Raw genomic sequence first — 72089 nt, 5'->3', positions numbered from 1 at the left:
TATCTGTTGACTGGCTCTGGGTCATGGCATTCCAGTGTTTCCCCCACAGACTGTCTTTTTTTATTATGCAGCCCTATAACCATTTTCCTGGATCCAATCTTTGAAAATATTCAGACAGTAAACACAGCATGATACTTTGCTAGTGTCTTAATTTCTTGGAATTCCTTTTAGTTATTCTTCAATGAAAAGTGTTGCATACTCTAACCAAATTGAGTGTGCCCATTTGTCTACATAAAGTATAGACACATTTTCATTCTGAATTTCTCTCTTTTTAAAATAAATTTTTGACTATATATATTTTTCTAAATGAGATTCATGTTTTTCAAGCTCTGTGACTCAAACAAGTCCAAGTGTGTTTTATTTCTACACAAAGTGACAGATTTGAAAATCTCTTAACACATCAATTTTAACACTAAAAAATTGCCCTTTATTGTTTTAAATATTGAACCTGTATAATATCAAGTCCATTTCTCAAGAGAGTTTTAAATAAATTTTCTGTTGTGTTTATAGTGTTGCTGAGTATGTTTGCTAGTTAAGCACTGATTTAAATTGTTTTAGATATATGCATATCAGTGTTTGTTATCAGGGAACACAGTCTCTCTTAATTCTTCCTGGTTTTACCCCAGCAGAAGCCAGATGAAGAAAGCATCTCAGCTTCATCTGGAATGCATAAGATAGTGTCTCATTTGGAAAGTACTGTTGCACAAAATGTAATGGTCTTATCTCCAATTGCAATAACTTCATATCTATGAACATGGTGGTGTCTAAAGAGTGATGATGAAATCTATATGTAACTCATTATTGCCATTATTTTTAACAGAGTGATTCTGAGCAAGATAATGAGTGTACTTCTTGTCTATTTGGTGCATTCCATTTAACCAGAAAAAAAAGAATAAAAGGATATGTAAAAGGTAAGATACACATAGGATACAAAATATAATAGAGAGACTATTGCCAAAAAAATGAGCACTAGCATAGAATAATTGTTCAAAGAATATGTCTATTAAATAGCTAGCAAGGAAAAAGGAAGATAAGAAGTGGCATCTTATTAGGTTTCATTCACAGGTTAAATTGGGAGTATTGCTAAATGAATACAATTGTGAGTTGCATTTAAGACATGCTTCTATCACAGGTAAATCTAAAATAAGGGGAAAAAATAAGAAGATGTAATGAAGACTGAGAAAGACAGTGAGTACATGGAGTCAAAAAGAAAAAGAGGAATAAGTTTTACCAAGGAGAGGGTGGGAAATTCAAGCCACATAAGAGAAGGGTAAAGAGCAGGGTCTTCAAAATGTGGGAAGAATTTGTGAGTTTCAAACTACAAAGATGAATGAAGGGGAGAGCACATCTTTCTGAACCTTCATTACTTATTCACACTTGGAAATGAATTGAGGAATAAACACTTGATGCCACAAAGCTAAGTTTATTTACCATAAATGATTAGGCATGTACAAAATTTAGTGACAACATTTTGTTACACCCTAGGACAAAAACATGATGAAGAAACAGCAAATGGAAAAGGCGAAAGAAGTACAAATAGTTGTGGAGCATTCCCGAAACCCACAGGTATCTAAAATTAATGTTGGAAAAAGATTACAGATTCTTCTAAACTTGACTTTGAAGGGACATCCTAAGGTAAAATTCAGAGCTATATTGAAATTAACTTAGAGGAATTGGAAGCTGACAAATTTCACCCTGGAACTCTGAAAACGTAAGGAATCATCTCTTGGGGATCATGTCCAAAATCTCTTTCTGACTGAGCAAGTGTTTCCTTCTCCATGTCCATTACATTTTATAGTGATTCCAAAGATCCTGGTCCTCAGGCAACATGTTTTTCAGCCAGGGAATGCATGTCCTTTTGAGAAATATGCAAAAACAGCTATGGGTTCCTGTAGTTTAGGACACAAGCAGATCAATTGCAAGGACAAATATTGAGTTCATTCTAAACATGTCTCTTGAGAATTGAGAGGGACTCAAAAGACTAAGATGAAGAAATTATATTTCCATGATAAATTTGTTACATTGCCAGGAAAGAAAGTGGCAAAACTCCATTCAAAGAATGTAAAATGGAAAGAAACAAGCCTCCACTCTAGGGTTCTTTTTGAAAAGCTAAAGGGAAGGGAAAATGAAGGAGGAATCATGAAATTTAGCTAGGAAATATGAGTAAATGGAGAGAATACTCTTCAGGTCTTTACAGTTTGTCTCATTTCATATCAATATGTGATGGAGAGATGATTAGAACTAGTGGGGCCTGGAAGAATAAGGGCAACCTAAAGCTGCCAATTTCTCTCCTCCATATGTAGCAGGCCCCAGAACGTGTGAGGCATCCATATATGTCATTCAGAAGAGCAACATTGCATTTTTGAAGAATTAATTGTTTTAAAGAAAGCTAATATTTTCATTCATACTATTCTTATCATTAATATCATTAATTTTGTTTAAGCCATTATTTTTTGGTGCTTCATTGAGAAACTATGTTGCTTACATGCCAAGAATCCACAGCACTGCTGAGATACCTTCTGAACTCTAGAGGACAAATGTTGTTCTGAACTGGGACTTTTTTGAAAATACTTTAAAAGCATTGTAAATATGCCACATCAGACTCAAACTGGAACCAGAAATCTTTATGCAGTTTACTTCTCAAAAACCAACACCACTACTCTTATTTACCAATTTCTTCAAAACATAATAGTTTATTGATATCTGCAATTTCTGCAAGATTTCAGAACAATTTTTGATGGACTAGTCTGAATCCTTTGTGCTTTATCATATTATTTTTTCATAGATGTTGGATCACTTTCTTCACACAACAGAGGAAAAATAAAATTGGTATTGGTTGAGCCACCTGATACAGGAAAGGAAGCTATATCAGTTTCCCACATGGGTATGGATAAAAACACCCAGATGGTGTGAGCTGACTTTCTGTAAACACATCAGAAAACTCTCCATGATGAGCAAACAATTATATCTTCCCCTGGACTTACATCACTACTTTAGACTTCTTAATTATAAGGCAAATAAGGGATTGGAAAAGTACTTATAATAAAATAGATGAATAGATTCTGAGAAGATTCACTAAAGATGTGTACTGCCACATTTTAAAAGCTTTGACATTGAATTTCTCAGGGGTCTTCTTTCCTCCTTTAAATACAGTTCATTCTGCATCTTGACATAACTGTATAATTGATCATTTCAAAAATGATCTTTCCTTTGGAAACTTAACTGCAAATAATACTGAACCCACATTCCTGGTTTTGTTTTAGTACTTTGAATCTTGTGACTTTACTCAACACACATGTAATTCATTTTACTGCTTTTATATAAAATGGATGTGTTATTTATTGGCAAACAGTTTTCCAGAAATTTTGACTGAGTTGTAAATCAAGAATATGCTTGCACATACCAATGAAGTGTTTGCTAATCATTCTATGACATATTTTATTTCTTTATTTTACTAAAAAAGGTCTTTTTGCATGCTAAGCAGTTGCTGTCTCACTGAACCTCTCCCACAGACCTCTCTAATTCTCAAGTGGGTTTTCTAAGTCCAGGTTTCAGAAAATTGTGCACCAAGCACCTAAATGAGTTCCTTCAACACAGAAAGATATATTTACAGAAGAAACTACATGGTACATGAAAACAACATTCACAGTTCCTACATTTGATTACACATCTCATTTGAAACCTTGTTTTACAGTCAGGATCTCAAAGCACACTGAGCCACTTTCTTTCTTGTTCATTTAATTAAAATGGGTTCCATAAATCTCACTGAAAATTTTATACCCTCTGTATTTTTGGAAAAATTCCATCCAATCAGGCCTGCATCAATTTTCTAGTGCACTGCTGCCTTCTTATTTTTCATCTCCATTCATGCACATGCCACTCATGGTCACATGCTTATCACATTGAGGTTGGTTTTACTATTTATGCATATAGTGCATATATGACCATAACACCTCTCTAAAACATGGATTTCCAAGCATCTTAAATTTACTAAGAATCTTTCTTAATACAAATGTTTCCTCACTGTGTATTTTGATCCCTCTCTCTGCCTGTGATGTCCTCTGGCAGTTCTCCTTGCCAATCCCTATAGTCAGTCAGGCATGTTCCATTTAAGCCCTGTGTGTATGTACAGTCTCACATACCCTCAGCATTTCCTCCCTCTGGCAGATAACCTCACTTTTTAAGTCTCCATTAATCTCTATCTCTAGAAAAGACATCATCCCTGACCCCTATTTTCTCCTCTAGTTCTTGCCACAAATTCAATTACAGGTGGAAATAAATAAAGCTTTTGACACTAAATGATATAAAAGCAGTCCTCTCAAGTCCAGTAACTGATGAACTGGGTAGGAAAATGAATACTTTACAGCTCACATGTTTATTACTCAGTACAACAGTTGTAATCTGTCTGAGGTACTCCCAAGGAAAGAAAACCAGTTTATGTCAGGAATAACAGGAATAATCATGAATGTTTTGCAAGACAGAGGCAATTTTGATTGAAAAAAATATATGAGAAGAAATGGAAGCTAAAAAGAAAAATAATATGGAATTCATTCTATTAAGGTGTAAATGCAATCATTTATTTGGAACACAATGAAGTACAATGGATTTTTAAAAGTTAATAATTGAGGTCAACCTGCAAGCCACGGGCGGGCAGGTCAGGCGCAGCAACCAGCCAAGTGACTGCAGCTACACGCGCCGGCGGGGAACTCGGACAGGACCCACTAGGACAGGTCCGGCGGACGGCTGAGGGCTAGGCCCGTCCCCTCCCCCAGTGTCTGCAGGTAGGCGGGACTGTGAACACCAGCAGAGTGGGCCCAAAGCCTGCTGAGGGGCGGAACCGGCCCCTCCCCCAGTGCCTGCAAGCTAGGCCAACCTGCAAGCCACGGGCGGGCAGGTCAGGCCCAGCAACCAGCCAAGTGACTGCAGCTACACGCGCCGGCGGGGAACTCGGACCGGACCCACTAGGACAGGTCCGGCGGACGGCTGAGGGCTAGGCCCGTCCCCTCCCCCAGTGTCTGCAGGTAGGCGGGACTGTGAACACCAGCAGAGCGGGCCCAAAGCCTGCTGAGGGGCGGAACCGGCCCCTCCCCCAGTGCCTGCAAGCTAGGCGAACCTGCAACCCATCGGGAGGTTAGGCCCAGCAATCTATGGAGTGACACAGGTGCCCCTGGCGCCTGCTGGGTAGGTGGACCTTTGACCGACCAGCAAAGCAGACCTAGGGCCTGCCAGCATGGAAGACAGATCACACTAATTGGAGGAGGATCACAGCCACTACCTGCCCTGCAAGGGTGATTTTTCAACTATACAAGAGCAATATAAATAAATAGAGGGGGAAAATATCAAAGACACAACAATTTCACCAAGCAGAAAGAAACGCCAGCAGTATGAAACGACAAGGAAAGAAAGGACCTCAGGCAATGCAGGTCAACTCATCTTTAGAAGAGGTAATAGCTGCAACAGATGGAATGTCAGATAGAGAGCTCAGGACATACATGCTTCAGATGATCTGGAGTCTCAAGGAAGACATGAGACAGCAAAATCAGACAATGAAAGATCACATTGACAAACAAATCCAGGAAGTAAAAGATCAATTTCACAGGGAGATAGAGGTAATAAAAAACAAACAAATAGAAATACTAGAAATGCAGGAAACAATAAACCAACTTAAAAACTCAATTGAGAATACTACCAGCAGAGTGGATCACTTAGAAGATAGAACATCAGACAATGAAGACAGAGTATTTCAACTTGAAAAGAACATAGATAGCTCAGCAAGTCTACTAAGAAACCATGAGCAGAACATTCAAGAGCTATGGGATAATATCAAAAGACCAAACTTAAGAGTCATTGGGATACAGGAAGGCACAGAGCTCCAAACCAAAGGATTAAGCAATCTATTCAGTGAAATAATAAAAGAAAACTTCCCAGACTTGAAGAATGAGACAGAATCCCAAATCCTAGAAGCCTACAGGACGCCGAATGTGCAAAATCATAAGAGATCCACACCTAGACACATTATAATGAAGATGTCCAACATACAGAATAAGGAGAGAATTTTAAAAGCTACAAGGGAAAGGAAGCAGATTACATTTAGGGGTAAACCAATCAGAATAACAGCTGATCTCTCAACACAGACTCTAAAAGCTAGAAGATCCTGGAATAACATATTTCAAACGCTTAAAGAAAATGGATTCCAACCAAGAATCTTGTATCCGGCGAAATTAAGCTTCAGGTTAGAAGATGAAATTAAAACCTTCCACGATAAACAAAAGTTAAAAGAATTTGCAGCTAGAAAACCATCTCTTCAAAAAATCCTTGGCAAAACATTACAGGAAGAGGAAATGGAAAATAACATTGATAACCAACAATGGGAGGTAGGACAGTAAAGGGGGGAAAGTAGTCAAAGAGGATAACAAATCAGGTTTAGTAACATCAATAAACAAATATGGATAGAAGAACAAACCATATCTCAATAATAACCCTAAATGTTAATGGCTTAAAATCACCAATTAAGAGACACAGGCTAGTAGAATGGATCACAAAACAAGACCCAACAATATGCTGTCTACAGGAGATGCATTTGATAGGAAAAGATGTACATAGACTGAAGGTGAAAGGTTGGGAAAAATCATATCACTCATATGGACCACGGAAACAAGCAGGAGTGTCCATACTCATATCTAATAAAATAGATTTCAAGCCAAAGCTAATCAAAAGGGATAAAGAATGACACTTCATACTGCTCAAGGGAACCATACACCAACAAGTCATAACAATCATAAATATATATGCCCCAAATAATGGTGCAGCTTTGTTCATCAAGCAAACTCTTCTCAAGTTCAAGAGTCTAATAGACCACCATACAGTAATCATGGGAGACTTCAACACACCTCTCTCACCACTGGACAGATCTTCCAAACAAAAGTTAAATAAGGAAACTATAGAACTCAATAACACAATTAACCACCTAGACTTAATTGACATATATAGACTATACCACCCAACATCAAGTAGCTACACTTTTTTCTCAGCAGCACATGGAACCTTCTCAAAAATAGACCATATACTATGTCACAGGGCAACTCTTAGACAATACAAAGAGGTAGAGATAATACCATGCATCTTGTCTGATCATAATGGAATGAAACTGAAAATCAATGATAAAAGAAGAAAGGAAAAATCAAACATCACCTGGAGAATGAACAATAGGTTGCTGAGTGATCAATGGGTTTTAGAAGACATCAAGGAGGAAATTAAAAACTTCCTAGAGTTAAATGAAAACACAGACACAACATATCGGAATCTATGGGACACATTGAAAGCAGTTCTAAGAGGAAAATTCATTGCTTGGAGTTCATTCCTCAAAAAAAGAAAAAACCAACAAATAAATGATCTCATACTTCATCTCAAAATCCTAGAAAAAGAAGAGCAAAACAACAGCAAAAGAAGTAGAAGGCAAGAAATAATTAAAATTAGAGCTGAAATTAATGAAATTGAAACAAAAGAAACAATTGAAAAAATTGACAAAACTAAAAGCTGGTTCTTTGAAAAAATAAATAAAATTGACAGACCCTTAGCCATGCTAACAAAGAGAAGAAGAGAGAGAACCCAAATTACTAGCATACGGGATGAAAAAGGCAATATCACAACAGACACTTCAGAAATACAGAAGATAATCAGAAATTACTTTGAATCCTTATATTCCAATAAAATAGAAGATAGTGAAGGCATAGATAAATTCCTTGAGTCTTATGATCTGCCCAGATTGAGCCAGGAGGATATAGACAACCTAAACAGACCAATAACAATAGAGGAAATAGAAGAAACCATCAAAAGACTACCAACTAAGAAAAGCCCAGGACCGGATGGGTATACAGCAGAGTTTTACAAAACCTTTAAAGAGGAACTAACACCAATACTTTTCAAGCTATTTCAGGAAATAGAAAAAGAGGGAGAACTTCCAAATTCGTTCTACGAGGCCAACATCACCCTGATTCCGAAACCAGACAAAGACACTTCAAAGAAAGAAAACTACAGACCAATATCTCTAATGAACCTTGATGCAAAAATCCTCAATAAAATTCTGGCGAATCGGATTCAAATACATATCAAAAAAATTATACACCATGATCAAGTAGGATTCATCCCTGGTATGCAAGGTTGGTTCAATATACGGAAATCAATAAATGTTATCCACAACATCAATAGACTTAAAAATAAGAACCATATGATCATCTCGATAGATGCAGAAAAAGCTTTCGACAAAGTACAGCATCCCTTTATGTTCAAAACTCTAGAAAAATTAGGGATAACTGGATCATACCTCAACATTGTAAAAGCAATCTATGATAAGCCACAGGCCAGCATCATTCTGAATGGAGAAAAATTGAAGGCATTCCCTCTAAGATCTGGTACAAGACAGGGATGCCCTCTCTCACCACTTCTGTTCAACATAGTCCTCGAAACACTGGCCAGAGCAATTAGGCAGACGAAAGAAATTAAAGGCATAAATATAGGAAAAGAAGAACTTAAATTATCACTATTTGCAGATGATATGATTCTATACCTAGCAGACCCAAAAGGGTCTACAAAGAAGCTATTAGAGCTAATAAATGAATTCAGCAAAGTGGCAGGATATAAGATCAACACGCATAAATCAAAGGCATTCCTGTATATCAGCGACAAATCCTCTGAAACGGAAATGAGGACAACTACTCCATTCACAATATCCCCCCAAAAAATAAAATACTTGGGAATCAACCTAACAAAAGAGGTGAAAGATTTATACAATGAAAATTACAGAACCCTAAAGAAAGACATAGAAGAAGACCTTAGAAGATGGAAAAATATACCCTGCTCATGGATAGGCAGAACTAACATCATCAAAATGGCGATATTACCAAAAGTCCTATATAAGTTCAATGAAATGCCAATCAAAATCCCAACAGCATATCTTGTAGAAATTGATAAAAGAATCATGAAATTCATATGGAATAATAAAAGACCCAGAATAGAAAAAACAATACTAAGCAGGAAGTGTGAATCAGGCGGTATAGCGATACCAGACTTCAAACTATACTACAGAGCAATAGTAACAAAAACAGCATGGTACTGGTACCAAAACAGGCGGGTGGACCAATGGTACAGAATAGAGGACACAGTAACCAATCCACAAAACTACAACTATCTTATTTTTAATAAAGGGGCTAAAAGCATGCAATGGAGGAAGGATAGCATCTTCAACAAATGGTGCTGGGAAAACTGGAAATCCATTTGCACCAAAATGAATCTGAATCCCTATCTCTCGCCGTGCACAAAAGTTAACTCAAAATGGATCAAGGAGCTTGATATTAAATCAGAGACATGGCATCTGATAGAAGAAAAAGTTGGTTATGATCTACACGCTGTGGGATCGGGCTCCAAATTCCTCAATAGGACACCCATAGCGCTAGAGTTAACAAATAGAATCAACAAATGGGACTTACTCAAACTAAAAAGTTTTTTCTCAGCAAAAGAAACAATAAGAGAGATAAACAGGGAGCCTACATCCTGGGAACAAATCTTTACTCCACACACTTCAGATAGAGCCCTAATAACCAGAATATACAAAGAAGTCAAAAAATTAGACAATAAGATAACAAATAACCCAATCAATAAATGGGCCAAGGACCTGAACAGACACTTCTGAGAGGAGGACATACAATCAATCAACAAGTACATAAAAAAATGCTCACCATCGCTAGCAGTCAGGGAAATGCAAATCAAAACTACCCTAAGATACCATCTCACTCCAGTAAGACTGGCAGCCATTAGGAAGTCAAACAACAATAAGTGCTGGAGAGGATGCGGGGAAAAGGGCACTCTTGTTCATTGCTGGTGGGACTGCAAATTGGTGCAGCCAATTTGGAAAGCAGTATGGAGATTTCTTGGAAAGCTGGGAATGGAACCACCATTTGACCCAGCTATTCCCCTTCTCGGTCTATTCCCTAAAGCCCTAACAAGAGCATGCTACAGGGACACTGCTACATCGATGTTCATAGCAGCTCAATTCACGATAGCAAGACTGTGGAACCAGCCTAGATGCCCTTCAATAGATGAATGGATAAAAAAAATGTGGCATTTATATACTATGGAGTATTACTCTGCATTAAAAAATGACAAAATCATAGAATTTGGAGGGAAATGGATGGCATTAGAGCAGATTATGCTAAGTGAAGCTAGTCAATCTTTAAAAAACAAATACCAAATGACTCCTTTGATATAAGGGGAGTAAACAAGGACAGGGTAGGGACGAAGAGCTTGAGAAGAAGATTTACATTAAACAGGGATGAGAGGTGGGAGGGAAAGGGAGTGAGAAGGGAAATTGCATGGAAATGGAAGGCGATCCTCAGGGTTATACAAAATGTCATATAAGAGGAAAGGAGGGGCAAGACAAGATAATACAAATGGAAGAAATGATTTCCAGTAGAAGGGGTAGAGAGAGAAAAGGGGAGGGGAGGGGAGGGGAGGGGAGGGGGGATAGTAGAGAATAGGACAGACAGCAGAATACATCAGACACTAGAAATGCAATATGTCAATCAATGGAAGGGAAACTGATGTGATACAGCAATTTGTATACGGGGTAAAAGCGGGAGTTCATAATCCACGTGAATCAACCGTGCAATATGATGTATTAAGAACTATGTAATGTTATGAACGACCAATAAAAAAAAAATAAAAATAAATAAAAGTTAATAATTGAGGAAGAGAGAGAGTAAACAGTGTGATGATTATAGTGTACATAGAAATTTAATTTTTTTACTGTGAAATTTTCATTCAACTTGAATGGAACAAGTTGTGAGTTATTATAGGCATCATACATGGTGAATACCTAGTGTCTCCCCACGTGGTTTTCTGAGGTATTGGAGCAGTAAAATTACTTTTCAATGATGTCAGTATGCATGGGGTTCAGAGACACACATCCATAATTGCAGGTACTTCAGAGGCTGAAGCAGCCTCTCAGGTTTCCAGCAAACCCAGGAATTGAAAAACACCCTGTCTCCCAGTATAAAGACTTGGGATTTGAAGTTTGCATTATAGTATTTTCCAAGAATACACATGTTTTGGGGTAAAATACATAGGCCCACACACATACAGCAATAAAAATTTCAAACATGATGTATATTCTTCTAAAGTAAAACTTCAATAAAAATATAACTGGACAAATAAAATTATATGATTATTAGTACTCTTCCTTTTTATAATTAGGATAATTTGTCTTTTGCAAAAAATTTTTTAAGTATTTTAAGTTTATCTGTGCATTTGTCAGCAGAGTCAAATTTGGATAGATCATCTGAAGCAGAACAGAAGAGGCTTCATGATATGGATAATTCTGCACATCACCAGCAAAAGGTAGGCATATGTGTCAATTTAAAGTCCTGGTCATTTCTTTTTCCTGCTTCCAGATGCCAATTGAAATGACCAACTACAATACTCTTTGAAAATCCAAACATAGTAATTAAATATTTAAGTACAGAGAAGTTAACTGGTCATCAATATCAAAATACCTTTAGCAATCAAGGTGGATGCCAGATAAACTTTATGCAAGCAATTGCACTAATATTTTCCAATAATATTTGCATTTTCATGTATGTGACAGCCTTAAATGGTGAATGATAAATTGGAGAATATCATATAAGTTGAAACTAGGATCATGCATACATACAATGACTGCTGAACATATTCATGTAAAAATAGCTTCATTCCCAAAGGCTCAGTGTTTAATTTCACATTAGCTGTCACCCATGACAAGGTTAAAGATTTTATTCTCCATGGATTCCTGTGTCTTTACAGAGGAAGATACCAGACTCAAATGAGACACAGAACTGCCTGTTAATGGAAAATGATTCAGGATGGGTACTTTTCTGTTAATATACATGCAATTTCTATTGATTTTATGTCATTTCCCTTCAAGAAATCAATTCACTTATTTAACATATTTTCTCTTAGTATCTAGTTGTTGTTAGACCTAAGTCATTGGATGCAATTATTGAGAAATCATGAAATTTGAGAGGTGTATTTTTCCTCTGTTCTCATGTTGTCTGTGTTAGTAGATGGTAGATTTCCGTGCATTTGAATGGATTTCTGTTCCATAGTGTCTCCTGGGTACTTGTAGTGTGCAAGTTTCTCTTTGGGATGTTTCCAGGACAGGGTTTATAGATGAGGATCACATCTGAAAAATGAGCATGTTTAACATGTTACTTTCACTCACAAGTATCTCTGTAAGGGGAGAGTATCACAGAGCCACCATCACCTTGCCAGGGTAGTTTCCTGCTCAGAAGGTGTAAGCCACCTGGGAAAAAAGAAAGTCTCAAATAATTAGTAAAGAAATAAGAGACAGAGCCAGAAATTAAGTTTGAAAAGGAAAGCAGAGCTCCTGAAAGGTTCCCCAATCCCAGTAGAAGCTGGAACTGAACAACTAGAAAAAGGATCAAGTTGTTTATTTAAGGGAGAGTAGATCAAAGGCAGAGATAAGTTTTTAGCAGGAGGAATATTGCTTTTTGGTGTGTTAGGGTTCTTGCAGCAATGAAGTTGATTGGCATCTTGACAGGCCACACCCAACTCTGAAAGGCTGTGTAGCTGTGTGGCTCCAGCTGGTCCACCCATCTCCAGTGCAGTGCTGAACCTGACACAGCTTTGTAAGAAGCCAGTGGCTTCTAAGTCAATTTGATTCACACCAAGTTCACATTGGCTCCTGTCAGGAGAGAATAAACTCCAATAATGATCACAGCATAAACCAAAATATGTATCCACTGTACATAAAATATATGTTTTAAATGATCTCCAGAACAGCACAAAATGATGAGATGGAGTAGGAAATAACAAGGTTAACCTGCAAAAAAATTATGTCCTGGTTATAATATAATTATTGGAACATATTTCAAAAAAGTAAGTAGAGTGAAAGTGGTGAGAGTAAGCAGATTTAGAATAGGAGAAGAGGAAAAATGCAATAAAAATGAGAAATGAAAAGATTTAAAATGAGAATAAAAATTCTCTCTGGCTAACAAAAAATGAATGAATGGAATAAATCTCTCAAATAAATAGAAAGAGAAAAATAAATAACATGGAAAACTCATAGAAATTATCAAACAAAATATCAAAAACAATAATAGCAAAATCTTTGAGATTCCCTAATAATAACACAGTAGAAAAGAAGATATTTCTTTCTGTCCAGGATTTCTAATTTTACTCACACATAACTTTGGGGGTTTCTTGGAAACAAATATTATTCAACACTTTATTTGTTCTAACTCCAAATGTCCTAACCTGTTATTTGCATGAATAAGCTGAGCTTCTCTGCTCCTTTGTCTCCTACCACATACAGAAAATGCTGAGGGAACTTAGCAATTTCAAGGAGAATCTCACCATCATTACTTGTTAATCTACTCAGAAATTTGGGGCTATCTAATGTGGAAACTTCCTGACACACACTCTGGTTCATGGAGCCTAGGAACCAGTATGTAATGCAGACCACCTGATGGATTCCTGTAGTCAATGGTCTAAAGGTGGGCAAGATTCCATGTCTCTGAGGGGTTTCCTGGCAACTTATTGGAACATGGCAGTCATAGCCTTCTTGCAGAATCTTTTGGGAACTGAAGGAACATACCATTGCACCTGACAATTCCCCAGCACTGCTGGATTCTTGTGTCACTTGAATTCTCAAAAAGCAGTCTCCTTCACTATCATTATTCTAAACCACCTATTTAAAGAGGCAGTGCTCTATGAAACACTATGCAGCTAACTGCCCCACAGACACAACACATGTATTCCTGATGAGAATTTTCAGCTCATTCCTATCACTATCCTGAGAACATATAAGAAGGTGAACCTCCACCATTCTGTGTGGAGAGTTGGCTATGCATCTGGGAAGTTCAAACATGCAATGGTTTCAGATCTTGCCCACAGAGTTACTACAATGGAACACTTCTCAAAGATGTCTTCCCTCAGGATTTTATTGTAATTCCCTGGATGGTGTCTACAATATCAGTATGGTGATCATATGGACAAAAACTTGAAGTGCCTCTCAACTGAGTGGCTTGATTATACATGGTGTGTATGCACATGTATGTAGTTTTACAGGAGAGCAATTTTTACCAGGCATAACCTTCGCACTTGCTGTCACAGAAAATCAAACAATATGTTTCAGTGAAAGTTTCAGAAACTTTTAATCTTCAGGCGGACCACAGAACTAAAATGTAGCCACCCAGAGCTATCAACAGATCTATGTCTCAGTTTCAGTTTATACCACTCTAATACTTGTTGTGAGTACCTCCATTAACTACTGTTTCAGAGGACCATCTTATTAAAAAATAGTGATGAAATGTTTTTCTGAAATCTGGGAAAAAAGTATGGATAATGTGCATTAGGTGATGAGGCTCTTAAATATTGCCTAGAATATTTAGCAGTATTTTGAATACTGGTTGATTCACCTTAAAAAATTCAATTCCCTCCTTTGCTGAGAATGTTGTATTTGAACTGAGAGGAATCTACATTAGTTTCCTATTTGTACTAAACTATTTTTTCTTTATATAATTAAGGAGATTTTGCTGTTGTGCCTTTTGTATATTAGAATATTTTAGGGCGCTGAATTCATATAAAGGATTGGGATTCATTTTGACATAGTGGGGTACCATGAATAAGTATATTGCTACTTATTCATTGCTACTTATTCAGTGCTAAGTGTCTTTTTGGTTTTTTTAAAATACATTTTACTGTTGGGGGGGGTATCAGAGTTAGTTCCAGAACTTTACAATCTTGACTTGCAGTGCTAAAACAGCAACATTCATAAATCACATGTGCATACTGGTTTTGGTACACTGGGGTTCTGATCGAGGAGTAGAAAAGTTGGGTCAAATGGCAGTCATATTCTTAGAATCCTGAGGAATCTCCAAAATGCTTTCTAGTGTAGAAGTCTTAATTTTCAGTCTGGCAGTGTAGGATTGGACTTTCCTGCTATATCCTGCACTGCATTATTTTTTGACTACTTGATGAATATCATTTTTACTGGGGACATCTGAAATATCAATTCAGATTTAAATGATATTTCTTTTTTATTTATTAAAATATAAATTACAGTGGGATGCATTACAACTGTTAATACACATGTACAGCACAATTTTTCATATTTCTGGTTGTATATAAAATATGTTGTCACCAATTCATACATGTCTTCATACATGTACTTTGGATAATGATGTCTATCGCTTTCTGCCATCCTTACTTACCCCCTGCACCCTTCTTTTCCCTCCCATCCCTCTGCCTTATCTAGAGTCCATCTATTCCTGCCTTGCTCCCCCTCCTATAGCAGCACAATTCATAATAGCTAAACTGTGGAGCTAACCTAGATGACCTTAATAGATGAATGGAAAAAAATGTGGCATATGTACACAATGGAATTTTACTCAGCAATAAAAGAGAATAAAGTCATGGCATGATATTGACCAAATGTGATATATCTGTGAACAATTTGTAATTCCTGATTTGAGAACTTCCTATTTTTTGCTTTTTGCCATTGCCTAATTGGGTTTGTGAGACTCTCCTCAATCCTCTAGAAGGGGAATTCATTGCTTGCACATCACTAGTTTTCCCTGGCACTGTTGCCGTCTATTTCTTCTATGAATGCATGTCTTGTTTTAAAAGCCATGATTACTGCGTTGCCCACAGAGGTACTACAATGGAACACTTCTCAAAGGTGTTTGCCCTCAGGATTTTATTGTAATTTCCAGGATGGTGTCTACAATATCAGTGTGGTGATAATATGGACAAGAACTTGAAATGCCTGTCAGCTGAGTGGCTTGACCCTACATGGTGTGTAGGCACATGTATGTTCATCTGGTCACTGATTCCTGTTGAGGGTCCCTAGTATTTCCACACAGGCTGTCCTATTCATTATGCAAATTCATCAGTTTTTCTGATTCCAAACTTTGAAAGTAGTCAGTTAAGAAACTCAGTGTGATGCTGTGCTACTGCCTTACTATTTTGAAATTCCTATTAGTTCCTTTTTTGATGAAAAGTATTGCATACTCTAACCAAATTGAGTGTGCTTCTTTGTTCACATAAAATATGCACTATACTTTATACACAACCAGAGATATGAAAAATTGTGTTCTTTATGTGTAATATGAATTGTAATCATTCTGTGATATGTAACAAATTAGAATACAAAATAGACACATTCTCTTATTGACACTCTCTTCTTTTAAAATGAAATTTTGACTATCTAAATATTTTGCTTAATGAGGCAAATATTTGGAAGTCTCTGGAGACTCAACTGAAACAAGTCCAAGAGTATTTTCTTCCTACTGGAGGTGACCCATTGGAAGGGTCTTATCATAACAAATATCATATAAATCAATAAAACAATTGGCCCTTCATTGTTACAAATAGTGAATCTGTTAAACATGAAATCTAATTCACAAAAGCATTTTAAATAAATTTTCTACTCTGTTTTTAGATTTGAGTAAGAATGCAGAGCTTACTAATTAAGCACTGATGTTAGTTGTTTGGGATATATGCATATCAGTGAGTTTGGTGTAAGAGAACACATTTCCTCTTTCATTCTTCCTGATGTTCCCCATCAGTAGCCAGATGAAGAGAGGAGCTCAGCTTCATCAGGACAGCATGTGAAAATGTGTCTCATGTCTCATGGAAATATTGTTGCAGAAAATGTAATGGTGTAATCTGCAATTACAATGTCTTCCTACTATAAATATAATGATGGTCATAGAGGGATGCAGAAAGCTATATGAAACTTATTATTGTCATTATTTTAACCAGAGTGATTCTGAGAAACATCGAGAGGTGTGTGCTACTTTTGTGTCCAGTAAATTTGAACCAAGCACAAAGACAATAAATGGACATGAACAAGGTAAGAACCATATAGAATACAAAATACATTGGAAAGGGCATGGCCAAAAAATATAAGCACTGGTATACAGTACTTATTCAAGGAATATGTCTATTAAAATAAATAGTAGGGTTAAATAAACATAAGAAATGGTGTATTTCATTGATTTTCAGCCACAGGTTGAATTGAATGTATTGCTAAAGAATTGCATTGTGAGTTGCATTTGATACATGCTTCACTCACAGGTAAATCTGAAATAAGGAAAACCACAGAAGAAGGGGGAGTGAAGACTGAGAAAGGCAGTAAGCACACATAGTAAAAACAATAGAAAGAATAAATGGTAGTCAGGAGAGGGTAGGAAATTTCAACAACACTTGAAAAGGGAAAAGAACAGGGTTTTAAAAATGTGGGAAGAATTTGTATGTTGCCATTCTCAAAGTTGAGTGAAGGGGAAAGTAAAACTTTCCCACCCTTTTTGATTTATTCACAGTTGGGAATAAATTGAGGAGTGAAGACCTGTTGCCACAGAGCTAAGTTCAGTTACCCCAAATGATTTAATGACATACAATATGTTAATACAGCCTAGGGCAAAATGATAGTGCAGAAACACCAAATGTAAAAGTAGAAAGAAGTATGAATGGTAAGTAAGCATGTCCAAAATCCACAGATATCTAAAGTTAATCTAAAATTAGTAATGAAAAATTATCAATGAAGGTATTATACATCCTTATGAATTTTAATTTGTGGGGACATTTTAGGGAGGAATCCACAGATACATTGAAATTAACTTAGACAAATTTGAAGATGACAAATTTCACACTGGAACTCTGCAACTATAAGGAATCATCCTTTGGGCACCATCTTCAAACTCTTGCCTCTACTTGTCCGTTAGAATCCAAGGTGATTCCAATGATTCTAGTGTATAGACAACATGATTTGCATCTGTGCATTGTGTCTCCTTTAGGGAAATATGCAAGAACTGCTATTGATTCCTACGGTTTGAGGACACAACCAGATCAAGTGCAATCATAAATCTTGCTTTCATTCTGAGCATGTCTCTTGAGATGTGCAAAGGACATAGGACTAAGATGAAGAAATGATATTTCTAAGATAAATCTGTTACTTTGGCAGGCAACAAATAGTGGCAAAGATCCATATAAAGGGTGTAAAATGGAAAAAGAGAAGCTCCCACTTTATGGATACTTTTGGAAAAACTACAGGGAAGGGAAAGTGAGGGAGGAAATAGCATTTAGGTAGAAAATGCAAGTAAATGGAGACAATTGTAGTCAGATCTCTTCAGTTTGTCTGTTTTCAAGTCAGAATCTGGTTCTAAGATGATAAGAACCAGTAGCAGCTGGAAGAATCAGGGTAACCTACAGCTACTAATTTCTCCCCTTCTTATTTAGTAGGCACCACATTGTGTGAGGTATTCGTATGTGCCATTCAGATTAGCAACATTGCATTTTTGAAGGATTCGTTACTTTAAAGAAGTCTAATATTTTCATCTATACATTTCTTATTAACAGCCTTAATATTTTGCTTTCATCATTCTTTTACTGATTTTTTGAGAAACCATGTCCCTGGACATGCCAGGAATTCACCATATTACTGAGATAAATTCTGAGCTCTAGAAAGCAGATAGATGTTGGGATGATCTGAGACTTGTGTGCAATTCCTTAAAAAGCTGTCTATATATGCCACACCAGACTCAAATTTTAACCAGAAACTTTTATTCAGTTTACTCCTCAAACACTAACACTATTACTCTTAGTGTATTTACCAATTTCTTTAAAACACAATGGTTCATTGGTATCTGATAACTCTTCAAGTTTTCAGAAAAATTTTTCTTTGGGATGGCCTTGTCTGAAACCTTTGTGCCTTATCATACATCTTTTTTTTCCATAGATGTTATAACACTTTCTTCATACAAGAGAGAAAATATAAAACTGATGGTGGTTAAACGAGTGGATAAAGGAAAAGATGACACCCCAGTTTTCCACATGGGTATGAACAAACATTGAGATGGTGTTAGCTGATGCTCTCAGCACATATATCTGAGCTAATTAGCTCAGAAAACTCTCCATGATGAGCAAACAATTATATTTTCCCTGGGAATTTCATAACAATTTTGGAATTATTAATTATAAGGCAAATAAGGATTAGGAAACATAATAAAATGTATTAAATGATTCTGATAAGATTCACTAAAGATTTGTACTGCCACATTTTGACATTGAATTTCTCAGGCTTCTTCTTTCCTCCTCTGACTACAGATCATTCTGCATCTTGACACTGGTATATATACCTATGTCTTTCTATAATTGGTCATTCCAAAAATGATTTTTCCTTTAGAAACTCAACAATGTAAATATTACTGAACCCATATTCCTGATTTTGTTCTAGTACTTTGAGTTTTGTGGCTTTACTCAACACACATATTTAATTCATTTTGCTGCTTTTATTGGCCCTTCTTTGCACATAGATGTCCATTTGTTGGAGTAGTTTTCCAGAAATTTTGACTGAGTTGTAAATCAAATATATACTTGCATATACCAAAGAAACATTTGCTCATATTGCTTTGACATGGTTTATTTGTTCCTATTCTTCTCAATGCTGGGCACTGAACAGGATCCTTTTACATGCTAAGTGGTGATCTCCCACTGAACCTCTCTCACAGACCTCTCATTTTCTGGTGTGTTTCATATATCCAAGATTCAGAAAATTGCCCACCTTCTTCCTAAAGGAGTTTCCTGAACATAGGATGATATTACCATAAGAAAAACTACTTGGTAAAGAAAAGCAACATTCACATTAGCTGTAGTTTACTGCACTTCTTATTTCTTTACTGCAAGTCTCTATCTTGTTCCCTCTATCTGCCTGTACTGTCCTCTTGCTCTTCTCTCACCAATCCCTAAATCATCAAAAAATATGTTCCTATTTAAACCCTGTCTCTATGTACAGCCTTTCAGCTCTGAGTATTTCTAGCCTCTGGTGGGTAATCTCACTTCTGAAGTCTCCACTATCTCCATCTCTAAAATATAAATCATCACTAGCACCTGTTTTCTAAGGCTCTTATCACAAACTCAACTGTGGTGGAAATTAATACAAATGTTGACTGCAACATAATATAAAAGTAGTCCACTCAAGTCCAGGAATTGAGGAAGTAGACAGGAAAGTGAATATTTTACACATCACATGTTTATTACCCAGTTTGGAAGCTATAAAATGTCTGTTGTAGCCCCAGCAAAAGAAAAAAGACTTTACATCAGGAATAACATAGATGCTTCACAAGACAGACTGATTCCTAATAGTAAAAAAGAAAAGAAACAAAACAAATTTTTAAAAACTATGAAGTTTGTTGATAAAGATGTAAGTGTGATCACTTTTGGAAGACATCACAAATGATGTACAATGGACATTTTTAAGTATAATATGTAAAATAAGAGATAGTAAAAATTCTGATGCCTCCTATTTCCATAGAAATATAAATTTTTCTCTGTGAAATTCACTTTCATCTAAAGTATATCAAGCTGTGAGTTATGTTAGCATTGTACATAGTGACACAGGGTATCCCCCCTAATTGATGTCAATATGTACTGGCTTCAGAGGGACACATCCATAATTGCAGGTACTTAAAAGGCTGAGGACAGATCCCTGTCAGGTTTCAAGCCAACTTTGGTATTTACAGATGCCCTGTCTCCAAATATTAATCAGGGAATTTGGTATAAACACAATAGTTCTTGCCAAGGACACACATGTCCCTGGATAAAATACCTAGGCCTACATGCAAACAAAATAAAAATTTCAAACATGAGATATACTCACCTAAAATTAAGCTTGATTGAAATTGTACTTGAGGAAAGTAAAATGATAGGATCATTACTACTGTTCCTTTTTACTTGGATTAATTGCCATTCACATTATTTTTTAAGTAGTTTAATAAATTTGTGCATTTTTCAGCAGAGTCCCATTTGGGAAAGTCATCACACAAAGAGCAAAGGGGACTTAAATGTGCTGGGCACAGCAAAAAACAGGTATGTACATGTGTCAAATTCCAAATTACTTCTGTTTTTCTCATTCTCAGTAGATCAATTAGGCCAAATGAATTGAACTCATAGAACACTCTTTGGGGATCCAAACATCACAATTTAATATTTAAGTGTAAAGATGTTAACAGATCATTAATATAAAAATAGCTTTAGAAATCAAGGTGATTACAGGTAAGCTTTATGTTAGCATTGTTCCTATATTTTTGAAGAATGTTGGTGTTTGCATCTGGGTGCCATCCATAAGTGGAGAGTGATAACTTGGAGACTTAGAAATAACCAGTTGAAACTAGGAACACGCTAAAGGCAATGACTCACTGAATCCATTCATGGAAAAAACAGCTTCATTCCCAAAGGCTTAACATTTAATTTCACATTCCCTGTCATCTGGGCCAAGGTTTGCAAGTGTCTCCATTGAGGAAGGGAACAGGCTCCAATAAGAAACAAAACTCTCTCCTTATGGAATGAGAACACCTCAGGTTTGGTATTTTTCTGCTAATGTACAAACAATACCTGTTTCCTATCCATTGTCTGCAAGAAATCAATAAAATTATGAAAATGTTTACTTTACCTCTTTATGTGAGGTTAGACCAAAGATTTTGGATGCTATTTTTGGGAAATTCTGAAATTCTGAAGGGTTGTTTGCCTCCTGTTCTCATATGATCTGTGTTACTATGTAAAGGACTTACATGCATTTGCATGGGTTCTCATCCACTATTACACGTGGGTCCTTGTAGTGTTCAAGATTCTCTTTGGGATGTGTCCTGAGCAGGGCTTATATCTGAGTATCAGTTTCTAAAACCAGCATTTTCCACATGCCAGTTTCACTCACAGGTATTTCTGTGAGAGTAGACAATAAACTCCCAACAATGATCACAGTTTATTGAAAAACACTTACACCTGTAAATAAAATGTATTTTTAAAATCATCTCTAGAACACCACAAAAAGAAGAGATGAAGTAGGGAATAACAATATTTACCTGGCAAATCAAAAGAGGCCTTGGTTATAATTTTTAGGTCTTCTGTTAAAAATGAAGAAAAGTTAAAGAAGTGAGTATAACAGAGACCAAAGTCCTGGAGATGAGGGGGAAATGAACTAAAGTTGAAAAGAAAATTTTTAAATGAGAACTAAATTGGCCACTTCATAGTGAATGCACAGCCCCCCCAAACACACACACACACACACACACACACACACACACACACACACACAGTAATGGAATGAAATTTTAAGAAAAAAAATAAGATTGAAGGTGAAAAACAAAATAATGCAAAAACTCTATACCAATAGCAGACAAAAACATATCAAGAACAACAACAGCAAAAGCTTCAGATTTCCCTTATACTAACATTATAGAAGATAGTTTGTCCAGGATTTCTAATTTTAGAAACCTATTTTGGGAGGTTTCTGGGAAACAAAAATAATCCAGCTCTTTATTTGCTCTAGCCCTAAAAGACCTAACCTGCTATTGGCATGAATAAGCTGAGCTCATAGGCTCGTTGGTTCCCCCACCCCACCCAGAGAAATGAGGGAACTCTACAATTTGAAGAAAATCCTCACCCTTAGTACTTGTTCATATGCACAGGACTGTGGGCCCATCTAACATGAAAACTGACAAACACTCTGGCCTGAATCCTGGGAACTACTGAGTAATGCAGACTCCAAGGATGGGCTCCTATAGTCAGTGATGTAGAGGTGGGCAAGAGTCCCTATCTCTAAGGGGTTTTCTTACAACCTATTGGAGCAGAGCAGGCATGATCTGCTTGCAGAATCTGTAATTTCTTGTGGGAACTGAAGGCAAACACCATTATACCTTATAATTCCCCAGCACTGCTCGATTCTTCTGTCACTTGAATTTTCAAAAAGCACTTCTCCTTCACTGTCATTATTCTAAACAACCATTTCAAGAGATAGTGTTCTGTGGACCTCTACTCAAAATAACTATCCAACAGGCACAACACATGTATTCCTGATGAGAGTTTCCATCCCATTCTAATTATCACTATCCTGACACCATTTGATCAGGGTAAACTTCCACCATTTTGTAAGGAGAGTTGATTCTGTGTTTTGAAGTTGCAAGACCTGCAGTGGTTTCTGATCCAGCACACAGAGTTACTACAATGGGACTCTTCTCCAAGGTGTGTGCCCTGAGGATTTTATTGTAATCCCCAGGAGACTTTCTATAAGCACCAGTGTGTTGGAAATATGAACAAATCTCCAAATGCCTCTCAGCTGAGATTGTTTACCATCCCTGGTATGGCTGCTGATTTGTGCTTTTAGAATGCAGCCTGCTTAGAGCTTCAAACAACACATTTCAATGAAAGTACCATGACTTTTTAATCTTTGTCAGACCACAGGTCCAAGCTGCAGCTACCCAGAGCACTCAGCAGATCTGGTCTCAGATTATTTTTAAAACCCATATTAATTCTTCTTTTGGGTGCCTCCTAACTATTGTTTTGTGCCATGGTTTCATCTGATAGAAGTTGAAATAGGAACATATGTTTTTTCAGTTATCCCAGGAAAAAAGCCTCTGTGAGGTAACCAGAGTGAAAAAGATCCTGCACTCACAGTCTAATTCTGCCTAGGATTTTGGGCAGTATTTTTAACTTTGTTTGAAAACCATGCAAAAATCCAAGTCTCTCCTTTGCTGAAAATGTTGTATTTGAGTTGAAAGGAATCTATATTAGCTTCCTATTATCTCTCTAAAATAATTTTTATACAATTAAGAAGATCTTGCTGCTATAACTTTTATATGTTTGAGATTTAAGGCAGTATTTTATTTTATTTTTTTAAGGCAGTATTTTAATACACTATATGAGGAATCACTTTGCCATATGATTTATCAAGAATAACCAAATTGCTAAAAATCAGTGCTGAAGAGGCTGGGCTTATGGCTCAGCGGTAGAGAACTCACCACGCATGTGCAAGGCCCTGGGTTCAATCCTCAGCACCACATAAAAATAAATAAAAGTTATTGTGTATAACTACAAAAATAAATATTAAAAAATCATTGCTGAATATTCCATGTGTTTTCTTTAATTCATTCTTTGTTGGTGGTTATCAATTAGTTCTATAACTCTATAAATGTGACTTGCAGTGCTAAAATTCAAGTTCATATATCATGTGTGCATTCTGATTCATCCACTGGGATTAATTGGAAGGAGTTGGAAAGCTGGATCATATTCCTAGAATCTAAACAAATCTTCATAATGCTTTCCAGTGTAAAGGTCTTAATTTTCAGTCTGGCAGTCTAGGATTGGACTTTCCTGCCACATCCCGAATTGCACTTATTATTTGAATACTTGAAAAATGTCATTCTGACTGTGGGCATCTGAAATGCCAATGCAGTTTTGAATGGTATTTCCTTGAATTCTAGTGGGCATTTTGTAATTCCTGATTTAAGAACTGTGTATCTCTTGCTTTTTTCCATTTTTTAATTGGGATAGTGACATACTCCTCAGCCTTCGAGAGGAGAGATTCACTACTTGTGCTCTGCTACTTTTTCCTGGCAATGCTGCAGTGTATTTCTTCAATGAATGCATTTCTTTTTTTAAAAGCAATGGATTCTGTATTTCATCTCATCACTGGTTCTCTGTCGTGGCTTTCCAGCATTTCCACAGAGCCTGACTTATTCATGATGCAGCCATGCACCAGTTTTTCTGGCTCCATCCACCAGTTCTTCTGGCTCAAATCTCTGAAAATACTCAGTCATTAAATAGTGCCTTCCTTCTATGGAATTCCAAGACTTTCTTCAATGAAGATGTTTGCATACTCTACCCAAATGCAGTGTTTTCCTTTGTCCACATTAATTGTAGACACATTTTTTTCCAAATTTCTCTTCCTTGAAAATGAAATTTTCATGAAGTAAATACTTTACTGACACATATTAATTTTTGGAAGATTCTATGACTCAAATTAAACAATTCCAAGCATATTTTCTTTCTACTTGACGTGACACATTTGTAAGTCTCTATCACATCAAACATCATATTTTGACATTAAGCATTTAACCCTCCCAGGCTGCAGTTGTGGCTTAGTGATAAGAGTGTTTGCCTTGCATGTGTGAAACCCAGGATTTGATTAAGCATCACATAAAAATCAATCAATCAAATAAATGAATCATGTCCAACCACAAGAAAATTTTTTTAAAAAAATTAAATTTAACCCTCCTATGTCTAAAATTTCAAATCTATATAACATCAAGTTCCAGCCTCAAAAGAGTTTTGATTATTTTCTACTGTGTTCTTAGTTTTGTTGGGGGAATGCACACATTGCTAGTTAAGCACTGATGTGAGATGCTTTGAATATATGTGAATCAGTGACTGTTGTCAGAGAACACATTTCCTCTTTCATTTTTCCTGGTTTTATCCCATGGGTAGCTAGATGGAGAGAAGAGCTCAGCTTCATTTGGGCTACATAAGATCATGACTCATAAGCAAATATAGTTTCACTAAATGTAATGGTCTAATCTCCAATTCAAAGACTTCACAATTGTAAATATGGGGATGTGCAAAGAGTGATGATAATATCTATATGTAACTCATTTTTGTCATTATTATTACCAGAATGATTTTGAGCAACATCAGGAGATGTGTGCTGCTTCTGAATCTGTTGAGATCAATGCAAGCACAAAAGAGGGAATAAGTAAACTTGGAAAAGGTAAGAACCACATAGAATACTAAATACATTGAAAAGCATATGTCCAAGAAATATGAGCACTGGTATATACTAATTGTGCAAGACATGTGCATATTAAATAAGTAGTAATGTTTAAGAAAAAATTGTAAGAAGTGGAGTCTCACTGTAGGTTTCAGCCACAGGTTAAATTGGATGTATAGATAAAGGTACTGAACTGTGAGTTGCATTTGAGACATGCTTTTATCACAGGTAAATTTAAATAAGGAAAAGGCCTAAAAAAGAGGGAATGAAGACTGATGAAGGTAGTGAGTACACATCGTCAAAATGAATAAAAGTAAAAAAGAACCAGTGGTACTCAGGAGAGGGTAGGAAATCCCAACAATATGTGAGAAGAGAAAAGAATAGGGTTTTCAAAATGTGGGAAGAATTTGGGTGTTTCCAGTTCCAAAGTTGAATGATGGAGAGGATTTAACTTTTCCACCCTTCCTGACTTACTCACAGTTGGGAATGAATTGAGCACTGAAGACCGGTTCCCACAGAGCTAAGTTCACTTTTCTTAAATGATTAGGCAGGTGTACAATTTAATGACATGCAACATGTTGCTACTCACTAGGGCAAAATTTTAGGGCAGAAACAGCAAATTTGAAAGGATTTGGAATTATTACTGGGCATTTTCCAAATCCACAGGTATCTAAAATTAACTTTGGAAAGCTTAAAGATTCTTCTAAACTTTATTTTGAGGGAAGAATCCAGAGCGACATTCAAATTAACCTAGAGGAATTAAAAGCTGACAAATTTCACACTGACACTCTGCAACTTTTAGGAAACATCTCTTAGTGACCATGTTCAAAAACTTGTTCTGACTCAGTAGGTTGTAGCTTCTATATGTTCATTATATTCTATGGTGATTCAAATGATCCTGATCTGTAGAAAAAATGTTTTGGAGCTGTGCATTGGATATCCTTTGGGGAACTATGCAAGAAACACTATCAGTACCTACATTTCAAGACACAACCAGATCAAGTGCAAGCACAAATCTTGCTTTTCATTCAGAGCATGTCTCTTGATATGTGGGAGGGACCCAAAGACTAAGGTGAAGAGAAGATATTTCTTAGATATATCTGTCACATTGACAGGCAGCAAGCCATGGCAAAGAGCCACACATAAAATGTAAAATGTAAGGAGACAAGCTCCCAATTCTGTGGGTTCCTTTGGGAAAGCTAAAGGGATGGGAATGTGAGGAAGGTAACATAGAATTTAGCAAGGAAATATGAGGAGCAGGAAAGAATTCTCATCAGTTTGTCTGTTTCAACTCAAAATCCCAAGCAGTCATGATAGGAATCAGTTACAACTGGAAGAATCTGAGTAACCTGCAGCTACCCATTTCCCCCTCCATCTACATCCAGAGGCATCACAGTGTGTGAGGCATCCATATGTCTCATTCAGATGAGCCGTGTTGTATTTTTGAAGCATCCATTGCTTTAAAGGATGCTAATATTTCCATATTTATTATTCTCATTATCATCCTTAATATTGTTGATTTCATTATTTTATTGGTGCTTTGTGAGAAACCATGTCCCTGGACATTCCAGGAATGCACCATTTGGCTGAGATAAATTCTGAACTCTAGAAAGCAAATGTTGTGATCATCTGGAACTTGCATGCAATTACTTAAAAAGCTGTCAAGATAGACCACACGAGACTCATTTTACAACCAGAAAACTTTTATGAAGTTTTCTCCTCCAACACCAATACAATACTCTTCTTGTATCAACAAATTTCTTTGAAACACACTAGTCTATTGATATCTGATAATTCTGAAAACTTTCAGAACACTTTCCTTTTTGGAAAAGTGACTAGTATTGCCTAGTCCAAACACTTTAGCTTTACTGTATATATTTTTTTCCAATGGATAAGGAATCACTGTCTTCCCAGGATAAGGCAAAAAGAAAGCAATTATTGATTAAACAAGGGATTCTGGGAAAAGAAGGTACACCAGTTTTTCACATAAGTGAGCAATATGTGTATTACCTTTTATTCTAAACACACATATCTGGGCTAATTAGCTCAGAAAACTCACTCTGATGTGCACATAAGTATACCTTCTCCTGAAAACTCATTGAAACATTGGATTTGTTAATTATGAGGCAAATGAGGGACAGGAAGTATGCTTACAATAAAATGGATAAAATGATTCTGATAGGTTTCACTCAAGATATGTGCTGCCACATTTTAAACTCAGTTTCCTTATTACACTCCTCAGGGTCCTTTTTTCCTCTTCTGAAAACAGATCACTGTGCTCTTCAACATTCTGCATCTCTAGCATTCTATTAAAGACCATTGCAAAAGTGATTTTACCACTGGAAACTTAACTGCAAGTTTTCTGAAACCTATATTCCTGATTCTGATTTAGTACATTTGAGTCTTCTGTCATTGCTCAACATAAAGCCCCCAAATGAAAGAGGATTCCTAAAACTAAAGTAGTCTTCACCAATGCTAACTACCAGGACTAGGGTCCATATTCATTTAGTGTGTAATGAGGGTAGTTTTGTTATATTCAGATTTTTGGAAAGTAATTAATTTTAATTAGGTATATATATGACAGCAGAATGCATTTTGATGCATTCTACACAATTGCAGCACAACTTCACATTTCTATGGTTGTACACAGTGTAGTGTCACCATATATATACAGTACCTAGGGTAATAATGTCCATCTATTCCACCATCTTTCCTGCCCCCACATACCCTCCCCCCTCCCCTTTGCATATTCAGATTTATTTGAGCATCATCTCAATCTCTTTTCAGTTTGTCGGGATTTATATGATTCCTGCAAGGTAAAATTCATCTTCTATGTTTATTTTACATTATTAAGTGCGTGCTGGATGGGATCAAATCTAAAATGTATATTATATTTTTTCTCCAAAAACATCAAGCCTATGAACAAAATCGAAGAAAAAAGGGTAAAATTGACGATGCAAACATGGAACTTCAATATAGGTAACTTTTGTGGTACAACTTTTCTAGAAAGCATATAATAAAACCTTTGAAAGGATAACAAACTATTCACACATTTTATATATATATATATATTCCACAATGGTTGTGATTATTGCCACAACATGTGGATGTTGATGCTTGATCCATTTTTCAAAATATTTTTGTAAATTCATGAGGAAAATATATTAAAAAGTGCTTATATCATACTTATCTCTAAAATTATATTTCCCAAACTGCAGTCATTACAGTGGTTTGTTGAAATATGAGGCTGATTTTCTTTCTTCCCTAAATTTAAAAGGAGATTAAAGGGGGAAGAGCTAGAACTGAGATGCCTGAGAGAATGAAGATATGGTTTATGCTTGAATCTAGGAGGTCAGTTTCAGCCTGTGACATAGGAGAAACCCATTGAAAAGAGAATGTCAACTCTATTATGACAACTTGTGTATGGACTAATTCCAAGACCTTGTACTTTGTTTCATGCTTTACTTTTGTTTGTGCCCTTCACCATTAATGTGATCAGTCTATAACAAGAAAGGATGCAATGTATAATCATATGTAATTTATTTTACTCCTTTCTATAAAATGAATCTATTATTACTGGAGAAACTTCTTTTCAGGAATTTGGACTAAATGATCTAAATCAAAAATAAACTTACACATAGCAATAAGAGATTTCTCATATTCCTATGACATGGTTTGTTTATGTTTTTCTCAATGCTTGGCATTGAAATGGATTATTTTGCATGCTGGGCAGTTGATCTCCCATTGATCCTCTCCCACAGACTTTTCTGATAGTCCTGTGGGTTTTGTAAATCTAATTTAAGAACATTTCACACCAAGCTTCTAAATGAGTTCTCTCAACAGAGGAAGATTTTGCTTCAGGAGAAACTACTTGCTAAATGAAAGCAACATTCAAAGTTCCTGCACTGTATTAAGCATCTCATTTGTAATTGTGAATAACAGAATCTCAAATTACTCAGACCCACCTTCTGTCTTTGTTCATTTAGTTAAAATTGATTCTATACATCTCACTGAAATTTTTCTACTCTCTATATTTTGAGAAAAATGCCATCCAATCAGGATGCATCAATTTTCTAGTGCACTGTTGCCTTCTCATTATTCATCTCCATTTCATGCACATGCCACTCAAGGTCACCTGCATATTGCATTGAAGTTGGTTCTGCTATTTATGCATATACTGCATATATGACCATCGGCCCACTTTAACACAAGGATGTCCAAGCATCTTAACTTCTCCAGGAATCTTCCATAATACAAATTTTGTCTCACTGTGTATTTGATCCCTCTCTCTGCCTGCAATATCCTCTGGCCATTCTCCTTGACAATCCCTATATAGTCAGACAAGCATGTCCCATTTAAACCCTGTGTCTATGTATAGCCTTCCATTCTTTCAGCATTTCCTCTGTCTAGTGGATATCCTCACTTTTGAAGTCTTCTTTCATCTTTATCTCTAGAAAAATCTTTACCCCTGGTCCCTAGTTTCACCTCTAGCTCTTATCACAAATTCAACTATAGGTAAAAATAAATAAACCTGTTGACAGTAACATGATATAAAAGCAGTTCCCTCAAGTTCAGTAACTGATGAACTGGATAGGAAACTGAATACTTTACAGCTCATGTGTTTATTACCCCATACCAAAGTTGTAATATGTCTAAAGTAGTCCCAAGGAAAAGCAAAAACAGTTTATGTCAGGAATAAGAGGTATAATCATGGATGTTTTGCATGACAGAGGCAATTTTAATAGAAAAAATATGAAAAGAAAGGGAAATTAAAAAGAAAAACAATATGGAATTCATTTTATTAAGGTGCAAATGTGATCATTTATCTGGGACAAAATTAAGTACAAAGGATTTTTAAATTTAATAATTGAGCAAAGAGTCAACAGTGTGATGATTTTGGTTTACATGGAAATTTAATTTTTTTCTATAAAATTTTTATTCAAGTTGAATGGATCAAGTTGTGAGTTATTATAGGCATCATACCTGGTGAATACCTAGTGTCTCCCCCAGTGGTTTTCTGAGGTATTGGACCAGTAAAATTACTCGTCAACGATGTCAGTATAAATGGGGTTCAGAGGCACACATCCATAATTGCAGGTATTTGAGAGGCTGAGGCAGGCCCCTGCAGGGTTTCCAGTAAACCTTGGACTTTACAGACACTCTGTCTCCCAATATAAAGACTTGGGATCTGAAGTCAGCATTATAGTATTTGCCAAGGATACACATGTTTTGGGGTAAAATACACAGGCCCACACACCAGCAATAAAAATTTCACATACGACATACATTCTCCTAAAGTAAAACTTCAATAAAAATACAACTGGGAAAACAAAATTATAAGATTATTCATACTCTTCCTTTTTATTTGGATAAGTTGTCTTTCACATGAATTTTTTAAGAAGTTTATCTGTAAATTTGTCAACAGAGCCACATTTGGACAGATCATCCGAGGCAGAACAGAAGAGTTTTCATGATATTGATGATACTGCACATCACCAGCAAAAGGTAGGCACATGTGTCCATTTAAATTCCTGGTCATTTATTTTCTTTCTTTTTTTTTTTTTTTTTTTTTGCTTCCAGACATTAAACTAGGCCAATTGAAATAACCTACTACAATACTCTTTGGGAATCCAAACATAGTAATTAAATATTTAAGTACAGAGAAGTTAACTGGTCAGCTACAACTAAAAAAAAATTAAAGAAATCAATGCAACTCTTAATTATATTTACCTTATCTATTTAGTTGTGGTTAGACCTAATTCTTTGGATGCAATTTTGGGGAAATCATGACATTTTGAAGGTCTTTTCCTCTGTTCTCCTGTTGTCTGTGTTAGTAGGTGGTTCATTTCCATGTACTTGAAAGGATTTCTATTCCATAGACTCATGTGGGTACTTGTAGTGTGCAAGTTTCTCTTTGGGATGTTTCCTGGGCAGTATTTACATCTGAGTATCAGAGCTGAAAATGAGCATATTTTATAGGCTACTTTCACTCACAAGTATCACTGTAAGGGGAGAGTATCACGGGGCCACCATCACCCTACTCATAAGATGTAAGCCATCTGAGAAAAAGAAGGTCTGAAATAACTAGTAAAAAAATAAGAGCCAGAGCTAGAAATTAAGTTTGAAAGGTGAAGCAGAGCTCTTAAATGGATCCCCAATTTCAGTGGAGCTGCAGCTGAGCAACTAGAAAATGTCTCCAGTTCTTCATTTAAGGGAGAGTGTATCAAAGGCAGGGATAAGTTTTCAGAAAGAGGAAAAGTGTGTGTGTGTGTGTGTGTGTGTGTGTGTGTGTGTGTGTGTACTAGGGATTGAACTCAGGGCCACAAGACCACTAAGCCACATCCCCCCACCCTATTTTGTATTTGATTTAGAGACAGAGTCTGAGTTGCTTAGCACCTTACTCTTTGCTGAGACTGGCTTTGCATTCATAATCCTCCTGCTCAGCCTTCTGTGTCACTGGAATTACAGGCATACACCACCACACCTGGAAACAGGAGGAATGTTATTTTTTGGTGTGGTAGGTGTCTTGCAGCAAAGAGGTTGGTTAGCATAGTGGCCACACCCAACTCTGGCTGTGTGGCTGTGTAGCCTCACCTGGTCAACCCATCTCCATTGCAGTGCTGAAACTGATGGAACTGTGTAAGAAGTCACAGGTTGGGGCCAGTCTCTCAAACCAGCAAGATTGCTGATGGAAATTCCCAGATACCAGACTTTTCCTACCCAATGGATTTTATGTCTATTTGATTCTCGTAAAGTGCATGGCTGGTTCCTGTCAGGAGAGAGTTAACTCCACCAACCATCACAGCATAAAGAAAAACATGTATTCACTGTACATAAAATCTATGTTTTTTAATTATCTCTAGAACAGCAATAAATGAAAAAATGGAGTAGGAAATAACAAGGTTGACCTCCAAAAACACCTGCCTTGGTTAAGATACAATTATTGGAATATATTTTTAATAGGAAGTACAGTGAAAGTGGTGGGACTAAAGAGAGACAGAATAGGAGAAGAGGAGAAGGGCAATAAAAATTAGAAATGAAAGGATTTAAAGTGAGAATAAAATTTGTCTCTGGGTACCACCCCCCCCCCAAAATAGAATGAAACTCTCATTTAAAAAAAAGAGAGAAAAATGAAATAACATGGAAAACAAATACAAATAGCAGGCCAAAAAATAATGAACAATAACAGCAAGAGTTTAAGACTCCCTAATGTTAACACAGTAGAAAAAAAAAAGATATTTCTGTCCAGGATTTCTAAATCTAGCCACACATAACTTTGGGGGTTTCTGGGAATCAAATATTATCCAACACTATCTTTATTTGCACTAGCTGCAAAAGGCCTAACCTGATATTTGCATGAATAAGCTGAGCCCCTCTGCTCCTTTGTCTCCCACCACACTCAGAGAATACTGAGGAAATTTAGCAATTTCAAGAAAACCCTCATCCTTAGTACTTGTTCATGACTCAGACAAGTGGGTCTATCTAATTTGGGAACTTCCTGACAAACACTCTGGTTCATGGAGCCTAGGGACCTGATTGATTCCTGTAGCCAGTGGTCTAGAGATGAGCAAGATTCCATGTCTCTGAGTAGTTTCCTGGCAACCTATTGGAGCATGGCAGTCATAGTCTGCTTGCAGAATCTTTTGGAAACTGAAGGAAAATATCATTGCACCTAACAATGCCCCAGCACTGCTGGATTCTTCTGTCACTTAAATTCTCAAAACACACTCTCCTTCACTATCATTATTCTAAATACTTATTTAAAGATGCAGTGCTCTGTGGACTTCTACTCAAGTAACTGTCCAACAAGCATTACACATGTATTGCTGATGAGAATTTTCAGCCCATTCATGACTATCACTATCCTGAAAACATATGATGAGGGTGAACCTCCACCATTCTGGGCGGAGAGTTGGCTATGAATCTGGCAAGTTCAAGACAAGCAGTGGTTTCTGATCTCACCCACAGAATTACTACAAGGGGACCCTTGTCAAAGTTGTCTGCTCTCAGGATTTTATTGTAATACCCAGCAGGGTGTCTACAAGTATCAGCATGGTGATAACATAGACAAGAACTTGAAATGCCTCTCAAGCCAGCTGAGTGGCTTGACCCTATCTGCTCATGTGTGTCTGCACATGTGTGTTGTTCTGTAGGAGGACAATTTTTCTACCAGGAATAACCTTGGCACTTGCTTTCACAAAGCTTCAAACAACATCGTTCAATGAAAGTGCCAAGAACTCTTCATCCTTAGGCAGACCACACGACCAAAGTCTAGCTTCCCAGAGCCATCAGATCTGTCTCAGTTCTCTTTTACACCTACCTTAATACTTGTGTGGGTGCCTCAATAACCACAGTTTATGAAAGAGTTCCATCTTATAAAAGTTAAAATAAGAATGAAGGTTTTTTTCTGAAATCTTGCAGTGCCATTCTGCCTACGCAATTTGGCAGTATTTTGAATTCTGGTTGATATCTCTGAGAAAATTCAACTACCTTGTTTGCTGAAAATGTGTCATTTGAATTGAGAGGATTATACATTAGTTTCCTATTTTTCACTAAAGTATTTTCCTTTGTATAATTAAGGAGATTTACTGTTGCAACTTTTATGTTAGAACATTTAGGGCACTGAATTCATATAAAATATTGGGATTTATAAACAACTAATCTGCTCAAAATCAGTGACAAGTATCTTTTTATATACATTTTCCCCTTGATGGATATTAGAGTTAGTTCCATAACTTTATAATTGTGATAACAGTGCTAAAACATTGACATTAAAAAGTTACATGTACATGCTGGTTTGGGTACATTGGCATTCAAATCAAGGAGTGGAAAAACTGGGTCATATGACAGTTATATTCCTAGAATCTGGAGGATTCTACATATTGCTTTGCAGTGTGGAAATCTTAATTTTTCAGTCTGGATGTGTAAGATTATATTATAAATGAATCGTGTCCAACCACAAGCAAAAAAATAATAATTTAAAAAAATTTAACCCTCCTATGTTTAAAATGTCAAATCTGTATAACATCAAAAGAGTTTTGTTGGGGAATACACACATTGCTAGTTAAGCACTGATGTGAGATGCTTTGAATATATGTATATTAGTGCTTGTTGTCAGAGAACACATTTCCTCTTTCCTTTTTTCCCGGTTTTGCCCCATGGGTAGCTAGATGAAGAGAAGAGCTCACCTTCATCTGGGCTGCATAAGATTGAATCTTATAAGGAAATATTATTTCACTAAATGTAATAATCTAATCTCCAATTCCAAAGACAGCACAATTGGATGGCGAAGTGCAAAGAGTGATGATAATATCTATATGTAACTCATTTTTGTCATTACCAGAGTGATTCTGAGCAACTTCAGGAGATGTGTGCTGCTTCTGAATCTGTTGAGATCAATGCAAGCACACAAAAGGGAATAAGTGAACTTGGAAAAGGTAAGAACCACATAGAATACTAAATACATTGGAAAGAATATGTCCAAGAAATATGAGCACTGGTTTATACTAATTGTGCAAGACATGTGCATATTAAATAAGTAGTAAAGTTTAAGAAAAAAATGTAAGAAGTGGAGTCTCTCAGTAGGTTTCAGCCACAGGTTAAATTGGATGTATAGATAAAGGTACTGAACTGTGAGTTGCATTTGAGACATGCTTTTATCACAGGTAAATTTAAATAAGGAAAAGGCCTAAAAAACAGGGAATAAAGACTGGTGAAGGTAGTGAGTACACATCGTCAAAACGAATAAAAGTAAAAAAGAACCAGTGGTACTCAGGAGAGGGTAGGAAATCCCAACAACATGTAAGAAGGAAAAAGAACAGGGTTTTTAAAGTGTGAGAAGAATTTGTGAGTTTCCAGTTCCAAAGTTGAATGATGGAGAGGGTACAACTTTTCCATCCTTCCTGACTTACTCACAGGTGGGAAGAATTGAGCGATGAAGACCTGCTCCCACAGAGCTAAGTTCACTTACCCTAAATGATTAGGCAGGTGTACAAGTTAATGACATGCAACATGTTGCTACTCACTAGGGCAAAATTTTAGGGCAGAAACAGCAAATGGTTTAGTTGAAAGGACTAGCAATTATTATTGAGCACTTTCCAAATCCACAGGTATCTAAAATTAACTTTGGAAAGCTTAAAGATTCTTCTAAACTTTATTTTGAGGGAAGAATCCAGAGCGACATTCAAATTAACTTAGAGGAATTAGAAGCTGACAAATTTCACACTGACACTCTGCAAATGTTAGGAATCATCTTTTGGTGACCATGTTCAAAATCTTGTTCTGACTCAGCAGGTAGTAGCTTCTATATGTTCATTATAGTCTAAGGTTATTCAAATGATCCTGATCTGTAGAAAAAATGTTTTGGAGCTGTGCATTGGATATCCTTTGGGGAACTATGCAAGAAACACTATCAGTACCTACATTTCAAGACACAACCAGATCAAGTGCAAGCACAAATCTTGCTTTTCATTCAGAGCATGTCTCTTGATATGTGGGAGGGACACAAAGACTAAGGTGAAGAGAAGATATTTCTAAGATAAATCTGTCACATTGACAGGCTGCAAGGTGTGGCAAAGAGCCACACATAAAATGTAAAATGTAAGGAGACAAGCTCCCACTTCTGTGGGTTCCTTAGGAAAAGCTAAAGGGATGGGAATGTGAGGAAGGTAACATAGAATTTAGCAAGGAAATATGAGTAACATGACAATTGAGCAAAGTGTAAACAGTGTGATGACTTTTGTTTACATGGAAATTTAATTTTTTTCCTGTAAAACTTTATTCAAGTTGAATGGATCAAGTTGTGAGTTATTATAGGCATTGCACATGGTGAATACCTATTGTCTCCCTAAGTAGTTTTCTGAGGTATTGGACCAGAAAAATTATGCTTCAATGATGTCAGTATGCATGGGGTTCAGAGGCATACATCCATAATTGCAGGTACTTCAGAGGCTGAGGCAAACCCCTGCAGGGTTTCCAGCAAACCATGGACTTTACAGACACCCTCTCTCCCAATATAAAGACTTGAAATCTGAGCATTATAAATACAAGCATTATAGTATTTGCCAAGGATAAATGTTTTGGGTTAAAATACATAAGCCCACACAAGCAGCAATAAAAATTTCACATATGACATATATTCTCCTATAATAGAACTTCACTTAAAAATATAACTGGGAAAATAAAATTATATAATTATTAGTACTCTTCCTTTTTATTTGTATAATGTGTCTTTCACATGAATTTTTTAAGTAGTTTATCTGTATATTTGTCAGCAGAGTCACATGTGGGCGGATCACCTGACACAGAACAGAAGAGGCTTCATGATATGGATGATACTGCACATAGACAGCAAAAGGTAGGCATATGTGTCAATTTAAATTCCTGGTCATTTCTTTTTCATGCTTCTAGACATTAAACTAGGCCAATTGAAATGACCTACTACAATACTCTTTGAAAATCCAAACATAGTAATTAAATATTTAAGTACAGAGAAGTTAACTGGTCATCAATATCAAAATACCTTTAGCAATCAAGGTGGATGCCAGATAAACTTTATGCAAGTAATTGCACTAATATTTTCCAATAATGTTTGCATTTTCATGTATGTGACAGCCTTAAATGGTGAATGATAAATTGGAGAATATCATATCAGTTGAAACTAGGAACATGCATAAATGCAATGACTGCTGAACACATTCATGTAAAAATAGCTTCATTCCCAAAGGCTCAGTGTTTAATTTCACATTAGCTGTCACCCATGACAATGTTAAAGATGTTTTTCTCCATGAATTCCTGTGTCTTTACTAAAGAAGATACCAGACTCAAATGAGACACAGAACTGCCTGTTAATGGAAAATGATTCATGATGGGTACTTTTCTGTTAATATACATACAATTTCTATTGATTTTATGTCATTTCCCTTCAAGAAATCAATTCACTTATTTAACATATTTTTCTTAGTATCTAGCTGTTGTTAGACCTAAGTCATTGGATGCAATTATTGAAAAATCATGAGATTTGGGAGGTGTATTTTTCCTCTGTTCTCATGTTAACATGTCTGTGTTAGTAGATGGTAGATTTCCATGCATTTGAATGGATTTCTGTTCCATAGTGTCTCCTGGGTACTTGTAGTGTGCAAGTTTCTCTTTGGGATGTTTCCAGGACAGGGTTTATAGGTGAGAAATACATCTGAAAAATGAGCATGTTTAACATGTTACTTTCACTCACAAGTATCTCTGTAAGGGGAGAGTATCACAGAGCCACCATCACCTTGCCAGGGTAGTTTCCTGCTCAGAAGATGTAAGCCACCTGGGAAAAAAGAAAGTCTCAAATAATTAGTAAAGAAATAAGAGACAGAGCCAGAAATTAAGCTTGAAAAGGAAAGCAGAGCTCCTGAAATGTTCCCCAATCCCAGTAGAAGCTGGAACTGAACAACTAGAAAAAGGATCAAGTTGTTTATTTAAGGGAGAGTAGATCAAAGGCAGAGATAAGTTTTTAGCAGGAGGAATATTGCTTTTTGGTGTGTTAGGGTTCTTGCAGCAATGAAGTTGATTGGCATTTTGACAGGCCATATCCAACTCTGAAAGGCTGTGTAGCTGTGTGGCTCCAGCTGGTCCACCCATCTCCAGTGCAGTGCTGAACCTGACACAGCTTTGTAAGAAGTCAGTGGCTTCTAAGTCAATTTGCTTCACACCAAGTTCACATTGGCTCCTGTCAGGAGAGAATAAACTCCAATAATGATCACAGCATAAACCAAAATATGTATCCACTGTACATAAAATATATGTTTTAAATGATTTCTAGAACATCACAAAATGAAAAGATAGAGTAGGAAATAACGAGTTTTACCTGCAAAAAAAATTATGTCCTGGTTATAATATAATTATTGGAACATATTTCAAAAAAGTAAGTAGAGTGAAAGTGGTGAGAGTAAGCAGAGTCAGAATAGGAGAAGAGGCAAATGTAATAAAAATGAGAAATGAAAAGATTTAAAATGAGAATAAAAGTTGTCTCTGGATAACAACAAAAAATGAATGAATGAAATAAAACTCTCATAAATAAATAGAGAAAAATGAAATAATGTAGAGCACCCATACAAATATCAGACAAATGTATCATGAATAATAACAGCAAAAGCTTGAGATTTCCTAATGTTAACAGAGTAGAAAATAATATATTTCTGTCCAGGATTTCTAATTTTACTCAAACATAACTTTGGGGGTTTTTGGGAAACAAATATTATTTAACACTTTATTTCTTCTAGCTCCAAAAGTCCTAACCAGTTATTTGCATGAATAAGCTGAGCTCCTCTGCTCCTTTGGCCCCCACCACACTCAGAGAATGCTGAGAGAACTTAGCATTTTCAAGGAGAATCTCACCATCATTACTTGTTAATCTACTCAGAAATTTGGGGCTATCTAATGTGGAAACTTCCTGACACACACTCTGGTTCATGGAGCCTAGGGACTAGTATGTAATTCATACCACCTGATGGATTCCTGTAGTCAGTGGTCTAAAGGTGGGCAAGATTCCATGTCTCCGAGGAGTTTCCTAGCAACGTATTGGAGCATGATTGTTATATTCATGAAGAGGGATGGAAAATCTGAAACCCTGATACTCATTCACAGTGACAATTCTATACAAAACTAGGGGCAAACTGTTTCATAGTAACTTTGTATTGTGGTCATACACATGTAAAAAAAATTCATTTTATGAACAATGAAAATTTTTTAACTTTTTGTTTACTGATTGATTTTTATGAAACCTTTGAGGTTAAAAAAATATAATCCTTTTTCTCTCCATTTGCTACAGAATTCGAATCTAGACTAATTGGAGTTTCTTCCGTAAGATTTACTAAAAATCCAAGACAAGATCTATTTGTGGAAGCATGACAAGGATTCCAAAGAGATTTTTAAAGAAAAATAGATATGAAAGATAGTATTGCATATTTCAGACTATCGCCATAATACTTTAAAAACTTTATTGAAGAAAATATGTTTGTATTATTCTTGTGTAAAATTCTCAAAACATGAGACTACTTCTTTGCATCTATAACAAAATTTGAAGTGCAAGTGCATAACAGTTTTTATTGATTTCTATGTATCCAAACTATGTAAATTGTTGCATTTAAACATGAGACTACTTCTTTGCATCTATAACAAAATTTGAAGTGCAAGTGCATAACAGTTTTTATTGATTTCTATGTATCCAAACTATGTAAATTGTTGCATTTAAACATTACAAAGTTTCTTTTTTCTGAACCATTTGTAAGTTGCAGGCACGTTGTTTTTAATTGCTGAATATTTGTATTCCTAAAAGCAAGGAGTTATCTTACATACAGTGTAAAGACCAAAATTTCAAAAATGGTTCATTATGAATATCTAATCTACAAATATGATTCAGAATTTGCCAATTATTTCAGCAATGTTATTGATAACCAAAATAAAATTCAGTCTTGGAAAATTTCAGAATCCATTATTGGTCCTGTTTCTTTCACCTCCTTTTATCTGGGATATTTCTTTAGTCTTTCTGGGCTCTTCATGGCACATATGTTTTTGAATGGTGTACTTCAGTACCTCTGTAGATTTTCCTTTAGTTTAGAATCACATGATATTTTCTCATGTGTGGAATCAGATTATGCCATTAGAGAAGGAATATCATGCATGCAATGCTGTGTTCTTTCAATGCAGCATGTTCTAGAGGCACTTGCGGACATATCCAAGAACTGTGAACAGCCTCTAGAAATATTTGACATCCAATAGGATGGATAAATATTATACATACATGAATATGGCCTTGAATGTATGTGTTGTAAATTAAATATTCTTATTTTTTCACATTTTGAAATGTGTAGGGCTACCCAAATAAAGCAGAATACCAGAACTGAAAGAGCCTGAGAAGTTCCCTGTCTGTAGATTAGAGTTCACACCTGAAAAGAAGTCCAAGTGCCTTGGAAAAAAAGTCATTCATATCTTTTGACATAAAATTTTATGAAAAATAAGTTTTAAAGGTACTTTTCCCCCTCTAGTTTAAGCTTATCATGAATAACATTTTTGTTCCAAAAAATTTTGTGTTCTAATTTTCAAAAGGTTGTCATCATAGTCTAACATCATAGTTCTCAATCATTTCTGAAGATGTTTCTGCTTTCTTCCATTTAAAAGTATTTTCTTCAGTAAGTTTCTGAACTTTCCTATTGCATTTGCTGGAATGGGGATTGAAGAAATTACCTCTTTTTTTTTTTTGGCCAGTAATGGGATTCAGTGAGGCACACTTCTTAAAACCCAGAAGGACTCTAGGGCCAAAAAGTGCTGGATATTTGAAATATGTTCTGCTGCAGATCAGTGAAATTGGCCTTTGTAGACTTTCCTCTCAGGCTGATGGCAAGAAGAAATTCACTGGCCACACATCATTTAAAATTTCCCAGGGCTGGAGTTGGAGATCACTGTTAGAATGCTTGCCTAGCATGCGTGAAGCACTGTGTTTAATTCTTAGCACCATATAAAAATAAATAAAGGTAAAATAGTTCCCTTATTCCTTTTAGTTTATTTAAACTTTTCATATATATAAATTAGTTTGAAATGGTAAGAACTTAGGCTACCCATTAATTGCTGTGCTGTAGATATGATATGTATTTAAAATTATGCAAGGATGATTAAACCAAAGCATGAGGGAGTCTTGGCTAACCCTGAAGTTAGCTAACCATGAACTTGCTTCTTAGTTCTTAAAAGCAGCAAAAGGACATAAAGAACACAGGATATCCTCTAGAGTCTCCTTTCCAATTTGTCATTTGGCAGAATGATATGTGAAAAACAGGTTGCTCCTACTAAGCTCTTCTTTGCTTTTTAGTTTTTATTTTGAATTCTTAATGGACTTGGTCATACTTAGGCAGGAGAACATGACTGTCAGCCAAATATTCTTCCCTAGTAGAGATTTATTATAAACAGTATAAATGCAACTTGGTTTCACAATTTTCTTCTCCCCCAAAGGAAAAAAAAATCTCCATTTTATTAACTTGGTTAAGTTTATGAGAGGAGAAAGTGCGTAGACAGAAAAAGAGGAGAAGAGAAAAAAGAGTTATGACATCCCATAGCCTTGCCCATCAGTGACTTCATTTCAGTAAACACCATGGTGTTACCCAAAGCTCAGACTTTATTCCTGATGACAATTCATATCAAAGGACAAGTATTCTGGAGAAAAGTGGGGGAGGTGTATTGCTTTGCTAGCAAAGTAGAAACACAGGACTATTATCCCAGGATGTAATTCTGTCAAATTGTACAGAAGACTTTTAAAGAGGTGGTTTACTCTAAGATATCATCTCACTCCAGTCAGAATGGCAGCTATTATGAAAAATATTTTTTAAAAAGTGTTGGCGAGGATGTGGGGGAAAAGATACACTCATACATTGTGGATGGAATTGCAAATTGGTGCAGCCAATATGGAAAGCAGTTTGGAGGTTCCTTGGAAATCTGGGAATACAAACACCATTTGACCCAGCTATCCCTCTCCTCAATTGATACCCAAAAGACATCACACTACAAGGACACAGCCACATCAATGTTTACAGCAGCACAATTCACATTAGCTAAACTGTGGAGCCAACACAGATGCCCTTCAGTGGATGAATGGATAAAAAAATGTGGCATATATACACAATGGAATTTTACTCAGCAATAAAAGAGAATAAAATCATAGCATTTGCAGGTAAATGGCTGGCAGTTGGAGAAGATAATGCTAAGTGAAGTTAGCCAAACCCAAATAAAAATATTTTCTCTGATATAAGGAGGCTGACTCATAATGGGATAAGGAGGGGGAACATGGGACAAATAGATGAATTCTAGATAGGGAAGAGGGAAGGGAGAGTAAAGGAGGTGCAGGGGATTAGCAAGGATGGTGGAATGTGATGGACATCATTATCCAAAGTACATGTATAAAGATACAAATTCAGTATCAACCTACTTTATAATACAAACAGAGATATGAAAAATTGTGGTATATATGTGGAATAAGAATTGTAATGCAAAAAAAAAACAAGTACTTGTATAAAGACATGAATTGGCATAAACATACTTTATACAAAGATATGTAAAATTGTGCTCTATATGTGTAATAAGAATTGTAATACATTCTGCTGTCGTGTATTTTTAAAAAATAAAATTAATTTAAAAAATAAAGAGGTGGTTTAAAGGCTACATTCCAGCTGTGCCTTTTGAGTGGTCATAATTCACTTGTAGACTTGAGAAGTTAGCTGTTTCTTATATCTTCTAGAACCACCCCTGTAGTCTGAATTATTTCATTCCTGTGGTGTGTGTTCACACACCTAATTTGGCCTAAGGTGGGAAGAATGGTAATCTTACTTCTCCCAAGTTTAGGAAGCGAGAGAAAAAGAAAGAGGAAAAAAGTTGAACCCAGGAAAGTTGAAGTTTATGGATGTTGACTTTGCTCCATATGCTCTTCCATTTTACTCTCTGGCTTCTTCTTTCTGCCTCACCATTATTAATCATTTGACTTCAGATCTGACCAAATCATTTTTGCCCTCTAGTGGTGAAATGATGCACTAACATAGTAGAAATGTGTTAAGCTCATTGAGGTTCATGTTCAGAACTTGGGAGAAACATTTTCTTCATAGGATAATGTCGTGACATGTGCCCACATAGTTATGTAAAATGTCTCAGCACAGTATACTGTTGAAGAAGCAGAAAGTATCCCATTCTGGGTGGCATCATTCAGCAGATTCACATAGAGGCAGGAGAATCCTTTTAGGAAATATGTTTTCCTGTGCTCATATTGAAGTTTCAAAGCAGAAGTAGCTACCCTTAGCTTTTACATTTTTTTTCCCCTTAGCACAAGTGTGCATGGTAGCACTACTTATAACAGTCATAATCTGGAAATAAGTTAGCTGTCCATCAACAGTAAAATGGATAAAGACCTTGTGATATATTCGGATACACTATAGCACTGAAAAGAATTTACAGCTACATTTGACAAGGAAATGAAACCAGACTAAAAGAATACAGACAGTATGACTCCATTCATAAAAGCTGCCAAGTCATAAAAATAAATCTATCAACTGATGTCAGAATAGTTGTTACTTCAGGATGAAGGAGATACTAATTAGAATGGAACATGAGGGAAGGTACTTTGGTAATGATAACCTTTACTTGATGCAAGTGATAATTTTATAAATTTAACTCAAACTATGCACTGATTATTTTTGCTCAATTATGCTTTATTGGTCAATACATGAGAAAATTCATAAGAAGAAATAAATGGGTAGAAACATAATGTGACCTCATAAATCTATAAATTAAAACCAACAAGAGAGCATAAGAGAAACCATAAATCATTTTAGCTGGAACTGGTCATGATTTATGGGACTACCTGAGTTTTGCTAGCAGCTGACGCATGGCACAATGGGTGTGCTGAAAAGAAGGCTGAGCTGACTCATGGGGTCCTGAATTCCAATCCCTCTGTACTGATGATGAACCATATATTTTTGGATTAAACACGTAGCTCTCAGGTTTTAGGCATTTAGAATAAACACCCTTGCTGAGAGCCATTAGCCAAGTAGGTATGACAATTTCCTTGCCAGCGTACCCCATGTTGCTTAGAGGCGTGGAAATGGACTTGCCTTGGACATTTGCTGTGATACTGCATGTATGCTTGAGTAAGGTGACCTTGCTCAAGGACCAGGGCGGATCCGGGTTTAGGGCGGATCAGGTTTTAGGGAGTATCCCGCTCCTTGGGTTTAGGGCGGTTCCAGGTTTAAGGTGTACCCAGCTGGGAATAGGGGGTATCCTGCTGATTATTGCCTGGTGGAGTATGTGGATTTTGCCCAGAACGTGAATTTTCCCCAGAACGTGTTTGTAGAGGGCCGGTGTGAGTTCGGGAATAAAGAATTGCTGTTTGAATCTACAAAGCTGTGAGTGGCTCATGATTTTGTGCCCAGCCAGACTGCGGCACACCCTCAACAATAAAATATGAAATTCTGGTAACATTATTTTTAATTTTTCTCAGCCCTAAAATTTTCTGAAGCTCCAACACCAAACATGTGTTAGACATCCAATTATTTGAATTCCAAATATCCCTCAAGAGTTGATGGTGAATAAAAAGAACTAATAGAGTAAATCTAAAACAATTATTACTCTGACAACAATACAATTACCACAAAACAGGAGCATTTTGAGAATGAAAGGTGTTTCTAAAACAAACATAAGAAAGTTTTTATATATTAAGACTAACCAATTGTTTGTCTTATTTTGGTGGACCTAAATTATAGTTATTTTCAAAAAAACAAATTTTTAAATATTTTTATGCATTAATTCAATGAAAAACAATTTTATATAGCTTATCTTTATTTCCAAAATAACATAAAGTATTTATTCTTAGTCCATGCAAAAGAACTTTAATCATGTTTTAAAAATCATATTCTTTTGTAACACTGTGCCACTAATATTTTTCAAAAGAATATATTTCTTATTGCAGCATGGCATATTATTTTTATTTTACATGAGATCATGTTCAGTATTGTATCCTAGGATTAAAACAATTGACTCTTTTAATAGAAACATTTTTTACTTTATTTTTTTTACTTTTTTTATGTGGTGTTGAGGATCAAACCCAGTGCCTCACATATGCTACATAAGCACTCTACCACTGAGCCACAACTGCAACACTAACTGATTTTTTTTAACATCTCTTTTTTTTTCTGCAAGTACTACACACACACAGTTTGTTTATTCAGTCACTTACAGAAAAGCATCATATTTTCTCTCACATTTTGGCAATTACGATTAAATGGAGGTATTATTAATACTGAAAAATATCAGGGTTTTATAAATGTCTACTTTATAAAAAGTTTTAGCAAACACAAACCAAGAGAATGAGCATACTGTGCACTAAACATATAAACAAAGTAACCACAATTAATATATAACAATTAGAATATATTTTTATTTTTATTAGAGCTTTCTAGCTATACATATTTGTTGGGTTCATTGCAACAAACTCATGCATAAATGGAATTTGATTTCAGTTTATGATTCACCTCTTTTCCCTCCTACCTTCCCTCTCTTCCCCATTCTCCTTCCTCTACTCCACTAGACTTCCTATCACTCACCTATTCATATTTCACTGGTCCTTTTTGCATTAATATAAAATTCCCTGTGGTATATTTAGATAATACATGACATAATTTTCTTAAAATCATTTTTCATTGCCTCTGCTTACTCATCCTCTCATTCTATAGATCTCCTTCTACATTACTAATCTTTGCATTATCTTTATGTTATTCTATCATTCCTTCCATTTTTTCTTTATTTTCTTCTAGCTTCTGCATATGAAAGAAAACATCTGACTTTTATGATTCTGAGTTTGGCTTACTTCGCTTAGCATAATATTCTCGATTTCCACAAATTTACCAGCAAATGCCATAATTTCTTTCTGTGTTGTGGCTGAGAAGAACTCTATCTATCCATCTATCTATCGATCTATCTAATCTATCAAATATATCTAATCTATCTCTCTAATATATCTACCTATATCTATATCTATTATCTCTATCTATATCTATATGCATATATGTCTATATTAACTCATTTATCTATTTACAGGCACCTGGTTAATTCCATAGTTTATTATTTTGAATTTTGCTGCTATAAACACTGAAATACCTCTATCATTATTAGTATGCCAATTTAAGATCATTTGGAAAAATACTGAGGAATAGAGTAGCTGGGTCATTTGGTAGTTCCATCCTTAGTTTTTCTGAGGAATTTCCTTCCTGCTCTTCAGAGTGGTTGTACTAGTATGCAGTCTTACCAAAAAAAAAAAATGTACAAGTGTACCATTTTCCCAAACCTCACCATCATTTGTTAATATATGTATTCAATATCCTCCTGACTGGAGTGAGAAGAATTCTTAATGTAGTTTTTACTTGCATTTCCCTGCCTTCAAAAGATATTCAACCTTTTTTCATATATTTTTTGGTCAATTAAGTTTCTTCTTTTGACAAGTTTCTGTTTAGTTCTTTTGCTCAATTATTGATTGATTATTTGTTGTTATCCAATGAAGAGTTTTTTTTTCATTCTGTTGACTCACTTCTCATTTTTAATTATTTCCTTTGTTGTGAAGAAGCTTTATGATTCACTGATAGCCCATTTATTAATTCTTGATTTTATTTCTTGCACTTTGGGCATTTTTTTAAAGGAAGTTAGTCCAGGCACCTGCTTGAGTTTTTTTTTAATTATTGTTCAAAGCATTATAAAGCTCTTGACATATCATATTTCATTAATTTGATTCAAGTGGGTTATTAACTCCCATTTTTACATATACATATTGCAGAATCACATTGGTTATTTATCCATGTTTATACATACTGCCATACTAGTGTCAGTTGTATTCTGCTGCCTTTCCTATCCCCTACTATCCCCCTTCCCTCCCCTCCCTTCTTCTCTCTCTACCCCATCTACTGTAATTCATTTCTTTCTCTTGTTTTTCCCCCTTTCCCCTCACATCCTCTTATATGTAATTTTGTATACCAATGCAGATCTCCTTCCATTACCATGCAATTCCCCTTCTCTCTCCCATTCCCTCTCACCTCTTGTCCTTGTTAATGGCAATCTTCTTCTCATGTTCTTCCTCCCTGCTCTCTTTTGAGTTGCTCTCCTTATATTAAAGAAGACATTCAGCATTTGTTTTTAAGGGATTGGCTAGCTTCACTTAGCATAATGTGCTCTAATGCCATCCATTTCCCTGCAAATGCCATGATTTTTTTTTAGTGCTGAGTAATATTCCATTGTGTACAAATGCCACATTTTTTTATTCATTCATCTATTGAAGGGCATCTAGGCTGTGTTTTCCACAGTCTAGCTATTATTAATCATGCTGCTATGAACATTGATGTAGCTGTATCTTTATAGTACGCTCTTTTTAGGTCTTTTGGGAATAGTCCGAGAAGGGGAATAGCTGGGTTGAATGGTGGTTCTATTCCCAGTTTTCCAAGGAATCTCCATACTGCTTTCTAGATTGGCTGCACCAATTTGCAGTCCCACTAGCAATGTATAAGTGTACCCTTTTCCCCACATCCTCACCAGCACTTGTTATTGTTTGACTTCATAACGGCTGCCATTCTTACTTGAGTGACATAGTATCTTAGAGTGGTTTTAATTTGCATTTCGCTTACTGCTAGAGATGGTGAGAATTTTTTCATGTATTTGTTGATTAATTGTATATTCTTCTCTGAGAAGTGTCCGTTCAGATCCTTGGCCCATTTGTTGATTGGGTTATTTGTTTTCTTATTGTTTAATTTTTTGAGTTCTTTGTATACTTTGGATATTAGGGCTCTATCTGAAGTGTGAGGAGTAAAAATTTGTTCCCAGGATGTAGACTCCCTATTTACCTCCCTTATGGTTTCTCTTGCTGAGAAAAAAACCTTTTAGTTTGAGTATGTCCCATTTGTTGATTCTTGATTTTAACTCTTGTGCTATAGATGTCCTATTAAGGAATTTGGAGCCCGACCCCACGAGATGTAGATTAGAGCCAACTTTTTCTTCTATCTGACACAGTTTCCGGTTTGATCCCTAGCTCCTTGATCCATTATGAGTTAACTTTTGTGCATGGTGAGAGAAAGGGATTTAGTTTCATTTTGTTGCATATGAATTTCCGGTTTTCCCAGCACCATTTGTTAAAGATGCTATCCTTTCTCCATTGCATGCTTTTAGCACCTTTGTCAAATATAAGGTAGTTGTAATTTTGTGGATTGGTCTTTGTGTCCTCTATTCTGTACCATTGGTCCACCCACCTGTTTTGGTACCAGTACCATGCTGTTTTTGTTACTATTGCTCTGTAGTATAGTTTGAAATCTGGAATCGCTATACCACCTGTTTCACTCTTCCTGCTTAGAATTGCTTTTGCTATTCTGAGTCTTTTATTTTTTCAGATGAATTTCATGATTGCTTTATCTATTTCTATAAGAAATGCTGTTGGAATTTTGATTGGCATTGCATTAAACCTATAGAGTACTTTTTGTAATATTGCCATTTTGTTGATGTTAGTTCTGCTTATCCATGAACAGGGTATATTTTTCCATCTTCTAAGATCTTCTTTTATTTCTCTCTTTAGGGTTCTGTAGTTTTCATTGTATAAATCTTTCACCTCTTTTGTTAGGTTGATTCCCAAGTATTTTTTTTTATTAGGATATTGTTAATGGGGTGGTTATCTTCATTTCCATTTCAGGAGATTTGTCACTGATATACAGGAATGCCTTTGATTTTTGCATGTTGATTTTATATCCTGCCACTTAGCTGAAATTCATTTATTAGCTCTAGAAGTTTCTTTGTAGACCCTTCTAGGTCTTCTGGGTATAGGATCATGTCATCCACAAATAGTGCCAATTTAAGGTCCTATTTTCCTATCTTTATGCCTTTAATTTCTTTTGTCTAATTGCTCTGGCCAGTGTTTTGAGAAATATGTTGAATAGAAGTGGTGAGAGAGGGCATCCCTGTCTTGTTCCAGATTTTAGAGGGAATTTCTTCAATTATTCTCCATTTAGAATGATGCTAGCCTGAGGCTTAGCATAGATAGCTTTTACAATATTGAGGTAAGTTCCTGTTATCCCTAGTTTTTCTAGTATTTTGAACATAAAAGGGATGCTTTACTTTGTCAAATGCTTTTTCTGTATCTATCGAGATGATCATGTGGTTCTTATGGTTAAGTCTATTGATGTGGTGAATAACATTTACTGATTTCCATAGATTGAACCAGGCTTGCATCCCAGGGATGAATCCTTCTTGATCATGGTGCACAATTTCTTTGATATGCTTTTGTATTCGATTCGCCAGGATTTTATTCAGGATTTTTGCATCTAAGTTCATCAGAGATATAGGTCTGTAGTTTTCTTTCATTGAAGTGTCTTTGTCTGGTTTCGGGATCAGGGTGATATTGGCCTCATAGAATGAATTTGGAAGAGCTCCTTGTTTCTCTATTTCTTGAAATAACTTGAAAAGTATTGGTATTAATTCTTCTTTGAAGGTTTTGTAAAACTCTGCTGTATATCCATCCAGTGCAGGGCTTTTCTTGGTTGGTAGTCTTTTGATGGCTTCTTCTATTTCCTCCTTTGTTATTGGTCTGTTTAAATTGTGTGTATCTTCCTGACTCAATCTGGGCAAATCATATGACTTAAGAAATTTATCAATATCTTTGCTATCTTCCATTTTATTGGAATATGGGGTTTCAAAATAATTTCTAATTATCTTCTGTATTTCTGTAGTGTCCATTGTGATATTGCCTTTTTCATCCCATATGTTGGTAATTTGAGCTGTCTCTCTTCTTCTCTTCATTAGCATGGCTAAGGGTCTGTCAATCTTATTTATTTTTTCAAAGAACCAACTTTTAGTTTTATCAATTTTTTTTATTGTTGGTTGTTCAAAACATTACATAGTTCTTGATATATCATATTTCACACTTTGATTCGAGTGGGTTGTGCAGAATACAACAGACATGAGTATGTCAATATGTAAATCAATGGAAGTGTAACTGATGTGATTCTACAATCTGTATTTGGGGTAAAAATGGGAGTTTTATCAATTTTTTCAATGGTTTTTTTTGTTTCAATTTTGTTGATTTCCACTCTTATTTTAATTATTTCTTGCCTTCTACTACATTTGCTGTTGTTTTGCTCTTCCTTTTCTAGGGTTTTGAGATGAAGTGTGAGTTTATATATTTGTTGTTTTTTTCTTTTTTTGAGGAATGAACTCCAGGAAAATGAATTTCCCTCTTAAAACTGCTTTCATTGTGTCCCATAGACTCCGATATGTTGTGTCTGTATTTTCATTTATCTCGAAGAATTTTTTAGTTTTTCACAGACACACCATTTTTGTTTGTATGTGGTGCGGAGGATTGAACCCGGGCCGCACGCATGCCAGGCGAGCACGCTACCGCTTGAGCCATAGCCCCAGCTCATCCAAGAATTTTTGATTTCCTCCTTTATGTCTTCTGTAACCCATTGATCATTCAGTAACATATTGTTAATTTTCCAGGTGATGCAGGATTTTTCCTTCCTTATTTTATCATTGATTTCCAGTTTCATTCCATTATGATCAGATAAGATGCATGGTATTATCTCCACACCTTTATATTTACTAAGAGTTGCCCGATGGCATAATATATGGTCTATCTTTGAGAAGGATCCATGTGCTGCTGAGAAGAACGTGTATCCACTTGATGATGGTTGATATATTCTATATGTGTCGGTTAAGTCTAGGTTATTGATTGTGTTATTGAGTTCTATAGTTTCTTTATTAAGCTTTTGTCTGGAGGATCTGTCCAATGGGGAGAGCAGTGTGTTGAAGTCACCCATAATTATTGTGTTGTGGTCTATTTGACTCTTGAACTTGAGGAGTGTTTGTTTTATGAATGTTGCAGCACCATTGTTTGGTGCATACATATTGATAATTGTTATGTCTTGTTGGTGGATGGTTCCTTTTAACAATATATAGTGTCCTTCTTTATCCCTTTTGATTAACTTAAGTTTGAAGTTGATTTTATTCGATATAAGTATGGCCACTCCTGCTTGCTTCCGAGGACCATGTGAGTGGTATGATTTTTCCCAACCTTTCATCATTAGCCTGTGTATGTCTTTTCCTATCATATGAGTCTCCTGAAGGCAGCATATTGTTGGATTTGTTTTTTTAATCCAGGTTACTAGCCTGTCTCTTGATTGGTGAATTTAAGCCATTAACGTTTAAGGTTACTATTGATATATGGTTTGTACTTCCGTCATGCTTGTTTATTTATTTATTTTAATATGGCTAGTTTTTCCTTTTTGGTTATTTTTTTTCCTTCCCGTTACTGAGTTTCCTCCCACTGTTAGTTTTGGGTGCTGTTTTTCAACTCCTCTTCTTGTAGTGTTTTGCTCAAAATGCCTTGCAGTGCTGGTTTTCTGGTTGCGAATTCTTTTAACCTTTGTTTATCATGAAATATTTTAATTTCATTGTCAAATCTGAAGCTTAATTTTGCTGTATACAGTATTCTTGGTTGGAATCCATTATTTTTTAGTGATTGAAATACATTGTTGCAGGATCTTCTCGCTTTCAACGTCTGTGATGAAAAAAATCATCCATTAACCTAATTAGTTTACCCCTGAATGTAATCTGCCTCCTTTCTCTTGTAGCTTTTAATATTCTCTCCTTGTTCTGTATGTTGGATATCTTCATAATTATGTGTCTTGGAGTGGGTCTATTATGGTTTTGAATGTTTGGGGTCCTGTAGGCTTCCAGGATTTGGCAATCCATTCCATCTTTCATATCTGGGAAGTTTTCTAGGATTATTTCATTCAATAGATTGTTCATTCCTTTGGTTTGAACCTCTATGCCTTCTTTTATCCCAATGACTCTCAAGTTTGGTTTTTTATGACATCCAATATGTCTTGGATAGATTGCTTGTGAATTTTAAGCATCCTTTCTATGTTGACTATATTCTTTTCAAGTTGATAAACTTTGTCTTCATTATCTGATGTTCTGGCTTCTACTTGATCTAATCTATTGGTAATATTCTTGTTTGAGTTTTTAATTTGTTTTATGGTTTTCTGCATTTCTAGGATTACTGTTTGATTTTTTAAAAAATCTCTATCTCCTGGTAGAGCTCATTCTTTGACCTTTGAATTTGCTTATTTAATTCGTTTTCAAAATATACTTTCATTGTTTGGACTTGCTGTCTAATGTCTTCTCTAAGATTCTGTTCCATCTGTGTTAGGTATGCCTTGAGTTCTTTCTCTGTCCATTTTTCTGATGCCTCTAGGTTCTCCTGTGTATTTAAGTTGTCCTGCATTGTGTGTAATCCTTTCTTCCCTTGTTTTTTCATAGTGCTCAAGTTACTTTCCAACTGTTTGACTGCTGTGTTTCTTTTTTCTCCTTTAAATTTGTTTTGGTTTTTATAGTTCCACTATCTCTCCTTTGTGTTAGGAGACAATGTTTAGAGATGTTGGATTTAATTGTGATTTAAGGTAAATTCATTAGTTTCATTAAAGGCCTTCAGAATTTAATGGCATATAGAGAATTGGGTTTGGACTTAGGATTTTATGTTAAGGTCGGGCAATTTGACGGTATGGAGGTTAGTATATGTTAGCTTCTTTGGAGGGATTGCTCAAATGCAGGCAGATATTAACAAGAGAATAGACAGGAGTTCTTGGGGGTAGTTAAGGGCTTAGGTGGACTATAGACCTATTTGTAGTATTCATCTATTTGCATTTAGTAAGTTATATGTAATCTGGGTGTTCATGTTTAAGAGGAAAGATGGGGAAAAGGTAAGGACTTGAACCAAGAAAGAGAGAGGGAGAGAAGAAAGAAAGAGAAAAGAATATAAAAGAAAAGAAATGATAAAAATAATAAAATGCAGAAAAATAAAAATTACAATTGAAATAAAATTACAATTGAAAAAAATAATTAAAAAATTTAAAATTAAAAAATTAAAGAATTTAAAAAATGAGAAAAGAAAAAAGAAGGGCACTGTTAGGCTTCTATTTTCTTTGCTTCCAGTAGGTAGTGCTGTGCCTTCTGGGCCAAGATTTTGCCCTCTGTCTGTAGGATACAGTCAGTGTGAGGCCGCTCTCTCCTTCCCCCCAGTATCTCTCAAAACTCTGTTAGCTTAGGTTTATTCCTGGCCTCTAGTCCCCTGCCTTCTCCTGCTAGCCAGGCCTTCCCCAGTGTGATGCCTCTCAGCAGTTCAAACTATACTCTGGGCCTGCAGTTTGCTGGGTGTGGAGTGTGGCTATTGGAAACCGGCACCTTGTTGTGTTGATTCCTTCCGCTTGCCACTCCCTCAGAGCTGGCAAGACAGGTTTTGTTTTTGCCGCTGATGGGAGGGGGAGTTGGAGGTCAGATTCCTTTATCTTTCCCCATGTCTCTATTCCCATTCACTCTGAAAATCCCTCCCCCGGAAAGCCGGGGAGAGATTTTATGTGACTTCCCCACCTGTATGGGAGATGGGCTGAATAACACACACCTGTTCTATTGCTGTGATCTGTTGGAAACTGGCGATGGTGACATCTGCTCTCCAAGATGGTGGCTGCTGGCTTCCATGGTGGACTGTCCGATTTGGGGGACACAACTGGACTGCTTCCTTCCCAGTCTCAAACCCTGAACTCAGCCCAGAGCTCAGTGACGGCACAGCCGGCAGGACTCCACGGAGTCCACAGCACTGTTTCTCTCTGTGTTGCTGGCTGCTTCTCGGCGCCCCGCCTTCTCTCACCAATCTATTTTTGAATGACAAATGGATAACAAAAGAAAACAGGGAATAAAACCATTCTTAAAAACAAAATAGACTAGTGATACAAAATTTTACATCTCTGGAATATAATAAGTGCAATGAGGAAAATTTATAGCATCAAGCTCAAATATTAAAAAAATAGAAATATGCCAAATATATAACTTCACATTACAACTCAAGACCATAGAAAAAGAACAAACCAACAGTAAAATCAATAAAAGACAATAAATAATTAAAATCAGAGCTCAAACCAATGAAATTGAGACTAAAAAACAATATAAAAGATAAATTGAACAGTTTGTTCCTTGTAAAGAAACACAATGTTGATTAACGCCTTAGCCAATCTAACCAAAATAAAGAGAAGACTAAAATTAACATAAAAGGGAACTATTACTGTAGACACTACTGAAGTCCATGGTTCATAAGAAACTATAAAATTGATACTCTAATAAGCTAGAAAAGCTGGATGATACTGACAAATTCCTAGAGATATATGACCTACATAAATTGAACCATTAGAATATAGGAAATATACACAGATTAACATCCAATAATAAAAGTGAAGCACCTATTAAAAGCCTTGCAACAAAAAAATTCCAAGCCTAGATAGATTCTCAGCTGAGTTCTACCAGATCTTTTAAAAAAAACTAATTCCAATTCTCTTCAAATTATTCCATGAAATAGAAAAGGAAGGATCACTACCAAATTTATTCTGTAAAGCTAAAACCACCCTAATACCAAAACCAGAAAAAGATACATCAAGGGAAGAAAACTTCAGATAAATTTCCTTGATGAACATATATGCAAAATTTCTTAATAAAATATTGGCAAACTGCATGAAAACACATTAAAAAAGAAAGTACATCATGATCAAAATAGAAGAAAGATCAGTGTACTAAATGGATGTGAGAGAGAAGAGTTGGAATAGTGACAATTTTCAAAGTTATATAAAAGTATAAATTTGCATTATGTATTATGTTTCCCTGTATGACACCCTCTCTATTAGTATATAACTGTGAACTATCAGCAATAATACTTCTTAAATATTCAGGTTTTTGCTCACTTAGCATGGAGACTGCAACATAACAAACATTAAAATGTGTCTTTGAAATTGACCACAATCAAATAACTTGTGTAAAGAAAAGCACAATATCTGGATGCAGGGTGAAGATGATAGGCCTGGTTTCCAGCCCACAGTAAAGGTGATATAAACTTGAGGAGAGTAAAGTAGAACTCAAAATGAGAAGCAAAACTATTATACCCTTACCTCTTCTGTTGCCAGCAGTTGCTTTTACTGTCATTTGTACAGTAGTTTATTTCTTTTACAAGTAATATTCTGCACCTTTGCACACCATCTGTGGGCAAGTAGCTGAGATCAGAAAATTGAGAACCATACTTCAGTACCTGGCTTTCAGGATTGAGCTAGATGCAAACATCTATGATAGCTTGAAAACTTAAAATAGAAGAGAAAGGGAGATAGGGAAAGTGAGGTTTTTATTTTGCAATTTTAAATAAGGTCAATGAGTTTCTGAAGGTGGTCTTGCCTCGATTTCCCTTTTTTTTTGAAATTTCTGATTACTATTACTATAATTTAATCCTCTGAAAATATCTTAGATAAAACTTCAAAAAAGATTTTTTACTTAATTAACCTGATTTAGATATTCTTGTTTGTTAGCCAATGTAAATTAACTGATATAAAATAGTTTTCATATGATAATTGCTTCCATATTAATAAACTGAGATACTAAATTACAGAAAATAGTAGCATATTATTATCATGAGGCTTTATGCTGAAACAGAAAGAATTAGACATAAATTCAGTGATATAGTGAGTCCTTGATTGATTAGAGAGATAAATTGAGAATATATGCAGGTAAAAACAAAATGTTCAGACTTACATTCATCAACCTTGTGGCTTAAATCCCTCACTGTCATTGACCACCTTTGTATTTCTGAGTTGGCTGCCTTCTCTTGAAAAAGGAGAGTATAACAGTTAAGATGATAGTATTTGTGAGGATAACCACACACAGAAAAAGGCTTGAAAGAGTACACAGTATAAATGATTTCTCAGTATATGTATTTATGTTTTTAACTTTGAAGATGTATTATGTTTGATGTTCTGTATGGCACTTATGACAAATTTTATTTCCTCATAAGTTAGATAATTTATTTGAGATTTCAAAAACACTAATTTTATAGAAAGAAGAGACAAAATTTGGAAGAAAACAATTCCTAGAACTTCTATGTAGCCATTATAGGTTTTCCTAATATATTTGTATACACATATATAATATATATCCTGTATAACAACAAAAAGAGGTAAAATTTAGTTAAATTATGGCTCATATGTTCAGATGTCAAAACGCATGGTAATCTGATTCTCTTGTTCTGTGTGTGCATTGGGGCATAATATCAAATTGGAACAATGTGGCACATAACAGCCAGGAAGTAGAGAGGAATAGAAGTCAGGGACAAGATATAGTCAAAGTCCATTCCTGCAATGACCTACTTCCTCCAGCTATGCCCTACCTAGGCAGCCTCTTCAAAATGTTGAATGTATGTTCTACTCATCTCTTTCCCTCCCAAGGGAGCAGCCTCCAGTTGGGTGTCTTTTTTGGTTTTAGTTTATTTTTTTTGTTTTTATTTTTCTTTTTCCCAGTTGTTCTGAGCTGTGCTGGCCTGACAGGAGGTCTATTGCTGGTGAAATGCAATGGTTTTTCTTACTTGTTTCCATGTGGCTGTTATTGGCTCTGTGCTTCCTTGCAGCACTGTAACTTCTTGTTTCTAGAGTTTCATAAAGGCTTTGAACCCTAGATTGTCAAATGGGTGTCTCTCTGAGGGACATAACAAGGTCTGTGGCTTCCTGTTCAACCACTGTGTTAATAGGAGCAAATGTGACTCCATTTTGTTTTATGACTTCATCCTGTAAAACAACCATGCCAAGTAGAAGAGTCATGACTGAGGCAAGATGTCCTTTTCCTTTTGCTATAGAAACCTTTAAGAACAGGGAACTACCTAATGGGGTATTGTTTCTGTAACTAGGGTAACGGGGCTATGTTTCTGTAATTGGGGTGACTGGGCTAACTGTGATTGGTTAGGCTTTCCTCCGCTTGGCTGCACTGTCTTGCTTCTGTAACCTGGCTTGCTTGCATTTTCTAGACCCCCTGAACATCCCTTTTTCAGTTTTCAGGCTTATTAGGAGTGCCCTTGCAATTGTTTGGGGTTGATCAGGGGAACAGCTTTATGTTCTGGTCAGCCACCATCGGTGTGCTTCAATAAAGACTTGATTCTATTAAACGTGAGTGGTCTGGAAGTCAGTTTATTAAACCCTGGGATGAAGCTTTAACTATGACACCATGTTGCTCATAATATGTCTTTTTCTCCCCTCTCGTTGCAATTAATGTTTTGTCTTTGTATGGTTGTCACTAGTTTGACTATCCTTTCCTAAGTGTGGATTTGTTGGTATTTTTCTTGCTCAGTTTTCTCTGGGCTTCTTGGATCTGGTGTGTAATTTTGGACATGTCTCAGTCACCACTTCTTCAACTATTTCCTCTGCTCTTTTCTTTTCTTTCATCATTCCAATTATACATCTTGCATAGTTGATATTGTCTCGAAGCTCTTAGATGCTTTGTCCTAGATATTTTTCCTGCTTTTTGTGTTTAAGTCATTCCTACTTTTCTGTCTTCAAATTCACTGTTTTGTCTCCTCAGCTCTGTCAAAGCCATTGATGAGCCCATGTAAACTATTCTTTTTTATTACTATTATATATAACATGTTATATATTACACATGTTACATAATATATAATGATATTTTGTTGCTCTGGTGTTTTTTTTAAGTTTCTAGCATGGTCCCCAGTGACCTACTTCCTCCAATTAGGTCTCTACTGCCCAGTAGTCCATTTAGCTATCAATGGATTAATCCACCAAATGGGTTAGAGCCCTCATGATCCAATCATTGTCTAAAACCCCCAGCTCTGAACTTTGTGGTATTGAGAACCATGCTTTCAACACATGAGTCTTTGAGGGGACATTCTAGACCCAAATCTTAACAAGCTTCCCATCTTCTAGGTCTTTCTCTTAAGATTTATTAAGTTGTTGGGCTGGGGATATGGCTCAAGCCGCAACGTGCTTGCCTGGCATGTGCAGGGTTCTGGGTTCAATCCTCAGCACCACATAAAAATAAAATAAAAAGATGTGGTGTCCACTGAAAACTAAAAAATAAATATTTAATAAATTCTCTCTCTCTCTCTCTCTCTCTCTCTCTCTCTCTCTCTCTCTCGTGCGTGCACATGCTCTCTCTTAAAAAGAAAAGATTTATTAAGTTGGACTGGATCATTTCTCACTTCTGTGCTCCATGTATCATGTCAATTTCTAGTCTAGATGATGGGCACAGTCATCGTTCCTCACCCTCTATCCATGCCAGACAGCTATTCTCTTCCTTGGGTCTTTCCTGAGCTTAAGGCTGAATCTCCAAATGCATGTATAAACTGAATAAATGCTTGAGTGGGATTTCTTCAGATCTCTTGAGCTTTCTGAATAGATCTCTCTTCTCGCCTACCTTCTACTATAAACCTCAAAATTCTTGGTATCCCTCCCTGGTACCTCAGCTCTATCTTCTCCAGTCATAGGGTCCACAGGGCTCCCATTCCCTGAGCCAGAGGCTGGAAACTCTTCCCAAAGTCAGCAAGCTGAGGTAGATATAGGATTCGCCTCATTTGTTTTTCTTTTCTTTGGGACCCTTGTCCATCAGTGCTGATATCCATCATATCCAGTGTCCTGAAGCCATCACTTCAGGATAAATTCACTTTCAGTTATACTATTCTAACCAGGGAGAGACATCCAGAGTATTCATTTGATTTGGAAGGTGCTGGGATTGAACCCAGAGCCTTGTACATGCTAAGCATGAAAGATTGTTGACTTTTCTTTTCTTTCTTTTTTTTTTTATCCAGAGAAAGAACTCAGGAGCACTCTGAGCCACATCCCCAGCCCTATTTTGTATATTATTTAGAGACAGGGTCTCACTAAGTTGCTTAGCACCTCACATTTGCTAAGGATAGCTTTGAATCGTGACCCTCCTACCTCAGCCTCCTCAGCTGCTGGGATTATAGGTGTGTGCCACCTCGCCCCACCCTGACAGATCATTGATTTTTGACAAAGACTTCCAGGCTGAGATAAAGAAAGGTTTTGCAACAAATGGTCCTGGATCACTGGATTTTCACATGGAGGAAAAAACTCTACCTCGTATCATACAGAAACATTACCTCAAAACAGATCACAGACCTAAGAAAAAAGGCAAAGCTATAAAGCTTTGGGGAGGTGGGCAGAAATTTAAAAATCTTCACAATTTTGATGAACAAAAATATTTCCTATGTAGGACACATGACACATAAGCACTAATTATAAAAGTAAAAATTGTGCTGATTTGGACTTCTTCAAAATTAAATTATTTTTCTCATCAGATCTCATTAAAGGCTGGGTCTCTTCCCAGCACTTCTTTGGGGCCCAGTGGGCACAGTGATGGGTGACAGGGTCCATAGTGCAAGGATGGGGACCATGCCAAGGAGGCCCTTGCCCTGGTCTGCCCCTGGCAGGTTGAAATGCAACGGGCTTAATATCCAGAGTATACAAAGAACTCAAAAAATTAAACAATAAGAAAACAAATAACCCAGTCAACAAATGGGCCAAAGACCTGAACAGACACTTCTCAGAGGAGGACATACAATCAATCAACAAGTACATGAAAAAATGCTCACCATCTCTAGCAGTCAGAGAAATGCAAATCAAAACCACCCTAAGATACCATCTCACTCCAGTAAGATTGGCAGCCATTATGAAGTCAAACAACAACAAGTGCTGGGGAGGATGTGGGGAAAAGGGTACTCTTGTACATTGCTGGTGGGACTGCCAATTGGTGTGGCCAATATGGAAAGCAGTATGGAGATTCCTGGGAAAGCTGGGAATGGAACCACCATTTGACCCAGCTATTGACCTTCTCGGACTATACCCTGAAGACCTTAAAAGAGCGTACTACAGGGATACTTCCACATTGATGTTCATAGCAGCACAATTCACAATAGCTAGACTGTGGAACCAACCCCAATGCCCCTCAATAGATGAATGGATAAAAAAATGTGGCATTTGTACACAATGGAGTACTACGCAGCACTAAAAAATGACAAAATCATGGAATTTGCAGGGAAATGGATGGCATTAGAGCAGATTATGCTAAGTGAAGCTAGCCAATCCCTAAAAAACAAATGCCAAATGTCTTCTTTGATATAATGAGAGCAACCAAGAACAGAGCAGGGAGAAAGAGCAGGAGGAAAAGATTAACATTAAATAGAGTCATGAGGTGGGAGGGAAAGGGAGATAAAAAGGGAAATTGCATGAAAATGGAAGGAAACCCTCATTGTTATACAAAATTACATATAAGAGTTTGTGAGGGGAATGGGAAAAAATAAGGAGAGAAATGAATTACAGTAGATGGGGTAGAGAGTGAAGATGGGAGGGGAGGGGAGGGGGATAGTAGAGGATAGGAAAGGTAGCAGAATACAACAGTTACTATTATGGCATTATGTAAAAATGTGGATGTGTAATGATGTGATTCTGCAATCTTTGCAATGTTTTGAATAATCAATAAAAAAAATTAAAAAAAAAGAAAAATAAAGAAATGCAACAGGCTACAGCAGCCAGAGCTACCTGAGGGACAGAGGCTGGGGTTCTACTGGGCCTACAGCATTTTCTGCCTCGTCACAAAGGGGTTCCACCAGAGGCTATGTCTTGTATGCTCAGATGGGCGTGGCTTAGGTTAAGAACTGTGGACAAGAGGGAGGAGCCTAGTGTAATATCATTGATGGTGTTTGACCCAGAATTGTGGATAAAGAAGGCTATGTGACCTTGGAGGATGCATATGTGTACTTCTCCTGGGAGGAGTGGGAACTTCTTGCAGAGGTGCAGAGATTCCTGAATTGTAATGTAATGCTAGAGAACTTTGCACTGATGACCATGCTTGGTTGTTGGTATAATGCAGATAATGAGGAGACATTTTTTGCATGAGATCTCCCGAGTCAGGTGTCTTCATCCAGAAAGCCCACCCATGTGAAATGTGTGGCCTAAGATATTGCACCTAGCTGAACACCAGGTATCATGCCCTGTGGAGAAACTTCACACATGTGGGCAACCTAGGAGAGAAATCTATTAAGAGCAAAATTTTGCCAGCAATAGAAGCCACATGTAGAGAGAATCTTTTCAGAGGGGATGATGTAGGGACCTCATTTGTGAAGAGCTGTACAGTCCACACATCCAGGACACTCTTTTCATTCAGGGAAGAAGGGATCAACTTGCCAGACAGCTTTGGCCTCTTCCAGCACCAGGCCATTGAACCCATACAAAAGGCCTGAAGTCTCTCCCGTGAAGCTCCAGCATCAGGAAACACCAAGGAGACCATGCTGGACAGATGGTTCTCAAGTGGGGAGACTTGTGAAAAGTTTCCTGAACACCTTCACTTTTCTTGACAGTTAACTCATACTGAGGTGAGACCCTTGAGGTGCCTACCAGGTGCATATGTGTTCAAGGAAAAGTCAACTCTTTTTAATCACAGAAAAATTCACAGTGGAGAAACATCTCATGGGTAAGGAGTGTGGAAAAGCCTTTGTTCACTTGTCCCACCTAAAAACATACCATAAATTTCACAATGAAAAACAACATTATATTTGCAGTATTCATAGGAAGTCCTTAGTCTTGTTTAGCCCCAGAGAGTTCACACCAGAGAAAGGCTTTACAAGTTAGTGAATGTAGGAAATTCTTTAGTCAAAGTTCCCATCTTACTGAACACTGGAGAATTCATACTGGGACAAGGCCTTATGAATGCATGAAATGTGGGAAATTTTTTAGCTATAAATCCAGCCTCATTAAATAGCAGAGAGTCCATAGAAGCAAGGTCTTATGTAGGCAGAAAATATGAAAAATCCTTCAGTTTCAAGGATACAGTTGTGAAGAATCAGAAAATCTACACCAGTGAAAGGCCTTATAAGTGTGAAGAATTTGGGAAATTCTTTAGACAAAGCTCCAAACTCATTGTACACCAGAGTTCACACTGGAGAAAGGCCTTAGGTCTGCAGTGAATGTGGGAGAGTCTATAGCAGAAGCTCCCATCTTGTGTGGCACCGGGAAAGTTCATACTGGGGAAAGGCCTTAGTGCGACAGTTTTGGTGACCCTTTAGCTGCATCTCTTAAATATGTTCAGCAGCAAAAAAAAATCACACTAGAGAATGGTCTTATGAATTCAGAAAATTTGCTATTTCCTTTTTCAATTAATATTGTTCATGTCAGATAAAAGCTCCATTAAGTACCCTTTGTGAGGGAACGATCAGCCTGCACGTGAATCTTGTCTACCTTACATCCACTCTGGGAAGACTTACAATAAGCACACATACGCTTGATGTTTTCCTGAGGTGGACTGGAGTTTCTAACCTGTTCATAACTCCAGAGTTAACTGCACTGCCAGTGCCTGTGGCAGAAGCCATCTTATTGCTAGCAGGTCTGGATGTCAATCATACAATTCAGCTCCAGGAAGACTCTGCTTGCTCTCCAATTCCCTACAACAAATCATGAGAGTTCTGGACCATTGAGGGTCCTCATTTTTCTCCTCACATTAGGATTTGAGCCAGAATCTGCTGAAGATTTTGAGACAAGTTATCCCTTCATCAACAATGTTGGCTGTGAACATGATAGCCAGGACTTATTTTTCCTACTGCCAAGTCACCCAATGTTGCAAGTATCTGTACCATTCTTCTGTTTTATTCAGTGATAAAGGCACTTTATGTCATTCTTTACTCTTTGCTCTGTTTATCTGTTTATTTTATGGAATGAACTGAGAAAAAAAAATTTTGTTTCTACCAATTTAAAGGGAGGAACACCTTTTGTTTGTTTGTTTATTTGTTTTGTACCAGAGATTGAACCCATGGGCACTCAATCACTGAGCCACATTCACAAACTTTTTATTCTTTATTTTGAGACAGGGTCTTGCTAAGTTACTTCGGGCCTCACAAGCCACTGGGATTACAGGTAAGCACCACCACACCTGGCAGGAATAACTTTTGTGGGTACACCTTTTATTTGCTGCAGAGGGGACCACAGAATGCAGTGAACTGTCCTTAATCTAGCTTACTTAATGTACCTGTTGCCATAGGCCTGCTAGGAGAGACCAAAGAGTTTTATGTGCCTAATTCTTTGCCCTGAATGCAAGAATTTCTTGTGGTCCCAGTGTTCATTCTGAGGAAGGCATAATTGGTATGAAAATTTCCCATGTTTTTAGAAGTAACATGAGTCAGTTCCCCTGAATATCACATTCCCCAGCACTGTTGAGGGAATACCATCTCCTGGACCATACAGGAGCCAGTATTTTAGATCCAGGATCCCAGAGGCAAAGAGAAAGGCCTATATATGGAAAGGCAGGTATCATAATTGGTACAGAAACACTGAAATATTGGAGCAGAGTAACTGGCAAATGAAATGAAATTTGTACTTTCTAACTGGTTATACAAATGCCCATGTGATCATGGCTGGGTGGAATGAGGATGTATGAAAATTCTCAGAGTCTTTAGATATTTATATTTCCTGTGGCCACAGTTACCATCAGAGTAAATAAAGGTTTGTGGATTTCTGGTGAAGGCATTCCTACACCCACTGTCTGACAGGGTCACAGCATGGAGGATGCTGTGGCAGGGCCGTACCATGTGGAAACCGGAACCATTAGGAATGTTAAGTGTTTTGTTTATGATACTCATGATATGGATAACAGGACCTACGGCAATCAATAATAAAAGTATGTATTGCCTGAGATTGCAGGAACCCCAAAATGAGACTAAAGATACAATGGAGACATCCATGAGGTGTGTTTCAATATCTCTCAGATACAAACAATGGTGTTATTCCTCAAGCCTGAACAACAAGAAATATTTATCCCATAGTTAACAATTTACACTAGCCCCTCCCCAACCCCATCCTAAAGCCACAACCTGTACAACAGCCTAGCTACAGAAAAACAATTGCTGTGCCAACAGTACAAGCAAGGACCACTGTATGTAGCTTATGGTATCCCCCTCGAGGACAAGAGGCTAATAAAAATACATACCCCCAACTAATGGACCCTCCTTTGCCTTACACGGAAACTTATGATGAGAATGGAAAACACATAGCTAATATAAATGATAAATGGGTTGAGGTGTAAAGCCTGCCCTTTAGTTAAAGATTACAAAGACAAGAATTGGTGTGCTTTGACCAAGGATCAAGGTAGTTCTTTAGAAAACAATTGAATAGGTCATAAAAAAGGAAATTATTTTGGAAATTAAAATAGAATAATGTAAAATTAACATAGATATATTTTAGAGTCACTTCAGAGTAGTAGGCTTTTAAATAATAGACTTTCACTAATTTTACTGTTTTACTGGGATTTTAGTTTAGAAGTAAGAAAGCAACCAATAATCATAAGTATGTTTGAAAGTTAAAGGTTAATGAAATAATTATAGGTATGCTTTAAAATTAGAAGTGAATAATAGGTCAGTAGTCATGTAGTCTAGTTGTGTCGCCTAGCACCTAGTGATTGGGGTGAAAATGATTGACTAAGGTTACAGAAAAAATATTTTGAACAATGTACTCAATATCTTAGGTAATCAATATATGTCAGAAAAGATTGTAACTCTTGAAAATTATGTAAATCAAAAAAGTTTCAGGCTTTGAAGCTGTCCATTAACTACCTGAAAAAAACACCTGTAAAAAAAGGTATAAAAATACATTCCCCCAACTAATAGACCCTCCTTTGCCTTACATAGAAACTTATGGTGAGAATGGAAAACTTTGGGCACACTTTTTATTTGCCTCAGAGGGGACCCTGAGGCAAATAAAGGTTCTTCCAGGGGCAGCAGAGATTTCTTCTGGAGGCTGCTGTAACTTACAACCTGTCATCCCGACTCTTCTTCTTTCACCATCACCACTCCTTCTTCAGGAACCCATGGACCCTCACTCCCCCTGCGGGGCTGGACCTTGGCAGATTTCTGCACCCACTACCAAGCTATTGACTCTATGGTCATCGTAGCACAGATAAAGCCCACAGAACTAACAGAAGGACAGGTTTCTCTGCTCTTATTAGCACTCTTATTGACTGAAATGGGTACCAACATTGTTCTCTGGTTTTTGCTGACATTGAAGCAGATATTACGCTCCTAAACTGAGAAATGGGTATGGGACAGCCAAAATAATTGGCAGATCTAATTTCCATAAAGAATGGTTGATGGGGGGTCTGGAGTTGTGGCTCAGTAGTAGAGTGCTCGCCTAGCATGCATGAGGCACTGGGTTGGATCCTCAGCATCACATAAAAGTAAAATAAAGATATTGTGTCCACCTAAAACTAAAAAAAAATAAATATTTTTTAAAAAGAAGAATGGTTGATAGGGATTTTTATGAGGAAACACATTGTTGTTTATGGCTTTATTGAGGTATGATTAACATGCAATCCACTGCACATATGTAAAATATAAAATGTATGTTATTAAAGCATGCACATATAGCTGTGAAACAATTATAATCAAGTTACTGAATGTATCCAACACAACAAAAGCATTCTTTTTGTCTATAATCCTACCGGTCCTTTCTAACTCTTCTACATGCACAAACCACAGCAAGCATTTTGTAAGATTCCATAAATAAAACCCTGACATTTATTTTTTTTAAATGTATATTTTTATAACTTTATTTTATTCATTTATTTATTATGTGGTTCTCAGGTTCAAACCCATTGCCTCACCCAAGGTAGGCAAGCACTCTACCACTACACTCCCGACCTCCTGGTGTGTAATTTTTTGAGAGTGAGGCTTTGGCTTTTTTTTTTAACTAACTGTAGCTCTGAAGGCTAATCCATCTCATTTGTTGCATATGTCAATAGTTTTTTTTATATTGCTGAGTAGTATTGCATTATAGACCACGTATTCAAAATCCATTCTGTTGTTAATGGATGTTTGAGTTTTTTCCAATTAGTGGCTATTATAAATAAAGCTACCAAGTATATTTGTGTTCAAGTTATGAAATAATAATACTGGGGCTGGGGCTCAGTGGTAGAGCACTTGCCTAGCATGTGTGAGGCCCTGGTTTCGATCCTCAGCACTACAAATAAATAAATTAATTAAATAAAGGTCCTCTGACAACTAAAAAAGTTTTTTTAAAGAAATAATAATACTCCATTTTATGGATGTGCCACAGTTTATTTAGCCATTCAAGATTTGGCAATTATGAATAAATCTGCTACAAAGATTTGTGAGAGAAAAAAAGATATCATTAAGAAATGAAAAGGCTAGAAACAGACCAGGAGTGCATAGCCGTTGTGTGTATAAGTGTGTGAGGGGAGATCTTACTTAGCCTTCAATTACTGTGACAAAATACCTGAGAAAATCAACCTATAAGGAAAGATTTGTTTTGGCTCACAGTTTCAGAGGTTTCAGTCCATGGTTGGTTCCAATATTGGTTTTGGGCTTGTGATTAGGCAAAAATCATAGCAGGGAGCATATAGTGGAACTAAACTGCTCACCTCCTAATATCCAGGAAGCAAAGAGAAAGAAAGAGGAAGAGATTGGCTTCACAGTGTCTGCTTAAAGGGCAAGACACCAATGACCTAACTTCCTCCCACTAACCCTAAGTGTTCCACTACTTCCCAATAGTGCTAACAGTCTGAGGACTAAATCTTCAGCACATGGGCCTTTGGGATATTTCAGATCCAAGCCATACACCTGAAAAAGGATTTTTAAATAACTCATAAATATAATTTTTAATAAGCAACTCAATAAAAATTGGCAGAAAAATATGATGGAAGGGTATATTGGCTCAAATTTGGATCCCTAGAGAACTCTTTGGGCATATTTGATTATTGTTTCCTCCCCCATAGCTTTTCCCTGACAAATTTCTTTCCTGAGCATCATAGGTAAGAAGCACCCTAACATGCCTATTCAAGTCATCTGCATTAGCAATTTAACAAGCATTGTTAATGAATGTGTATTGTTGTTATACATGACTAGTGGTACTAATTCACCCCAAGCAAGTGGGCTCCTTGTGAACTGAATCCTAGAATTTGACCAATGATCTGTGCTGCCATCTAGAGAAAAAACACTGGTGTTGCAGATTAAGAGAAAGGACCATAACTATTCTTTTATGACAGGTCAGGCTTTGAGATTTGGAAAAGTCCTAACTTTACTTATGGATCAATGTGGAGTATAATAAAAGAGAGAGATATTAAGGAAAATTTTAATTTTTTCTGTAAGGAGGAATTTTCATTAATTGAGACAGCTCCCTCTAATAATAATAATAATAATAATAATAATGGGGACTAGGGAAATATCTCAGTGGTAAAGCATGTGTTCAGCATGGTCAGAGCCCTAGTTTTAACCCAAAATGCATAAAGAAAGGGAAAAATGGAGAAAGGGTGAAAGGGAGAAAGGAAGGAAGAGAGGAAGGAAGGAAAAAAGAAAGGAAGGAAGGAAGGAAGGAAGGAAGGAAGGAAGGAAGGAAGGAAGGAAGAAAGAAAAAAAGAAAGAAAGAAAGAAAGAAACAAACAAACAAACAACACCAAAAATTAACCTTAATTTAAACAGGACTTTGGATGATATTGACATGTCAATGTAGGTTATTCATTTGTAATAAATGCATCCCTCTGATGCAGGATGTTAATTGGGGAGGGTATATATGCATGTTGGGGGTGGGTACAGGTGGATCTGGGGACTGTCTCTAATTCCTGTTCAATTTTACTGTGGACTTAAAACTTCTCTAAGAAATAAAATGCAAGTGTTATTTTTTTTATTTAAATGTGATCAAAACTGACTTAGGACAGAAGGCAAAATATCCAAGTTTAAATATGATAAATTTGAAATGCCCAAAAGAGAAACTTGCTAAAAATCTAATTTTAAACATGCTAAGTTTGAGAAGCCTAAAAGAGATACTTGCAAAAATATGAAGAGGTACTATACTCTGGTTTTATATGTTATTTCTGTCAATTAACACTATAGTATTAAAACTGTGATACTGTATTTAATAGAAAATTGCCTATAAGATATTATGGATACTATAAAAGTATTATTTTTAACTTATTAATTATAAATACGAGTCTTCCTGTGTTACCTGAGCTGACCTTGAACTTCTAGGCTCAAAGGATTCCTCCTGCTTCTGCCTTCCAAGCAGCTGGGACTACATGTGTGCACAACTGTGCCTGTCTCTTATGAATTATTTAGACTGAAAAAATTACCTAATTTTTTTTGGTACCAGAGTTTGAACCCATGAGTGCTTAACCACTGACCCACATCCCCAGCCCTTTTTAAAATATTTTATTTAGAGACAGGGTCTCTCTGAGTTACTCAGGCCTTGCTAAGTTTCTGAGGCTGGCTTTGAACTCACTATCGTTTTTGCCTCAGCATCCCAAAACACTGGGATTACTGGAATGTGCCAGCACACTGGGAAATTACCTAATTCTTAAAGGAATAAATGGAAGGGTTAAGAGCTCATTTTACAACACAAATCCTAAGTACAGGATAAATTTTCTTCTTTTCTATATTAAAAAATTTATTAATATGTTATTTTGTACTATAATTTTTTAAGATGTTGCCATTGGTGAACCTGGTAAAGTATACAGAAAATTTCTCCGACTATTTCTTACTACTGCATGTGCATCAACAATTATTTCCAAATAAAAGTTTAAGAAATAAGTTAATCAATGATCAAGGGAGTGGATAATAATGAGTTAACAAAATCCTTTCTTCTTCTTTGTAAAAGAATTTGATCTTGGATTAGTTTACTAGTTCCATTCCCGTGGTAACCTACCAAGAAGAAAATTTCTTTATAGTTCTGATTGTCTTGGTAACTTGCTAAAAAAGATTCATCAGCTGCATTACATTGTTTATGATAAAAATGACTCCTGGTTGGTAAATTGTACCTGGACTGGTGAGTGCCAGGCAAGGACACTAGAAATTGAACCACTGTATTCTTAGGCCATGTTAAGAGACATTGGATGTGGTAGGGGCTTAGGGCTTCAAAGTCAGTGTGAGTCTTTCTTCCTTGTATCTGAGCTGTCACCTGAAACATCAGAGAAAACAGCTGCTGGAAGAGTTGTGTGCACTTCTTAAAAAAACTACTGTCATTGAAAGGCAATGTCTAATACAGACTAGCTGACATGCTTTACTCCTTATATGTATTTTTAAAATGAGTAACACAATATAATGGTGTGACATCAGGTGGGATGATGGCTGTTGGACCAGAAGATATTTCTGAATGCTTGGTCAGGAGGATCATGGCCCAAAAGTCATATCTATCTGATTGTAAAGGGGGGTCCGGCGAAACGTCGGAGGGAGAGACCGCCCAAGAGACTGACTCCATGCAATTGGCAAAAGGGGATTTATTGAGGATCCATTCCAGCGCGCTGGGACTCTGTGCTCACTCAAGAAGGGAGAGCAGCCCAGAGCCCAGAGCAGAGTTCAAGCAGAGCTTAAGTACACTTTTTGGAGAGGGTGGGGGGCTTTGCATACATCAGAACAAATCATCATGAGGCGCGGGAAAATTGAACAACAACCCTGAGTCAGGATTAGTGCATACATTGGCGGGAACAGATTGGACAGGGGTGATTGGTGCTCCTAAGTGGGGTACACATTCAAACTGATTGGTTTAGGTCCTGCAATGCCTACGTGCCAAGCAACTCAGAACCCTTAGCTATTAAACAACCAGAAAGTCAGTGGAAATATTTACTGGGCAGTTCCAGCATTGTCCTAACAGCTACAGGGATTACAGGTTCCGGGGATAGCAGAAGAATTTTAACAATACCTAGTCTTTACTTTTTAGCCCAGGCCTTGCCATTTAGAAGCTTTACAATGCCCGGTCTTTTACACTTTAACTCAGACTTTTGCAGCTTAGAATCAGCTTAGAAATTTTACCTTTACATGATCTTAGATTTAAGGTCCAAACTCTCATCTAAGCTTTCTTTCTTTTAAAATGCCTAGGTATGTTTGTTAACTGTCTTATTCTGTTTCCTCTTGCTATGATAAAATACCCATGGAGCAAAGCCTTTATGGGGTCCAGGGCACCTACAAAGCAGGTTTCCTGTGAAGAGTTCTAATTTGTGTGTTTAGAGCAAAAAAAGACACAAGTTCTACAGAATCATATTTCTGGAAGAGAGGTGGTCACTTCAGCATATCTGGCCAGTCCATGTGGGGTACCAGAGTTTGGATGTGGTTTGTCCTCCTGTGGTTTATGTGCCAGAGTTTAGTCAACAGTGGTGGTGTTGATTTGATGAAATCTCTAAGAATTTGGGTCTAGTGTGAGATAATTACGTCATTGGAGGTGCTGCTTTCAGAAGCAATTAATGCTCTTGAGGAGTGAGTTTATTCTCCCAAGAGTGGATTATTATAAAGCAAAGCCACCCATGTGCTGCTCTTTCTGCTTATGACTGTTTTCCTTCCCATTTCTCTACCATGCTATGATGAAGTCAAGGTGCCCTTTACCAAAGGTAAAACAGATAGTGCCAATAAAATCTTGGTCCTCCAGCTTCGAAATCCATGAATTAAATAATTATCTTTGCTTTATAAAGTATCCAGCATTAAGAATTTGGTTGTAGCATCAGAAAACAGACACTGTTTACTCCCTACCGGCTAAAAGTTACTCCAAACCAATGATGTTCGGTTTGTTCACCCCCGTTATTTCAAGTGGCTCACAATAAGACTTGGCTCATAGCAGGCATTCTGTATCCTTTCGATGAATAACTGCAATGGGTTGGTTCTTGGCCAGTGTCTGATGGCCACACCATTATTCACACACATGAAGAATAGGAGATGCTGCCCTCCATGAAGTATTCACTTCTTGGAATCCAAGATTCGACCTCGCTCTTGGAGGGAGTCAGCGAACCCCAGCACACTAGAGGGAGCACTCAACTGAGGTCTGGGAACCAGATAGATTCAGCCAGTGCCTCGCCTCAAAAAATGCGGAGAACTACACTTCCCAGAACTCTCGAGAGTGTCGAGTGGACTTCATTTCCCAGAGGCGTTAGCGGCCAATCCTGTTCCACCAGCCCTAGACGCCTGGACCTTTGCGGCCACGGAGTTTGCTGGTGGACGCGCTCCAGGGGCTGAGGTAGCCCGCGGGCAGGGTCCTGACGCCAGGCTGCTGGCGGGCGGGGCGGTTCCGGACCTTCCTGCCTGAGGAGCACCGCCCGGCGAGGCATCGCCCCAGAAGCCCCGAGCCTGGGGAGATGAGCGGCAGAGGGCGGCGGGAGGCAGACCCGAGCCTCGGGAGGATGCGGCGCCCAGGCGTGGGGAACAGGCCCACGAGGTTCTCTTTGTGGTTCGGGCAACGCGCCAGCGCCTGTCCCCGCTAGCCGTCCCCAGAGGTCGCCTCAGGCGTGTCAGGTGGTGCTCTTGGCCCGCGTTTGCGGCAGGCCCACCTCCTGCTAACCCAGGTCTGTCCACTGCGCATTCCCTGCCCTGCTCTGCCTTGCCCTGCCAGCGTTTGGTTTCCTGCCCGCCTCTTTGGAACGCGTGAGAAAATGAGCTTCGTCCCTATGGCTTCAGCACTGTGAGGTGGCAGACGTCGTGATCTGTCTCACCGAAGAGACGGATGCAGGGTGCCCCAATGGCACAATTAAGACTGGTACCCAAGTTTTTGGTTTCTGCGCTTGACCCCCTTCCCTCCATAGGAAAACCACTGTTTTCCTTTTCTGAAACAGCTTTCTCTAAAATCTGAGAATTGATTCATTGACAGGAGACAGAGGAATTTGGGTAGAAATTTTGGAGGAAAATTGCAAGGTGCACAGTGATGTTAGAGCAGATGCTCAAGGACCTGATTCCTGGCGCCATTCTCACAGGCTGTGTGAACAGGTGCATTCTGTCCTCACTTTTCTGATCTGTGAAACGGAGTGCTAGCAATGCCTGCTGACTATGTGGGATTGAACAGTGTAAGCCTGTTGGTGCCTGGCACTTGGTGAGGCTCAGTGAGTCCCTGCTGCTGATGAAGCCCCATGTCTTTCTGAGTCTTGCTTCTGGAAAGCTACAGAGTCACAAAGAGTGGGGCCCTGATCCAGGATGACCTCAGCCCTTTTCTCTGATTTTGTCCACTCCCAGCTCCTGTCTTTCCTCTCTGGGCACATGGGGATCTCAAAGAATTTCAGAGCTCCTGATTCTGAGGGGTGGAAAGGAGAGGGGGCTTTCTTGTGGTTCCTT

At 36.9% G+C, this 72089-nt stretch overlaps 1 protein-coding gene across 1 annotated transcript; it reads left to right on the top strand.

The window, feature by feature from the left end:
- Nucleotides 1-16755: 16755 nt before the first annotated feature.
- On the top strand, nt 16756-31094 carry LOC144255339 (uncharacterized). Its single transcript, XM_077799828.1, has 6 exons — nt 16756-16906; nt 18791-18889; nt 20846-20919; nt 25498-25591; nt 28507-28570; nt 31017-31094. Exons 1-6 carry the CDS (start codon nt 16756-16758, stop codon nt 31063-31065), a joined length of 531 nt encoding a protein of 176 aa, XP_077655954.1. The 3' UTR covers nt 31066-31094.
- The last annotated feature ends 40995 nt before the right edge of the window (nt 31095-72089 follow it).

Source organism: Urocitellus parryii, chromosome 1 (genome assembly GCF_045843805.1).
Source record: "Urocitellus parryii isolate mUroPar1 chromosome 1, mUroPar1.hap1, whole genome shotgun sequence".
Lineage (NCBI taxonomy): Eukaryota > Metazoa > Chordata > Mammalia > Rodentia > Sciuridae > Urocitellus > Urocitellus parryii.
Note: the sequence above shows the minus strand (reverse complement) of the source record. Positions and strands in the feature narration are given on the sequence as shown.

What these genes read in the sequence shown, in the direction of transcription:
- LOC144255339 (XM_077799828.1), top strand. Translation starts at nt 16,756, where the DNA reads ATGGTCATAGAGGGATGCAGAAAGCTATATGAAACTTATTATTGTCAT. An exon ending in AATAAATGGACATGAACAAG is followed by an intron (nt 16,907 to 18,790) that starts GTAAGAACCATA and finishes TTTTTTCCATAG; the next exon opens with ATGTTATAACACTTTCTTCA. An exon ending in AACATGGAACTTCAATATAG is followed by an intron (nt 28,571 to 31,016) that starts GTAACTTTTGTG and finishes ATTTGTCAACAG; the next exon opens with AGCCACATTTGGACAGATCA.